The sequence below is a fragment of the Arachis ipaensis genome, chromosome B8, assembly GCF_059453495.1.
Source record: "Arachis ipaensis isolate K30076 ecotype BB chromosome B8, ASM5945349v1, whole genome shotgun sequence".
Taxonomy (NCBI): Eukaryota; Viridiplantae; Streptophyta; class Magnoliopsida; order Fabales; family Fabaceae; genus Arachis; species Arachis ipaensis.
Window position 1 is genome coordinate 49,353,786 of NC_142443.1, and position 72,089 is coordinate 49,425,874.

Sequence of the window (72,089 nt, forward strand, 5' to 3'; positions counted from 1 at the left end):
AAGGACAGCAACAAAAGTGCTTCAATCTAGATTTTACTGGCCAACAATGTTTAAGGATGCCAAGGAACTGCTGTCAAGGTGTGATGAATGCCAAAGAGCTGGTAATCAAACCAAAAGAAATGAGATGTCACAGAAATTCATACTAGAGTTGGAGCTATTTGATGTATGGGGGATTGATTTCATGGGACCCTTCCCAACCTCCTACTCTAATAGCTACATATTGGTGGCTGTTGATTATGTCTCAAGATGGGTAGAAGCCATAGCCACTGCAACAAATGACAAAAAGGTTGTGATAAGCTTCTTGAGAAGGAATATCTTCAGCAGATTTGGAGTGCCCAGAGCTCTCATTAGTGATGGAGGGTCACACTTCTGCAACAAACAACTCAAGGCACTCCTTTTCAAATATGGAGTAAAGCACAAAGTGGCAACTCCATACCACCCACAGACCAACGGGCAAGCTGAAATTTCCAACAGAGAGCTAAAAAGAATCCTTGAAAAAACTGTTGGAAGCTCAAGAAAGGATTGGTCTAAGAAGCTGGATGATGCACCCTGGGCCTACAGGACAGCCTATAAGACTCCCATTGGGATGTCTCCATACCAACTGGTATATGGCAAGGCTTGTCACTTACCAGTTGAACTTGAGCATAGAGCATTTTGGGCTCTAAAAATGTTAAACTATGATGAGCAAGCTGCTAGAGAAAAGAGATTAATGCAACTCAATGAGCTGGAGGAGTTTAGAAATCAAGCATATGAGAATGCAAAAATCTACAAAGAGAACACAAAAAGGTGGCATGACCAAAAGATAGCAAGAAGGGAGTTCACTGAAGGACAGAAGGTGTTACTCTATAACTCAAGTCTCAAGTTTTTCCCTGGAAAACTGAAGTGTAGATGGTCAGGACCTTTCACCATACTCAAGGTGTTTTCCTATGGTCATGTGGAGCTCATGGAGGACAAGACTCAGAGAACTTTTATTGTCAATGGCCATAGACTCAAACACTACTTGGGAGGCTCTTTCAAGCAGCAGGGAATGAGCTACAAGCTCAGCTGAAGATAAAGGAATGTCAAGCTAATGACAATAAAGAAGCGCTAGTTGGGAGGCACCCCAACACTTTATCCTTTTTGATTTAGTTACTTTTCTTATAAGTATTTTAAAAATTTGTTGCATTAGGTAGTTTAATTTTCAGTCTCCCATTTATTTTACATTACCATATTAGGATTAGTTTACAATTACAGATTAGAAAGTTAATTTTAGCTTTGGTAGCTAGAGTTTCTTTATATTTTTTTTTCCAAAATTGCAACTTGATGAAGGCATAGATCATGATGAGTGAATGGGCTGAGGACTAGCTAATTTGCTAAGTTTGGTGTGGCCTCTCACCAACTTAATCTAGGCATACAAACAATTTATATCTTGATTTGAAGAGTAAGTCCAAGGATTAAGTTTGGTGTGGCCACTACCAAGAATCATCTAGTAGCCCAAGTCACTCAGTTTGAAAGCACTTAATGCTTTGGGTAAGAACATGAATGTGGATTAATGAGTTCAGAAGAATTGGAATCAAAAGAAAATGAAAAGATTGATGTTATTCCACTCTTATGAACACATTAAATACACAATAATGAAACCAATTTATTAAGATGCCAAAGAATTAAGTTTGGTGTCCCAAGGGAGACCCATCAGTTGCAATCTAATTCACTCTTGATGAGAAGGAATGTAAAAGGGTTCTTTTGTCATTACTAATGGGTTCAGTTTCATTTCAGGAGAGAAGATGGGGCCCACATGGTAAACAACTCACAAAGCAAGGAAGTCAAAGTGTACTTAGACTTTGGAACTCAACACACGTAGAAGACACAGTGAGAAAAGAGTTGGCGCCTCTTCCCACGCTAGGCGCCACTCCCCAAGTGGGAAAACATTTACCCCTTTTTTATTTCCCACCATTCCCACCACAACATTCACCCATTATAAAAGCCTCACTTCACCATCTCCTATTCCACTTCAACAACCCCAATCACACGCGAAGAGCATACAGCCCTCACCTTCCTTTCTCTGTTCATCTTTTACATCTCTTTCCATACTTCCTTTCTTTCTTTTTTTTTCTTGATTGGGACAATCAAGTCCTAAGTTTGGTGTTGGAGCAAAACCTTATTTTGCTTGCTATTTCTTGCGACCCCCATTTCACTCTCAAACACACTCTCTCAACCTCATGGCACCACCAAAAAGCTCAGCCTCAAAGAAAAGAAAAGTCAAGGAACCAACCTTTGGATCCTCAAGTTCCTTCAATGAGTATAAGTTCCTCTCTGCATTCAACCAAAATTAATTCTATGGTTGAATGAGTGAGAGGGAGATCATTCCAGAAGTTAGGTTCCAATTAGGGAGGAACAAGCACATTGAAATCAACATTGAGATCAACAATAGAGGTTGGTCACTTCTATGCAACCCACCAAGGAAAGTGGTAGAGAGCTTGGTGAGGGAATTCTATGCCAACGCAGTGCCTCAACCAGGGCAACAATATAGCTATATTAGCTATGTAAGGGGGAAGTCCATTGACTACAGTCCCTCTAGCATAGAAAGAATGCTAATGGTGAAGAGGACAAGCTCCACTCGGAGCTATGAAGAAAGAATGAAGCAGCAAGACCCTGGGTTTGATGAGATCCTGAATGAGATTTATGTGATGCATGTGCGTTGGATCAATGACAAGGATGGGATACCCAATCAATTGAGGAGAAGAGATTTGAGCTCCCAAGCTAGAGGGTGGCTAGAATTTGTGAGGAGGTCCCTAATCCCCACATCTGACACAAGGAGACAGCTGTACTCATCTACAGCATCATGAAAGGAGAGAACATCAACATGAGGGAGATGATTGCCAACAACATCAACAAAGTGCTAAAAAGTACCAGTGACAACACAAGGTTGGGATTTTTCAGCATTATACAGAGGCTATGTGAAGAGGCTGGAGTTGAAAAGATCATTGATAAAGTGTGACGTTAGGGTTTTTGCTAGTAAAGAATTTTATAAAAATAGTCGCATTGTAGATATAGTTTCTAAACCAACAGAAATCCCTTCGTACAAACGTTTTGGTTGTTATAAGTAACAAACCTCTTAAAAATTGATAACCGAAGTATTTAAACCTCGGGTTTTCTTCTCAAGGAACTGCAGGGAAGTATGTTCTTATTATTGGTTATGGAGATTGTAAATCGGGGTTTTGAAGATGAGGAACAAGTAATTTAAATTGCAATTAAAATAAGTAAAGACTGTAAAATAAATAAATGACTGTAAAATAAACTTTTGCCAAGGTATGAGAAATTGGAAGTCCTATCATAGTTATCCTTATCAATGATGATGAAGATTGAATCTTAATTCCACTTAGTTAGCCTTTACCTAAAGTAAAGGAAGGTCAAGTGACTAATTGTGTTGATCTTCAAATCCTAGTTAATCCCTAAGGAAAGATTGGGATTATTGAATTTCAATTCAATTAGCAAAGATAGCAATTATCGATCATGTTGAGTTTGATAACTCCTGAGTTACTGATTTCTTAACCAAGACCAAAGAAGAAAAGTAAATCTGCTAGAATAAAAATGTCTTCAGATTGGAAGCAACAGTAATATAAATAAAAGAGAGCAATAATAAACTAAAATACCTCAAATAACATTAATTCAAAGAGTAATCTATAACATAGAAGAATTCATAAATTAAATTGAGAAAATAAGTAACTAAAAAGGAATGTTGAACCTGATAAAAAGAGACAATCCTGAAAGCGAATAAAAATCCTAAATCTAAATCCTAATCCTAAAGAGAGAGGAGAGAACCTCTCTCAAAACTAAATCTAAATAATGAATAAGCAACTAATTGGAGACTCTCATCTGAATGGATGCATTCCCACACTTCATAACCTCTGATCTGTGCCTTCTGGATTTGGATTTGGGCCAAAAAGGGCTTCAGAAATCGCTGGGAGCGTTTTCTGTAATTTCTAGTGCGTGGCCTCTGTCACGCGTCCGCGTGGGTCACGCGGTCGCCTCATTTGGAGTTTTCCTTGTCACGCGGTCGCTTCAGTCATGCGTCCACATCATATGCGTTCCGCTTATAACGCGCAATCGTGTCAATCACGCGGTCGCGTCACTACCATTTCGCGCTAACATGCGGCCGCATCGTCCATGCAATCGCGTCGCTTCCAGTTTCTTCAAAAACTCCGTTTTATGTTTTCCTTCCAATTTTGTATGTTTTCTTTCCATCCTTTAAGTCATTCCTGCCTTAGAAGATCTGAAACTACTCAACACACGAATCACGACATCGAATGGAAGTAAAGGGTAATTAAAATAATTATTTTTAAAGCATGAAAAACATGTTTTCTTCACATACATCACATAATAAGGAAGGGAAAGTAAAACCATGCAATTTATATGAATAAGTGAGTGAAGGATTGAATAAATCACTTAAATTAGGCACAAAATATATCATAAAATATGGGTTTATCAACCTCCCCACACTTAAACAATAGCATGTCCTCATGCTAAATCCAAGATAAAGAGTAAGGTAAGGTTGAAGTGGTGGAATCTCATGCAATGCAATCTATTCTAAATGCAACTACCTAAATGAATCATGCAATTCCAATTTTTATTCACTTGTATATAAAACTTACATGCAGTTAAATTAATTCACATTCTCAAGGAATCATATATGCATAGCCAAATCTTAGATAATGATAAAGCACTTTTACAATTGAGATGGGGAAAGAAAAATATTTTACAAACTTGTAAGACAATTAGCAATTTAAGCATAGATATATGTTGATGAGCTATTGAACCCTCACTGAATTTTGTGTTTACTCTCTAGTCACTCAGTGTTTATTGGGTTAATCACTCTATTCTTCTTTTTATCCTTACTTTCCATAAATTTTTTCTTCATCTAACCAATCAACAATTATAGAAAATAGGCATACAAAAATCATGAGGTCTTTAATTAAGGTTGTAATGGGGCCAAGGTAAAGGTAAGGGTATATGTATAAGGCTAAGTGAGCTAATTAAGTGAATCCTTGATTAGTCTAAGATCTCACCTAACATACATATTTTGTAAAGCAAAGCTTCTTTACCTATTTTCCCATATTTTTCACACTTTTTATGTTACATGCTCATGTTTTAATTTTTATTTATTTTTATCCCATGTGCATTGCTTTTTTGCAATTGGAGAATTCTTTTGTATCCCCTTTATTCAAATACTGAAAAAAATAAAATTTTTATTTTTTTTTAAATGCACATGGTAATTCAATTATTTTGATTTCACATGAGCATGCTTCCCAAAATTTTTATTTTGAATTATTTTATTCTTTTTAACTTTCTACCCTTTGTTTTTATCATCCATGTTCCCATAAGGTTCCCACACTTACACAATACACAATTTCTATCTTAAGCTAACCAAGGATTCAACTTGGGATTTTTATTTTGTTTTTCTGCTTAAGGCTAGTAATGTGGTTATAAAATAAGAGGGGAATTAAAGGCTCAAGGGAGCTAACAAGGGTGATATAAAAGGTAGGCTAATTTGGGAATAGTGAGCTAGAATCAAACAATAGCCTCAATCACTTTCTTGGTATGTATCTATATTCTATAATCGGACATATAGATTAAAACAAAGTAAAGAACACCAGAATAAATAAGAAGGACGGAACACACAGGAATAAAATATTATGGTTTAAATGTAACCATGCAATTAAGCTCAAAACTCACAGGCTGTGTGTTCTCTAACTCAAAAATCATATATCAGTTGTATATGTAAAGCAAGTAAAAATTAAGAGTTCTCATTATTCTCAATGTAAATCTTAAGGTGGCTTTAAAGTTTTAGTGTTTCTCCTTGATGAAATGTTGTTAACTAACTAACATGTAATGCTATATATACAAGGTGTGGGTTGTTTTTATTCTTGTTAAAGTCTCTAGTTTACTTCCTTTTTATATTTTTAATTTAAACTAAGTTATCTTATGCTAAAAAGGGTAAACTATACTGATTAATCCACATTTTCTATAACTAATAAGTTAGAATTGCAACTAAACTAAATGGCTAAAATATGAACTAAAGTGCAACATGCAGAAATATAGTAAAAATTCATGAAAATAGCAATGTATAAATACTGAGAAAATAAAAATAAAAATAAAGAGAAAAATACAGAAAAATAATAAAGTAAAAAGATTCTGTAGTGGTTCACCAAAAAAAATACGCCAGAGATGGCGACCTCCCCACACTTAAAATGAAGCATCATCCCTGATGCTCACTCAAGCAGGGTGTGAAGGGGTGTCATCACTGGAAGGACGGGGTGTCAGGCTCGGAGGGAATGTCGCTGCCAGAACGGATCATCAGCTTCAGGTGCTCATAGCGTCGCTTGCTGCGACGCTCAGATCTCTCGTATCGCCGCCGGTTGCGGTGCTCCATCTGGTCTAGCTGCCGAAACAGGCGGTGCACTAAGTGATTAAATGGCTCTGAGGCAGGTGGAGGGGTAGTGGTGGTAGCAGGGGTAGCTGTAGAGGAAGAGGGGCCAGCAGATGGGGTGGCTGTCTCATCAGTAGGAGTGAGGAATGGAGGTCTGTAGCCCAAAGCCAGAAAGTTCCTGCTGTGAGGGATAATTTTCTTGCATTCTGCAACAGGGGACTTCTCATCAGTATCCTCCCAAGGCACGTCAGCTCGACGGCCAAGCTGTGTAATCAGATATGGAAAGGGGAGAGTGCCTCGGACGTGGACCCTGGCCATGTAGTACCGAATGAAGCGTGGCAGGTACAAGTCCTTACCCTCCATCACACACCATAGGAGGGTGATCATAGCGGCAGGTAGCTCCGTCTCGTGAGTACTCGGCATATTAAAGTTGCTTAGGCATGGTGGTGTTCTGACCCATGACCCATGGAACAGTCGGGTCAAGGGCTATCCTTGCCTTGACGGTATCCCAATCAAATTTCATGAAGCACATGTCCTCCTCAGCCTGTTGATAACCATCTGGCTGATCAGATTTAGGCAGGAGCTTCAGAACATCCTCTATGGCCTCTTCAGTGACCAGTATTTGCTTCCCTCTTAGGTTTACTGCATCTAGGGAAGTTTTGAAGTAATTGCAATAAAATTCCCTTACCCAAGATGCATTTATCTCAGTCAGGTTTCTCTCTAGGAAGAACCAGCCTCTTTGTTTGATCTGATCAGAGGTGTATTACTGGAGTTCTTCTGGGATCTTCAGAGTCCTCACCAGGTACAGGTTCCTGGAGGTTGCAAACACCGGATACTTCAGCTCGCAGTATCGGTTTGCAAACTTAATGGGATCAGTAGCAGGGAGTAGCTGGTCAACCTTTTCCTGTGGGGTAAAGTGTTTCTCCCGCCAAGAGTCATCATGCATTATGTCCAGGATGGACATGGAGGATTCTCCTCTTTTCTGTTTGCCAGTTGTGGCCTTTCCCTTTCCTTTTCTTTGGGTGTCAGACATCCTAAAAAACAGAAAACCAGGATATAATAAAAGCAGAAAAATAAGTAGGCAAATCACAAAATAAGCATATAGTGGCAACAGAGCAGTAGAGTAATGAAAATGAGTTAAGTAAATGTGTATTAAGGATTGTATAGGAATTAGAAAACTGAGAAGAAAAATTCACAATCCAAAATGTATTAAAAACATGTTAATTAGGAAAAATTATCATCATGCCTTGGTTAGAAGGTTAAAGAGAATAGTGAAAAACCAGAAGAGATGTTTTGAAAGGTTAGGTTGGTTAGGAATGAAAAAAGAGTTTAGGAGGTTAAAATTAGTGAATTAGGAAAAAGTGGGTTAGAGTAAGTGGCATGATGATCCTTTTCTAAGTAACAAGCATTCTCAATTAGAAGCTACAGTTAACTCATATCCAAACAAGGGAATCAGGTTGATGATGAATCAAAAATTGGAAGCTAAACATAAAAAATGCAGATTATGAACCAAAAAATCAAAAAGAATAAGAAAGCTTGCCCTGGTATTCATAAATTGGTTTTGGTAAAAGCAGAGTAAAGCAGAGTTTAAAGTGCCAAAACCAAGACATGAATGGAAACAAAACAGTTTACAGAAAATTGGGCAGCATTCTGGCTAAAATTGGATGTTCCCAGAAAATAAACAGTAAGCAGGACAGTTCATATGAATTAAAACAAATTACAATTAAATATAATTAGCGTGATCAAGAAAGAACATTTGCAATAGCAGCATGAACAGTAAGAACAGCATATGAACAATACTAACAGCACAGCAACAACAGAATTACGAAAATTATAAAACAAGAAGCATGAACATCGTAATTTATCAAGCCTAAATCCACTAACCACATCCTAGGCTACCTAACCACCTAGAATCTACTACAACATGCATATCTAACTAGCCTAATGATGAACATAAACAGTAAAATATGTAATTAACTGGGAATCAAAAGAAGGGTGGTGTTCGGCGGAACCTGGTAGGCAGAGGAATGAGAGTGGGGCAGAGAGGTGGCTGAGGGATGGTGGTGGTGGCGGCTGACGCGGTGGTTGATGGTGGTTGTGCGGCGGTGAGGGCTGTTCGAAGGCAGGGGCGGTTTAGGGGGGTTAATATGGGTAGGGGGAAGGAAGGAAAGGGGCGTTGGTGGCGGTTGGAGGCACAGCGGTGACTGCAGCGCGGTGGGTGTGGTGGTCACGGAGGGGGGCAGTGGTGGTGGAGGGAAGAAGAGGAAAGAAAAAGAAGAAAGAGGGGGAAGAGGGAAGGGGGTGGCGTGGCGGTGGGTTCTGGGTGGTCGACGGGGGTGGCGGTGGTCAGTGGTGGTGGCTGGAAGTTGGTGGTGGTTGGTTGGAGAGAAGAGAGAAAGGAGAAGGGGCGGGGGGCGCGAATGGGTAGGGTTAGCGTGGCGGGGGGGTTATGGAATTTTAATCCACGTGATCGCATGGGGAACGCGGTCGCGTGGCTAGGGTGAAATGGGGGTCGACGCGATCGCGTGAGTGATGCGATTGCATGGAATAGGTAAATAATGAATGAGGCGATCGCGTCGCTGGAAATCGTGCGAAATGCACAATTCCAGCATCGTTTCAGCGTAACTCTCTGTCTCCTCTGGGGTGGTGGGCAATCCACGCGACGCGATCGCGTCGCTCACGCTTTCGCGTCGGATGGGTGTTGTGCAAGGGATGCGATCGCGTCAGGGACGCGACCGCGTGGGTCGTGTTGTGCAAAACGCGCAACAGCCGCACGATTCCAGCCCAACTTTCTGGGCGTTGGATCCTTACGCCGATTTCCAGGTCACGCAGCCGCTTGAATGACACAGACACGTGGGGGTTGTTTTTCGCAACTGACACGATCGCATGAGTGATGCGGTCGCGTCGCACGCCCTTTCTCTTTTTTTTAATGCAGGTATGCAATTATGCAGTATGCAATGCGAATGAATAATATTCAGGTTCAATTGAAAAGGAAAACAAAAATAAATAACACGAAATAAAACTGAAAAAGAAACGACCATACCATGGGGGGTTGTCTCCCACCTATCACTTTTAGTTAAAGTCCTTAAGTTGGACATTGGATGAGCTTCCTGTTATGGCGGCTTGTGCTTAAATTCATCCAGAAATCTCCACCAATGCTTGGAATGCCAATAGCCTCCGGGGTCCCAAACTAGGCCTGTAAAGCTTCTAAGCAGCTTCAAACAGATTCTCAGGCACCCAGGGTGACAAATGTCAGAATAAATTCCAGCAGCCTTTGTGGTGTTGGACATGCAGGAGGAAGCCAAGGCCTCCATCATCCTGGGAAGACCGTTCTTAGCTACTGCTGGAGCTGTCATTGATGTCCAAAAAGGTGATCTCACCTTGAGATTACACAATGAAAAGATGACATTCAATGTGTTCAAGGCCATGAGTTACCCACCAGAACAATGGGGAGAATGTATGAGGTTGGACACACTGGAAGATGCAATGCAGGAGAGTTTTGAAGAAGAAGAACCTGAAGGGTTAATAGAGGAGGGATCAACGTCTAGTGAAGAGGTTGCAACAGCAGAGATTCATATACGAGGTGCACCAAAGGAAGATAATGAAAAGTTAGAAGCACCCAAACTTGAACTCAAAGCACTGCTATCCACTCTCAAATATGCATACTTAGGAGAGAATGAAAGCTACCCAGTGATCATAAACTCATCCCTCAGCCAAAATCAAGAGGATGAATTACTCCAAGTGTTACGAAAGCATAAGGATGCCATTGGATGGACCCTCGCTGACTTGAAAGGAATCAGTTTGGCCATATGCATGCATAAGATACTGTTGGAAGATGATGCCAAACCATCCATTCAATCCCAAAGGAGGATGAACCCAATCATGAAGGAAGTGGTGCAGAAAGAAGTTATGAAGTTATGGCAGCGAGGGGTAATCTACCCGATCTCAGACAGCCCCTGGGTCATCCCCGTGCATGTCGTGCCCAAAAAGGGAGGGATCACTGTAGTCCACAATGAGAAGAACGAACTAATTCCTACAAGGACCGTCACAGGATGGCGGATGTGCATAGACTACCGGAAACTCAATGAGGCTATACGAAAGGATCCTTTCCCCTCCCATTCATGGATCAGATGTTGGAAAGACTCGCATGACACGCATATTATTGTTTTCTCGACGATTATTCAGGATATAACCAAATAGTGGTTGATCCCAGAGACCAAGAGAAAACCTCATTCACTTGCCCATATGTAGTGTTTGCCTACAGGCGCATGCCATTTGGGCTATGTAATGCACCAGCAACTTTCCAACGCTGCATGCTTTCTATCTTCTCATATATGATAGAGAAATTCATTGAAGTTTTTATGGATGATTTCTCGGTATTCGGAGATTCCTTTCCTAGTTGCCTGAATCACCTAGCCTTGGTATTGAAAAGGTGCCAAGAGACCAATCCGGTCTTGAACTAGGAGAAATGTCACTTTATGGTGACAGGAGGAATAGTCCTTGGCCATAAGGTTTCTAACCAAGGCATTGAGGTGGACAGAGCTAAAGTGGAACTTATTGAAAAACTTCCTCCACCTAGTGATGTCAACGCAATTAGAAGCTTTTTAGGGCATGCTGGCTTTTACAGAAGATTTATTAAAGATTTTTCAAAGATAGCCAAGCCCTTGAGCAATCTCTTTGTTTCTGATACACCATTTATCTTCGATGAAATATGCATGCAAGCATTTGAGAATTTGAAAAAAAGATTGTCCTCTGCCCCTATCATTTCCCCACCTGATTGGAACTTACCCTTTGAATTGATATGTGATGCATCTGACTTTGCAGTTGGGGCCGTGTTAGGGCAGAGGAAAGATAACTTAGTCCATGTGATATACTATGCTAGCAAAGTCCTCAATGAAACTCAAAGAAATTATACCACTACTGAAAAAGAGTTGCTAGCAATAGTTTTTGCATTTGTGGTGCACGAAATTGTGATATCCAGGCTCGAACAATCCCTGGCAACGTGAGCAACTTGGTGCGCGTAATCGTGATTACACACTCATAATTTGTCACAACTTCGATACAACTAACCAGCAAGTGCACTGGGTCGTCCAAGTAATACCTTACGTGAGTAAGGGTCGAATCCCACGGAGATTGTTGGTATGAAGCAAGCTATGGTCACCTTGTAAATCTCAGTTAGGCAGATATAAATGGATGATGGTGTTTTCGAATATTAATTAATAAAATAGCGATAGAGATACTTATGTAATTCATTGGTAGGAATTTCAGATAAGCGAATGGAGATGCTTTTCGTTCCTCTGAACCTCTGCTTTCGTGCTATCTTCATCCAATCAGTCTTACTCCTTTCCATGGCTGGCTTTATGTGATACATCACCACTGTCAATGGCTACTTTCGGTCATCTCACGGGAAAATGATCCAATGCCCTGTCACGGCACGGCTAATCGTCTGGAGGCATCACCTTTGTCAATGGCTTCATCTTATCCTCTCAGTGAATAATATGCTCACGCACCCTGTCACGGCACGGCTATTCATCTGTCGGTTCTCGATCATGCTGGAATAGGATTTACTATCCTTTTGCGTCTGTCACTAACGCCCTGCAATCGCGAGTTCGGAGCTCGTCACAGTCATTCAATCATTGAATCCTACTCGGAATACCACAGACAAGGTTTAGACTTTCCGGATTCTCTTGAATGCCGCCATCATTCTAGCTTACGCCACGAAGATTTTGGTTAGGAGATCTAAGAGATATTCATTCTAGCTCAATTCATGTAGAACAGAAGTGTTTGTCAGGCACGCGTTCATAAGGGAGAAGGATGATGAGCGTCACACATAATCATCACCTTCATCACGTTCTTGGGTGCGAATGGATATCTTAGAAGCAAAATAAGAAGAATTGAATAGAAAACAGTAGTACTTTGCATTAATCTTTGAGGAACAGCAGAGCTCCACACCTTAATCTATGGAGTGTAGAAACTCTACCGTATGAAGATACATAAGTGAAGGTCTAGGCATGGCCGAGATGGCCAGCCCCCTAAAACGTGATCAATAGTCTCCTAAGATGAGCAATGGATTAAAACTGAGACCAAAGATGGTCAAAAAGACTAGTAAAAGGTCCTATTTATAATAAACTAGTCACTAGGGTTTACATGAGTAAGTAATTGATGCATAAATCCACTTCCTGGGCCCACATGGTGTGTATTTGGGCTGAGCTTAAGTGTAGCACGCACAGAGGCCATTTGTGGAGTTGAACGCCAGTTTTTGTGCCAGTTTGGGCGTTCAACTCTGGTTTTGGATCCTTTTCTGGCGCTGGACGCCAGATTTGGGCAGAAGGCTGGCGTTGAACGCCAGTTTACATCGTCAATTCTTGGCCAAAGTATGGACTATTATCTATTGCTGGAAAGCCCTGGATGTCTACTTTCCAACGCAATTGGAAGCGCGCCATTTTAAGTTCTGTAGCTCCAGAAAATCCACTTTGAGTGCAGGGAGGTCAGAATCCAACAGCATCAGCAGTCCTTCTTCAACCTCTGAATCTGATTTCTGCTCAAGTCCCTCAATTTCAGCCAGAAAATACCTGAAATCACAGAAAATCACACAAACTCATAGTAAAGTCCAGAAATGTGAATTTAACATAAAAACTAGTGAAAACATCCCTAAAAGTAACTAGATCCTACTAAAAACATACTAAAAACAATGCCAAAAAGCGTATAAATTATCCGCTCATCACAACACCAAACGTAAATTGTTGCTTGTCCCCAAGCAACTGAAAATCAAAATAGGATAAAAAGAAGAGAATATACTATAAATTCCAAACTATCAATGAAACATAGCTCCAATCATATGAGCGGGACTTATAGCTTTTTGCCTCTTGAATAGTTTTGGCATCTCACTTTATCCATTGAGGTTCAGAATGATTGGCATCTATAGGAACCTCAGATTTTGAATAGTGTTATTGACTCTCCTAGTTCAGTATGATGATTCTTGAACACAGCTTCTTGATGAGTCTTGGCCGTGGCCCTAAGCACTTTGTTTTCCAGTATCACCACCGGATACATAAATGCCACAGACACATAATTGGGTGAACCTTTTCAGATTGTGACTCAGCTTTGCTAGAGTCCCCAATTAGAGGTGTCCAGGGTTCTTAAGCACACTCTTTGTTTTTGCTTTGGACCTTGACTTTAACCGCTCAGTCTCAAGTTTTCACTTGACACCTACACGCCACAAGCACATGGTTAGGGACAGCTTGGTTTAGCCGCTTAGACCAGGATTTTATTCCTTTAGGCCCTCCTATCCATTGATGCTCAAAGCCTTGGGATCTTTTTTATTTGCCCTTGCCTTTTGGTTTTAAGGGTTATTGGCTTTTTCTGCTTGCTTTTTCTTTTTCTTTCTATATTTTTTTTTCGCCTATTTTTTTTTTCTGCAAGCTTTGTTCTTTGCTGCTTTTTCTTGCTTCAAGAATCATTTTTATGATTTTTCAGATTATCAAATAACATGTCTCCTAGTCATCATTCTTTCAAGAGCCAACATATTTAACATTCTTAAACAACAACTTCAAAAGACATATGCACTGTTCAAGCATACATTCAGAAAACAAGAAGCATTGTCACCACATCAATATAATTAGGCTAAGTTCAAGGATAAATTCGAAACTCATGTACTTCCTATTCTTTTGAATTAAAACATTTTTCATTTAAGAGAGGTGATGGATTCATAGGACATTCATATCTTTAAGACAAAGTTACTAACTACTAATGATCATGTAATGAAGGCACAAACATAGATAAGCACATAACATAGAAAATGAAAAACAGAGAAAGCAAGAACAAGGAATGAATCCACCTTAGTGATGGTGGCGTTTCCTTCTTGAGGAACCAATGATGTCCTTGAGCTCTTCTATGTCTCTTCCTTGTCTTTGTTGCTCCTCCCTCATTGCTTTTTGATCTTCTCTTATTTCATGAAGCATGATGGAATGCTCTTGATGTTCCACCCTTAGTTGTCCCATATTGGAACTCAATTCTTCTAGAGAGGTGTTGATGTGCTCCCAATAGTTTTGTGGAGGAAAGTGCATTTGAGGCATTTCCGGAATCTCATGGTGATGAGCTTCTTGCGCCTCTTGAGCTCCATGACTGGGCTCTCTTGCTTGCTCCATCTTTTTCTTAGTGATGGGCTTTTCCTCTTTAATGAGGATATCTCCCTCTATGTCAATCCCAGCTGAATTGTATAGGTGGCAAATGAGGTGAGGAAAGGCTAATCTTGCCATGGTGGAGGACTTGTCAGCCACCTTGTAGAGTTCTTGAGGTATAATCTCATGAACTTCCACCTCTTCTCCAATCATGATGCTATGGATCATGATGGCCCGGTCTATAGTAACTTCAGACCGGTTGCTAGTGGGAATGATTGAGCATTGAATAAACTCCAACCATCCTCTAGCAATAGGCTTGAGGTCCAATCTTCTTAGTTGAACCGGCTTGCCTTTGGAGTCAATCTTCCATTGAGCTCCTTCTACACATATGTCCATAAGGACTTGGTCCAACCTTTGATCAAAGTTGACTCTCCTTGTGTAGGGGCGTGCGTTCTCTTCCATGTATGGCAAGTTGAATGCCAACCTCACATTCTCCGGACTAAAATCTAAGTATTTCCCCCGAACCATTGTAACATAGTTCTTTGGATCCGGGTTCTTACTTTGATCATGGTTCTTGGTGATCCATGCATTGGCATAGAACTCTTGAACCATTAGGATGCCGACTTGTTGGATGGGATTTGTTAGAACTTCCCAACCTCTTCTTTGAATTTCATGTCGGATCTCCGGATACTCATTTCTTTTGAGTTTAAAAGGGACCTCAGGGATCACCTTCTTCTTGGCCACAACATCATAGAAGTGGTCTTGATGGGCTTTGGAGATGAACCTTTCCATCTCCCATGACTCGGATGTGGAAGCTTTTATCTTCCCTTTCCCTCTTCTAGAGGATTCTCCGGTCTTGGGTGCCATCAATGGTAATGGAAAAACAAAAAAGCTATGCTTTTACCACACCAAACTTAGGATATTGCTCGCCCTCGAGCAATAAACAAAAGAATAGAAGAAGAAGAAGAAGAAATATGGAGAGGGAGAGGGAGATGTGGTTTCGGCTAAGGAGAGTGTAGAGGGGTGTGTTGTGTGAATTTGGTGAAGAATGGAGGTCTTTATATAGGGAATGGAGGGGGGGTTAAGGTTCGGCCATATGGGTGGGTTTGGGTGGGAAATTGGTTTTAAATTTTGAAGGTAGGTGGAGTTTATGAGGTAGGTTTATTGGGAAGAGTGGGTGGATGTGAGTGGTGAAGAGGTGATGGGGAAGAGAGTTTGAGGTGATTGGTGAAGGGTTTTTGGGTAAGAGTGTTTATGGGGTTGTGTGAAAGAGAGTGGTGAGAAGAAGTGAGTGGAGGTAGGTGGGGATCCTGTGGGGTCCACAGATCTTGAGTGGATCCTGTGGGGTCTACAGATCCTGAGTGGATCCTGTGGGGTCTACAGATCCTGAGGTGTTCAAGGATTTACATCCCTGCACCCATTAGGCATATAAAAATGCCTTTGTATCCAACTCTGGGCGTTCAGCGCCAGGTTGGTGGCCATTATGGGCGTTCAACGCCCATCTGTGTGCCATTTCTGGCGTTGAACGCCAGAACCATGCCTGTTCTGGCGTTCAGCGCCCAGAAGCTGCCCATTTTGGGCGTTCAGCGCCAGAACCATGCTCTGTTCTGGCGCTGAACGCCAGACAGATGCTCCTCTAGGGTGTGATTTTTCTTCTGCTTTTTTTTATTCTGTTTTTAATTTTTCTATTTATTTTGTGACTCCACATGATCATGAACCTAAGAAAACATGAAAAACAATAAAAATAAGAATTAGATAAACATTGGGTTGCCTCCCAACAAGCGCTTTTTTTAATGTCAATAGCTTGACAGTGGGCTCTCATGGAGCCTCACATATGTGCAGAGCTTTGTTGAGACTCTCCAACACCAAACTTAGAGTTTGGATGTGGGAGTTCAACACCAAACTTAGAGTTTGACTGTGGGGGCTCTGGTTGACTCTGCTTTGAGAGAAGCTTTTCATGCTTCCTCTTCATGGTTGCAGAGGGAGATCCTTGAGTTTTGAATACAAGGGAGTTCTCATTCCATTGAAGGACTATTTCACCTCTGTCAACATCAATCACAGCTCTTGCTGTGGCCAGTAAAGGTCTTCCTAGGATGATGGATTCATCCTCTTCCTTTCCAGTATCCAGGACTATGAAATCAGTAGGTATGTAAAGGCCCTCAACCTTTACTAATACATCTTCTACTTGTCCATAAGCCTGTTTTCTTGAGCTGTCTGCCATCTCTAGTGAGATTTTAGCAGGTTGCACCCCATAGATTCCCAGTTTCTCTATTATAGAGAGAGGCATGAGGTTTATTCCTGAACCAAGGTCACACAGAGCCTTAAAGATCATGGTGCCTATGGTACAGGGTATTATGAACTTTCCAGGATCCTGTCTCTTCTGAGGCAATGTCAGTTGATCCAGATCACTTAGTTCATTGATGAACAAGGGAGGTTCAACTTCCCAAGTATCAATGCCAAATAATTTGGCATTCAGCTTCATGATTGCACCAAGAAACTTCGCAGTTTGCTCTTCAGTAACATCCTCATTCTCTTCTGAAGAGGAATACTCATCAGAGCTCATGAAGGGTATAAGGAGGTTCAATGGAATCTCTATGGTCTCTAGATGAGTCTCAGATTCCTTTGGTTCCTCAGAGGGAAGCTCCTTATTGACCACTGGACGTCCCAGGAGGTCTTCCTCCTTGGGATTCACGTCCTCTCCTCTCCTCACAGGTTCGGCCATGGCGCTTATGTCAATGGCCTTGCACTCTCCTTTTGGGTTCTCTTCTGTATTGCTTGGGAGAGTACTAGGAGGGATTTCAGTGATCCTTTTACTCAGCTGGTCCACTTGTGCTTCCAAATTTCTAATGGAAGACCTTGTTTCATTCATGAAACTTACAGTGGCTTTAGATAGATCAAAGACTAGATTTGCTAAATTAGAAGCATTTTGTTCAGAGTTCTCTGTCTGTTGCTGAGTTGATGATGGAAAAGGTTTATTATTGTTAAACCTGTTTCTTCCACCATTATTAAAGCCTTGTTGGGGCTTTTGATCCTTCCATGAGAAATTTGGATGATTTCTCCATGTTGAGTTATAGGTGTTTCCATAAGGTTCACCTAAATAATTAACCTCTGCTATTGCAGGGTTCTCAGGATCATAAGCTTCTTCTTCAGAAGATGCCTCTTGAGTACTGTTGGATGTAGCTTGCATTCCATGCAGACTCTGAGAAATCATATTGACTTGCTGAGTCAATATTTTATTCTGAGCCAATATGGCATTCAGAGTATCAACCTCAAGAACTCCCTTCTTCATAGGCGTCCCATTACTCACAGGATTCCTTTCAGAAGTGTACATGAACTGGTTATTAGCAACCATGTCAATGAGTTCTTGAGCTTCTGCAGGCGTTTTCTTTAGGTGAATGGATCCACCTGCAGAAGTGTCCAGTGACATCTTTGATAGCTCAGATAAACCATCATAGAATATATCCAGGATGGTCCATTCTGAAAGCATGTCAGAAGGACACTTTTTGGTCAACTGTTTGTATCTTTCCCAAGCTTCATAGAGGGATTCACCTTCTTTCTGTCTGAAGGTTTGAACATCAGCTCTAAGCTTGCTCAGCTTTTGAGGAGGAAAGTACTTGGCTAAGAAAACCGTGACCAGCTTATCCCAAGAGTTCAGGCTGTCTTTGGGTTGAGAATCCAACCATATTCTAGCTCTGTCTCTTACAGCAAAAGGGAAAAGCATGAGCCTGTAGACTTCAGGATCTACTCCATTAGCCTTAACAGTATCACATATCTGCAAGAATTCAGTTAAGAACTGAAAAGGATTTTCAGATGGAAGTCCATGAAACTTGCAGTTCTGCTGCATCAGAGAAACTAATTGAGGTTTCAGCTCAAAGTTGTTTGCTCCAATGGCAGGAATGGAGATGCTTCTTCCATGTAAATTGGAATTAGGTGCGGTAAAGTCACCAAGCATCCTCCTTTCGTTATTATTATTTTCGGCTGCCATCTCCTTTTCCTGTTTGAAAATTTCTGAAAGGTTATCTCTGGATTGTTGTATTTTGGCTTCTCTTAATTTTCTCTTCAGAGTCCTTTCAGGTTCTGGTTCTGCTTCCACAAGAATGTTCTTATCCTTGCTCCTGCTCATATGACAAAGAAGAAGGCACAGAAAAATAATAATAATAATAGAGATCCTTTATACCACAGTATAGGGATCCCTTTGTGAGTGGAAGAAAAGAGGGGGAAACAAAGAATGTGATGTAAAGGATGAAACACAACTGTACGGATGGAAGAGATGTGAGATGAGATGTTAGGATATGAATGAATAAATAGAATAGGATGGGGGAGGGATAATTTTCGAAAATTATTTTGAAAAAGAGTTAGTGATTTTTGAAAATAGTTTTTTTTTTTTTTTTGAAAATGTTAGTATTTTTTTTTTTCGAAAATTTTTTTTTTAAATTAAAAATAATTAGTTAATTAAAAAGAAATTTTTGAAAAAGAGGGAAGATATTTTCGAAAATTAGAGAGAGAGAGTTAGTTAGGTAGTTTTGAAAAAGTTAAGAAACAAACAAAAAGTTAGTTAGTTAGTTGAAACAAATTTTGAAAAGATAAGAAGTTAGGAGGTTAGGAGAGATATTTTGAAAAGATATTTTTGAAAAAGATAAGATGAGAAGATATTTTTGAAAAGATATGATAGAAATTAGTTTTTGAAAAAGATTTGATTTTTAAAATCTCAATTAATGACTTGATTCATAAGAAATCACAAGATATGATTCTAGAACTCAAAGTTTGAATCTTTCTTAACAAGCAAGTAACAAACTTCAAATTTTTGAATCAAAACATTAATTGATTATGTTATTTTCAAAAATTTGATATAAAAATAAGAGAAAGATTTTTGAAAAATATTTTTGAAATTTTCGAAAATAACTAAGAATTTTGAAAAAGATTTGATTTTTGAAAAAGATTTTGAAAAAGATAAGATTTTCAAATTGAAAATTTGATTTGACTCATAAGAAACAACTTGATTTTAAAAATTTTTGAAAAAGTCAACTCAATTTTTCGAATTTGATGAGAGAAAAAGGGAAAGATATATTTTTTTTTATTTTTGAAATTTTTATAAAAAACATGAAAATTATGCAATGCATGAAATTTTTAGATCAAAACAATGAATGCATGCAAGAATGCTATGAATGTCAAGATGAACACCAAGAACACTATGAAGATCATGATGAACATCAAGAACATATTTTTGAAAAATTTTTAATGCAAAGAAAACATGCAAGACACCAAACTTAGAATTCTTTAATGCTTAGACACTAAGAATTCAAGAATGCATATGATAAACATGAAAAGACACAAAACAAAAAATCATCAAGATCAAACAAGAAGACTTACCAAGAACAACTTGAAGATCATGAAGAACACTATGAATGCATGATATTTTTCGAAAAATACAAGATGCATATGCAATTGACACCAAACTTATAACATGACTCAAGACTCAAACAAGAAACACAAAAATATTTTTGATTTTTATGATTTTCTAAATTTTTTTGGATTTTTTTCTCGAAAAATTTAATTGAAAAAGAAAAATAAGGATTCCAAAATTTTTAATATGAATTCCAGGAATCTTGCATTCTTAGTCTAAAGCTTCAGTCCAGGAATTAGACATGGCTCACTAGCCAGCCAAGCTTTCAATGAAAGCTCCGGTCCAAAACACTAGACATGGCTAATGGCCAGCCAAGCTTCAGCATGTAATTCAGACATGACACGCCTGACATACCCTACAGTCGTGTAAGAGCTGATGGTTGGAAGCCTCAGTCTAAAAGAATTTAGACATGGCTTTACAGCCAGCCAGGCTTCACATGCTTCATGAGACACTAGAATTCATTCTTAAAAATCTTGAATAAAATTTTTTAAAACATTTTTTTATATTTTTTCTTCGAAAACAGATGAGAGATTTTTGAAAATATTTTTGAAAGATTTTTAAAAACAAAACGAAAAGAAAATTACCTAATCTGAGCAACAAGATGAGCCGTGAGTTGTCCAGACACGAACAATCCCCGACAACGGCGCCAAAAACTTGGTGCACGAAATTGTGATATCCAGGCTCGAACAATCCCTGGCAACGTAAGCAACTTAGTGCGCGTAATCGTGATTACACACTCATAATTTGTCACAACTTCGATACAACTAACCAGCAAGTGCACTGGGTCGTACAAGTAATACCTTACGTGAGTAAGGGTCGAATCCCACGGAGATTGTTGGTATGAAGCAAGCTATGGTCACCTTGTAAATCTCAGTTAGGCAGATATAAATGGATGATGGTGTTTTCGAATTATAATTAATAAAATAGCGATAGAGATACTTATGTAATTCATTGGTAGGAATTTCAGATAAGCGAATGGAGATGCTTTTCGTTCCTCTGAACCTCTGCTTTCCTGCTATCTTCATCCAATCAGTCTTACTCTTTTCCATGGCTGGCTTTATGTGATACATCACCACTGTCAATGGCTACTTTCGGTCATCTCACGGGAAAATGATCCAATGCCCTGTCACGGCACGGCTAATCGTCTGGAGGCATCACCTTTGTCAATGGCTTCATCTTATCCTCTCAGTGAATAATATGCTCACGCACCCTGTCACGGCACGGCTATTCATCTGTCGGTTCTCGATCATGCTGGAATAGGATTTACTATCCTTTTGCGTCTGTCACTAACGCCCTGCAATCGCGAGTTCGGAGCTCGTCACAGTCATTCAATCATTGAATCCTACTCGGAATACCACAGACAAGGTTTAGACTTTCCGGATTCTCTTGAATGCTGCCATCATTCTAGCTTACGCCACGAAGATTCTGGTTAGGAGATCTAAGAGATATTCATTCTAGCTCAATTCATGTAGAACAGAAGTGTTTGTCAGGCACGCGTTCATAAGGGAGAAGGATGATGAGCGTCACACATAATCATCACCTTCATCACGTTCTTGGGTGCGAATGGATATCTTAGAAGCGAAATAAGAAGAATTGAATAGAAAACAGTAGTACTTTGCATTAATCTTTGAGGAACAGCAGAGCTCCACACCTTAATCTATGGAGTGTAGAAACTCTACCGTATGAAGATACATAAGTGAAGGTCCAGGCATGGCCGAGATGGCCAGCCCCCTAAAACGTGATCAATAGTCTCCTAAGATGAGCAATGAATTAAAACTGAGACCAAAGATGGTCAAAAAGACTAGTAAAAGGTCCTATTTATAATAAACTAGTCACTAGGGTTTACATGAGTAAGTAATTGATGCATAAATCCACTTCCTGGGCCCACTTGGTGTGTATTTGGGCTGAGCTTAAGTGTAGCACGCACAGAGGCCATTTGTGGAGTTGAACGCCAGTTTTTGTGCCAGTTTGGGCGTTCAACTCTGGTTTTGGATCCTTTTCTGGCGCTGGACGCCAGATTTGGGCAGAAGGCTGGCGTTGAACGCCAGTTTACGTCGTCAATTCTTGGCCAAAGTATGGACTATTATCTATTGCTAGAAAGCCCTGGATGTCTACTTTCCAACGCAATTGGAAGCGCGCCATTTTGAGTTCTGTAGCTCCAGAAAATCCACTTTGAGTGCAGGGAGGTCAGAATCCAACAGCATCAGCAGTCCTTCTTCAACCTCTGAATCTGATTTCTGCTCAAGTCCCTCAATTTCAGCCAGAAAATACCTGAAATCACAGAAAAACACACAAACTCATAGTAAAGTCCAGAAATGTGAATTTAACATAAAAACTAGTGAAAACATCCCTAAAAGTAACTAGATTCTACTAAAAACATACTAAAAACAATGCCAAAAAGCGTATAAATTATCCGCTCATCAATTTGACAAGTTTAGATCATACCTCATTGGTGCTAAAGTGATTGTTTTCACAGATCACACAGCACTTAAATATTTGTTTGCCAAGCAAGAATCAAAACCAAGACTAATAAGATGGATTATATTGTTACAGGAATTCAATATTGAAATCAGAGACAAGAAGGGAGTAGAGAACAAAGTGGCGGATCACCTATCCAGAATCCCTCGTAATGAAGGTAGAACACACGATACTAGTGTAAATGAGCTCTTCCCTGATGAGCAGTTGATGACAGTTCACCAAGCACCATGGTTCGCAGACATTGCCATCTTCAAGGCAACTGGGGCCTTAACTCCAGAGATCAATAAACATCAAAAAAGGAAGCTCATAAATGATGCAAAATATTTTGTCTGGGATGAGCCATATCTCTTCAAGAAATGTTCAGATGGAATCCTGAGAAGATGTATTTCAGAAGAAGAGGGACAGGACATCCTGTGGAATTGCCACGGCTCATACTATGGAGGCCATTTTGGAGGGGACAGAACTGCAGCAAAGGTGTTACAAAGCGGATTCTTTTGACCCACCCTTTTCAAGGATGCTAAAGAACTAGTAAAGAGCTGCAATGAGTGCCAAAGATCTGGGAACTTGCCCAAAAGAAATGAGATGCCACAAAATTTCATCTTGGAACTGGAACTGTTTGATGTGTGGGGAATCGATTTCATGGGACCATTCCCAACCTCATATTCAAACAAGTACATTTTGGTAGCAATGGATTACGTTTCCAAGTGGATAGAGGCTATTGCAACTCCAACAAATGATAACAAGGTGGTTATGAAATTCCTCAGGAAGAATATCTTTAGCCGATTTGGAGTCCCACGAGCACTCATCAGTGATGGAGGGAGCCATTTTTGTAACAGACCACTATAAGCTCTTCTCCTACGATACGGGGTAAAACATAAGGTGGCCACTCCTTACCATCCCCAAACAAGTGGGCAAACTGAGATATCCAATAGAGAGCTAAAAAGGATTCTGGAAAAGACTGTGGGTGCATCAAGAAAGGATTGGTCGAAGAAGCTGGATGATGCTCTTTGGGCATACAGAACAGCATTCAAAACTCCACTTGGAATGTCCCCATATCAACTAGTGTATGGGAAAGCTTTTCATTTACCACTGGAGCTGGAACACAAAGCTCTCTGGGCTCTCAAGATACTAAATTTTCACAGCATTGCTACTGGTGCAAAGAGGATCTTGCAACTGCAAGAAATGGAGGAATTTAGATCGCAAGCCTATGAAAATGCCAAGATCTATAAAGAAAAGGCAAAAAGAAGACATGACCTGCACCTTGCACCCAGGAGTTTCGAAAAGGGGCAGCAAGTACTCCTCTACAACTCCAAATTGAGACTGTTCCCAGGAAAACTCAAATCAAGGTGGTCAGGACCCTTTCTGGTCACAAAGGTCTCACCATATGGGCACATAGAAATCATGGATGAAAGATCGGGGAGGACTTTCACTGTGAACGGACAAAGGCTCAAACACTATATGGTCAACATGGAGGAAAATCCCAAAGTGAAGTATCATCTCAAGTAATGAAGGAATCGTCGAGCTAGTGACGCTAAAAGAGCGGTTTGTTGGGAGGCAACCCAACCTGAGGTAGTTTCTTTTTCATTATCATTTCAATAAAAATCACAACTTATTTTCCCTGTATTGCGAGGAGCTAAGTTTGGTGTTCTACACTAAGACAAAACCTAAGAGTGAAAGTGTAGTTTTAAGTTTGGTGTTCTACCAAAGATATTAGTTATAATCACACTACACTCCAATGACAAATTGCTAGCTCCAACCACTCAGGGGGACCACTTGGTAGTAGTTTAGTCTGAAGTTAATGGTTGTTTTGTTAATAACAACCTATGAGGATCTCTGCAAGTATGCAATTTGTTGTACTAGGCAAAGAACTAAGTTTGGTGTTCACACACCAAATTAAGTTCAGAAAATTCGCAAGCATACATGCAAGCTAACTATGTCTCAAGTGCTTTAGAAACAAGCAACTTCTAATGACTTTGCAGGAACCTTTTGAGGAAATGGTGCACCATCATCCAAGGAAGTGAAGGAGCAAAAACTATGGATGAGGACAACAAGGGGATAGCAAGAAACCATCACCCGAAGGTTGTATTGTTACTTAATTCCATAAACTTAAAATGCTAAAAATTGGAAGTCAGAAGGAACTTGATTTATAGTTGCTCATTAGTTTAGATGATTAGAGTTTAATAGTTGCTTTATTACTTTTGTCATATGTGTACTGTCCACAATACCTGCTTCAATTCCATCCTGCTTATTGTGTTTCTTGTCTCCTTTTGAATCAAATAAAAAGAGAATGATTGTTATCAAAGACCAGAGTGGAGTTCATATTGTGGAGTAAGTTCCTTAGTGTGTGATGTGGTCATAAGTTAGCTAAGTTGATTCACCAACAAGGGTGGGAAGACAACTATCTGTCATGAATCATATGCTTGAAACACACCCCATGAAACTAGCTAAATAACAAGATCATAATAAGAAAAAGGGGAAAAGAACAATAAGAGTTGAGAAAGAAAGAAAAGTTAATAAAGAATAAGGCTAGGCACCAAGGGTTTGAAACGTGAGAGATGTGTCTGTGGTGCTCCAGTACCAAGGATCTTCTTGGATGAATAAGTTCGTAGGAGTGCTTCATCACTTGGTAACTTGGGTTAACTAACCCGGGATTATCAACTAAAAATCCACTATCAAGAGCAACCTTGCTACAGAACATTTAGTAACCCAAAGAGGTGCTGGACACCAAGGTCTCAAGAAAGGAAATAACAAACCATGTGCCTGTGGTGTGTATGTATGGGGGAAAGAGACTTGAGGGAGTAAGTCCTTAGGGGTGTCTTAACACCTAGCACCTTGAACCAACTGGTTCGAGAATGCTGGCTGAAAGCTTATCTTAAAGAGTCGAACCCTCACAGAGCACTTAGCCTAAGAACACAAATAAGCCTTGAAAACAATAAAAGGATCAATGAATAAGAGTCTCATAGGGTGCAATTAAGTGAGTATTCTAGGACATGATAAAGGTCTGAAAGCCAGTGAAGGAATGAACCTAAGTTGGTATGCATGAAACCACCATAAAACCAAGGACATGACTTCCACAATAATGACTCATTTCTCTTGGCATTTCATTCATCATTCTCTTGTTCCAGTACTTGCTTAGCGACAAGCAAGCTTTAAGTTTGGTGTTGTGATGCCAGGGCATTTTGGCAAGTTTCACTGACCTTTTCTTTACTGTTTTAGGGTAGTTTCATGCATTTTCTTAGGAAATAAGCAAGTTTTGGGTAGAATTTCACTTACATCTTGATTTAAGCATACATTATGCACTTTACATGATTTCATGAGAATTTTGCATGAATGAGATGACAAATTGGATGATGCATGTCTCATGATGTGGATTAGAACTTTGATGCACTTTATTGCTTGATTTCAAAACAAAGGAAGCAAGAAAGAACCACGTTAGCAGCCACGTTAGTCTAACTAACGTGACCACTAACGTGGAACGGGAGCTAGCTTGCAACGCTAATGAGAAAAGTAATCGCCAATAACGTCCTCGAAGCCATCATAGCCCACGTTAAGAGTCACGTTAACTAAGTTAACGTGAACTCTAACGTGGAAGAAAGAAAGTGGAGCCAGCGTTAGTGACACTCACCTTTGTCACTAACGTTGGACCAAGCTCATATTGGCCACGTTAGCCTCCACGTTAACTTAGTTAACGTGGACTCTAACGTTGGGAAGCAAAAGAGTGGCCAACGTTAGTGACACTCATCATTGTCACTAACGTTGGGCTAAGCCACCTTGAGCTACGTTAACTCCCACGTTAACTTATTTAACGTGGAGGCTAACGTAGAGAAAGCAAACAATCGCCAATGTTAGTGACACTCACCTTTGTCACTAACGTTGGAATGAGCCACAATGAGCCACCATGAGCCACGTTAACTCCTACGTTAACTTAGTTAACGTGGAAGCTAACGTTGAGGATAGGATGATGAGCCAACGTTAGTGACACTCACCTTTGTCACTAACGTTGGAGTTGGCTATCATTACCACGTTAGAAGCCACGTTAACTTAGTTAACGTGGACTCTAACGTGGGAAGAAGGGGAACCTGGGAACGTTAGTGACAAAGGTAAGTGTCACTAACGTTCTCGAAGAATTGGCAAGCCTACGTTAAGAGCCACGTTAACTAAGTTAACGTGAACTCTAACGTAGGGAGGGAGGACTCTCAACGTTATTGGAAAAGGTGAGTCCCAATAACGTGTGCGAAGGACCAAGAGGTAACGTTAGTTGTCACGTTGGTGCCACTAACGTTGAAGTTAACGTGGATCATCCCTGGGTGAGGAACGTTAATGAAAAAGGTGATTGTCACTAATGTTCTCGAACCCACACTCTCACTTAACGTTAACGCCACTAACGTCCTGAACTAAAGACCCTTCCTACTTCACACTTTCTCTCTGCAAGTAAAGCTAAGCCCACTGCAGAAGATAACTGCTTCAAACTCAAGATCCAAAGGCCCATATCCAAGACTTAAAGAATCAACTAGAAGATCAAAAGAGTAGTATATATAGGGGTAGTTTTGAATCAGGAAGCAGCTTTTGGGGGATGGGAAATTGAGAACTACTCTCTGTATAATTTACTTTCTCTGCACTTCTAGTTCTAATTTTCATGATGTATTCTCCATCTTTGTTTTCTATTTCCAGAGCTATGAACAACTAAACCCTTTTTCATTGGGTTAGGGAGCTCTGTTGTAATTTGATGGATCAATACAAATTTTTATTACTCTTCTTCTATCTTTTCTCTTGATTTTACTAGAAAGCTTTCAATCTTCATCCAATTGGGTAGTTATCCTGGAAAAGAAGCTATTCATACTTGGATCTCTTCTGAACCTTGGAAGAGGAATAAAGAGATCATGCTAAAAATGCTTTCTCATGTTGGACCAAATTGGGTTTGGTTGGGTATGGTGACTATAATCCTACCAACACTTGATTTGGGATTGCATGTGGTATAATCAATGACCATACTTCATCTCTTCTCATGAGCAATTGACCAAGGAATTGGCTATTGATCAAGATTTGAGAGACTGAATTACCAAAGAATTGGAATTCGATCACTTAAGATTTCCAAGGAGATTAATGAATGCATTGATTGAGGAAGAGATGAAAATGAACTTGATCCGGAGAATGCAACATCTCCTAAGCCCAATGAATCCCCATTTCTGATCTTACCCATTCTCTTTAATTTTCGCAATTTACTTTCATGAGCATCTTCCCCATTCCCATTTACAATTCTGCAATTTACTTTCCGTCATTTACTTTCAGCTCTTTACTTCCAGCATTTACATTTTCTGCTATTTACTTTCAGGCCATTTAATTTCCTGCAACTCTCAAACCAAATTCTGCTTCGCTCAACTAGAACATTCCTCTAATTATAGTTGCTTGACCAATCAATCCCTATGGGATTCGACCTCACTCTATTGTGAGTTTTTATTTGACGACAATTCGGTATACTTGCCGAAGGAAAATTGTTGAGAGACAAGTTTCCGTGCTATCAAGTTTATGGCGCGTTGCCGGGGATTGATTTTGTATCAACAATGACTAAATTGGAGGATAACTAGATTGAGAATTTTTCTTTTGTTTGATTTAAATTTCTGTTTGAGTTGATTACTTTCAGTTTTAGTTATTTTCCTCTCTTCCCCCTACTCCTTTTTCTTAGTTATTTACAATTCAGTTCACTAACCCACTAACTGTTTGATATATTGCATCACTCACACTAACAGCATATCTAACAAGAGTACTTTCTGCATCTATTTCCTTGCTTGTGCCTTGTTGGTTGTATGACAGGGAGAAGAAGTGGGGCTTCAACTTCCTTTGATTCTGAACCTGAGAGGACCTTCCTTAGATTAAGGAGGGAAGCAAGAGGAAAGAGAGTAGTTGGTGCTGAGGAAGAGGAGGAGTACTTTGAACCAGACATGGATGAAAACATGGAGAACCATCATGAAGAAGAGGCTCACAACCATGGCAGAGAAGGTCCAGCGCATCAGGCTGGACAAGAGAGAAGAGTTCTGGGTTCTTACATCAACCCAAACCCAGGAAACTGTGGAAGCAATATCCAAAGGCCAACCATACATGCCAACAACTTTGAACTAAAGCCACAACTCATCACCCTTGTTTAGAACAATTGTTCATTCAGAGGAAGTGTCCAAGAAGACCCCAATCAACATCTAACCACCTTCCTGAGGATATGTGATACTGTGAAGTCTAATGGTGTTCATCCTGACACCTATAGACTACTTCTGTTCCCTTTCTCATTTAAGGACAAGGCATCTAAATGGCTGGAATCCTTCCCAAAGGAGAGTTTAGCAACCTGGGAAGATGTGGTGAACAAATTCTTGGCAAGATTCTATCCTCCTCAACGGATCAACAGGTTGAGAACTGAGGTGCAAACATTTAGGCAGCAGGATGGTGAGACTCTATATGAAGCATAGGAGAGGTTTAAGGACCTGACAAGAAGGTGTCCACCAGATATGTTTAATGAATGGGTGCAACTACACATTTTCTATGAAGGCCTCTCTTATGAATCAAAGAAGGCAGTAGACCATTCATCCGGGGGTTCTCTGAACAAGAAGAAGACCATTGAAGAAGCCATAGATGTCATTGAGACTGTAGCGGAGAATAACTACTTCTATGCTTCTGAAAGAGGCAACACTAGAGGAGTGATGGAGCTAAACAATGTGGATGCACTGCTGGTCCAAAACAAGCTTATTACCAAGCAGCTGGCTGACCTCACCAAGAAGATGGAGAGGGACCAAGTGGCAGCAATCACCACCTCATCAGCAACCTAAGAGGGAGTGAATGCTGAGGCAGAGGAGGAGCAAGAACAAGCCAACTACATTGGAAACTCAGTCAGTCAGACCCATGATCCATTCTCCAAAACCTACAACCCTGGATGGAGGAATCACCCAAACTTTGGGTGGAGAAATCAACAAGATCAAAGCCAAGATCAGAGACGTCACAACCACAACAACAATGTAGCTCACCAACATTCCACATAGAGATCATATCAACACCACCCTAACAACACCTCTCCACATCCATACCAAAACCAAAATGACCCAACTCACCTATCCACTCTCAACTCACCATCATCTGAAGATAGACTCTCCAAAATTGAGACTCTACTTGAGGGCATATGCAAAGAGATTCAAGACTGTAAGGCATTCCGAGAAGAAGTGCAGTCCAATATGCAGAATCAAGATGCTGCCATCAAGAAACTCGAGAAACAAATTAGCTACCTATTCAAGAGAATTTCCAGCCACAACCCTCGCAGCAATACAGACTCAAACCAAAGGGAAGAGTGTCAGGCTATAACCCTCAGAAGTGGAAAAGAATTGAAGGAGACTCCCAAGCAACCCCAAGAGAAAGATTCAGTTGGAAAGAAGGAGGAACAAGATGAAGTTCAAATCCCCACCTCCAACTCACGTCAAAAGGAAGGAGAGCTGAAGCCATATGTTCCGAAAGTACCATATCCTCAACAACTGAAGAAGAAGGGGGATGACAGCCAGTTCTCCAGATTTTTAGAAATCTTCAAGAAATTACAGATTAACATACCCTTTGCTGAAGCAATAGAGCAAATGCTGCTCTATGCCAAGTTCTTGAAGGAATTGATGACAAAGAAGAGAAGTTGGAAGAGCAACGAGACTGTGATACTAACCGAAGAATGTAGTGCTATCATTCAGCATAAACTACCCCAGAAATTGAAAGATCCTGGGAGCTTCCAGATCCTTTGTATTATAGGGGAGATCAAAGTGGAGAAAGCTCTATGTGACTTAGGAGCCAGCATAAATCTAATGTCAGTAGCTATGATGAGGAAAATGAAGATCGAGGAGGCTAAGCCAACAAAAATGGCCCTACAACTGGCAGACCGATTGTTCAAGTTCCCTCATGGTGTAGTGGAAGATTTGCTGGTGAAGGTGGAGGATTTCATTTTCCCAGCAGACTTTGTGGTGTTGGACAGGCAGGAGGAAGCCAAGGCCTCCATCATCGTGGGAAGACCGTTCTTAGCTACTGCTGGAGCTGTCATTGATGTCCAAAAAGGTGATCTCACCTTGAGATTACACAATGAAAAGATGACATTCAATGTGTTCAAGGCCATGAGTTACCGACCAGAACAATGGGGAGAATGTATGAGGTTGGACTCACTGGAAGATGCAATGCAGGAGAGTTTTGAAGAAGAAGAACCTGAAGGGTTAATAGAAGAGGGATCAACGTCTAGTGAAGAGGTTGCAACAGCAGAGATTCATATACGAGGTGCACCAAAGGAAGAGAATGAAAAGTTAGAAGCACCCAAACTTGAACTCAAAGCACTGCTATCTACTCTCAAATATGCATACTTAAGAGAGAATGAAAGCTACCCAGTGATCATAAACTCATCCCTCAGCCAAGATCAAGAGGATAAATTACTCCAAGTGTTGCGAAAGCATAAGGATGCCATTGGATGGACCCTCGCTGACTTGAAAGGAATCAGTTTGGCCATATACATGCATAAGATACTGTTGGAAGATGATGCCAAACCATACATTCAATCCCAAAGGAGGCTGAACCCAATCATGAAGGAAGTGGTCCAGAAAGAAGTTATGAAGTTATGGCAGGGAGGGGGTAATCTACCCGATCTCAGACAGCCCCTGGGTCAGCCCCGTGCATGTCATGCCCAAAAAGGGAGGGATCACTGTAGTCCACAATGAGAAGAACGAACTAATTCCTACAAGGACCGTCACAGGATGGCGGATGTGCATAGACTACTGGAAACTCAATGAGGCTATACGAAAGGATCCTTTCCCCTCCCATTCATGGATCAGATGTTGGAAAGACTCGCAGGACACGCATATTATTGTTTTCTCGACGGTTATTCAGGATATAACTAAATAGTGGTTGATCCCAAAGACCAAGAGAAAACCTCATTCACTTGCCCATATGGAGTGTTTGCCTACAGGCGCATGCCATTTGGGCTATGTAATGCACCAGCAACTTTTCAATGCTGAATACTTTCTATCTTCTCATATATGATAGAGAAATTCATTGAAGTTTTTATGGATGATTTCTCGGTATTCGAAGATTCCTTTCCTAGCTGCCTGAATCACCTAGCCTTGGTATTGAAAAGGTGCCAAGAGACCAATCTGGTCTTGAACTGGGAGAAATGTCACTTTATGGTGACAGGAGGAATAGTCCTTGGCCATAAGGTTTCTAACCAAGGCATTGAGGTGGACAGAGCTAAAGTGGAACTTATTGAAAAACTTCCTCCACCTAGTGATGTCAAGGCAATTAGAAGCTTTTTAGGGCATGCTGGCTTTTACAGAAGATTTATTAATGATTTTTCAAAGATAGCCAAGCCCTTGAGCAATCTTCTTGTATCTGATACACCATTTATCTTCGATGAAACATGCATGCAAGCATTCAAGAATTTGAAAAAAAGATTGTCCTCTGCCCCTATCATTTCCCCACCTGATTGGAACTTACCCTTTGAATTGATGTGTGATGCATCTGACTTTGCAGTTGGGGCCGTGTTAGGGCAGATGAAAGATAACTTAGTCCATGTGATATACTATGCTAGCAAAGTTGGTGCACGAAATTGTGATCTCCAGGCTCGAACAAATCCTGGTAATGGCTCCAAAGCTTGGTGCTCTAATCTTAATTCATAATTGTCACAACTTCGATACAACTAACCAGCAAGTGCACTGGGTCGTCCAAGTAATACCTTACGTGAGTAAGGGTCGAATCCCACGGAGATTGTTGGTTATGAAGCAAGCTATGGTCACCTTGCAAATCTCAGTCAGGCGGATATAAAGTGATAATGGTGTTTTCGAATATTATATAATAAAATAGGGATAGAGATACTTATGTAATTCATTGGTAGGAATTTCAGATAAGCGAATGGAGATGCTTTTCGTTCCTCTGAACCTCCTCTTTCCTTCTATCTTCCTCCAATCAGTCTTACTCCTTTCCATGGCTGGCTATATGCAAGGGCATCACCGTTGTCAGTGGCTACATCCCCTCCTCTCAGTGAATAATATGCTCACGCACCCTGTCACGGCACGGCTATTCATCTGTCGGTTCCCGATCATGCTGGAATAGGATTCACCCTCCTTTTGCGTCTGTCACTAACGCCCAGCACTCGCGATTTTGAAGCTCATCACAGTCATTCAATCATTGAATCCTACTCGGAATACCACAGACAAGTTTTAGACTTTCCGGATTCTCTTGAATGCCGCCATCATTCTAGCTTACGCCACGAAGATTCCGGTTAAGAGATCTAAGAGATATTCATTCTAGCTTAATTCATGTAGAACAGAAGTGTTTTTCAGGCACGTGTTCATAAGGGAGAAGGATGATGAGCGTCACACATAATCATCACCTTCATCACGTTCTTGGGTGCGAATGGATATCTTAGAAGCGAAATAAGAAGAATTGAATAGAAAACAGTAGTACTTTGCATTAATCTTTGAGGAACAGCAGAGCTCCACACCTTAATCTATGGAGTGTAGAAACTCTACCGTATGAAGATACATAAGTGAAGGTCCAGAAAATCCACTTTGAGTGCAGGGAGGTCAGAATCCAACAGCATCAGCAGTCCTTTTTCAACCTCTGAATCTGATTTCTGCTCAAGTCCCTCAATTTCAGCCAGAAAATACCTGAAATCACAGAAAAACACACAAACTCATAGTAAAGTCCAGAAATGTGAATTTAACATAAAATCTATTAAAAACATCCCTAAAAGTAACTAGATTCTACTAAAAACAATGCCAAAAAGCGTATAAATTATCCGCTCATCACAACACCAAACTTAAATTGTTGCTTGTCCCCAAGCAACTGAAAATCAAAATAGGATAAAAAGAATAGAACATACTATAAATTCCAACTATCAATGAAACATAGCTCCAATCAAATGAGCGGGACTTATAGCTTTTTGCCTCTTGAATACTTTTGGCATCTCACTTTATCCATTGAGGTTCAGAATGATTGGCTTCTATAGGAACTCAGAGTTCAGATAGTGTTATTGATTCTCCTAGTTCAGTATGATGATTCTTGAACACAGCTATTTTATGAGTCTTGGCCGTGGCCCTAAGCACTTTGTTTTCCAGTATTTCCACCGGATACATAAATGCCACAGACACATAATTGGGTGAACCTTTTCAGATTGTGACTCAGCTTTGCTAAAGTCCCCAATTAGAGGTGTCCAGGGTTCTTAAGCACACTCTTTTTTTGCTTTGGACCTTGACTTTAACCGCTCAGTCTCAAGTTTTCACTTGACACCTACACGCCACAAGCACATGGTTAGGGACAGCTTGGTTTAGCCGCTTAGACCAGGATTTTATTCCTTTAGGCCCTCCTATCCACTGATGCTCAAAGCCTTGGGATCCTTTTTATTGCCCTTGCCTTTTGGTTTTAAGGGTTATTGGCTTTTTGCTCTTGCCTCTTGGTTTTAAGAGCTTTTGGCTTTTTCTGCTTGCTTTTTCTTTTTCTTTCTATTTTTTTTTCGCCTAAATTTTTTTTTTTCTGCAAGCTTTGTTCTTTGCTGCTTTTTCTTGCTTCAAGAATCATTTTTATGATTTTTCAGATTATCAAATAACATGTCTCCTAATCATCATTCTTTCAAGAGCCAATATATTTAACATTCTTAAACAATAACTTCAAAAGACATATGCACTGTTCAAGCATACATTCAGAAAACAAGAAGCATTGTCACCACATCAGTATAATTAAACTAAGTTCAAGGATAAATTCGAAACTCATGTACTTCTTGTTCTTTTGAATTAAAACAGTTTTTATTTAAGAGAGGTGATGGATTCATAGGACATTCATAACTTTAAGACATAGTTACTACTACTAATGATCATGTAATGAAGACACAAACATAGATAGGCACATAACATAGAAAACGAAAAACAGAAGAAATAAGAACAAGGAATGAATCCACCTTAGTGATGGTGGCATTTCCTTCTTGAGGAACCAATGATGTCCTTGAGCTCTTCTATGTCTCTTCCTTGTCTTTGTTGCTCCTCCCTCATTGCTTTTTGATCTTCTCTTATTTCATGAAGCATGATGGGGTGCTCTTGATGTTCCACCCTTAGTCGTCCCATATTGGAACTCAATTCTCCTAGGGAGGTGTTGATTTGCTCCCAATAATTTTGTGGAGGAAAGTGCATTTGAGGCATCTCCGGGATCTCATGTAAATGAGCTTCCTGCGCCTCTTGAGCTCCATGACTGGGCTCTCTTGCTTGCTCCATTTTCTTCTTAGTGATGGGCTTGTCCTCTTTAATGAGGATATCTCCCTCTATGTCAATCCTAGCCGAATTGCATAGGTGGCAAATGAGGTGAGGAAAGGCTAACCTTGCCATGGTGGAGGACTTGTCAGCCACCTTGTAGAGTTCTTGAGGTATAATCTCATGAACTTCCACCTCTTCTCCAATCATGATGCTGTGGATCATGATGGCCCGGTCTATAGTAACTTCAGACCTGTTGCTAGTGGGAATGATTGAGCATTGAATAAACTCCAACCATCCTCTAGCTATAGGCTTGAGGTTCAATCTTCTTAGTTGAACCGGCTTGCCTTTGGAGTCAACCTTCCATTGAGCTCCTTCTACACTTATGTCCATAAGGACTTGGTCCAACCTTTGATCAAAGTTGACTCTCTTTGTGTAGGGGCGTGCGTTCTCTTCCATGTTTGGCAAGTTGAACGCCAACCTCACATTTTCCGGACTAAAATCCAAGTATTTTCCCCGAACCATTGTAACATAGTTCTTTGGATCCGGGTTCTTACTTTGATCATGGTTCTTGGTGATCCATGCATTGGCATAGAACTCTTGAACCATTAGGATGCCGACTTGTTGGATGGGATTTGTTAGAACTTCCCACCCTCTTCTTTGAATTTCATGTCGGATCTCCGGATACTCATTTCTTTTGAGTTTGAAAGGGACCTCAGGGATCACCTTCTTCTTGGCCACAACATCATAGAAGTGGTCTTGATGGGCTTTGGAGATGAACCTTTCCATCTCCCATGACTTGGATGTGGAAGCTTTTGTCTTCCCTTTCCCTCTTCTAGAGGATTCTCCGGTCTTAGATGCCATCAATGGTAATGGAAAAACAAAAAAGCTATTACCACACCAAACTTAGAATATTGCTCGCCCTCGAGCAATAAACAAAAGAATAGAAGAAGAAGAAGAAGAAATATGGAGAGGGAGAGGGAGATGTGGTTTCGGCCAAGAAGGGTGTAGAGGGGTGTGTGTGTGTGAATTTGATGAAGAATGGAGGTCTTTATATAGGGAAGGGAGGGGGATTAAGGTTCGGCCATATGGGTGGGTTTGGGTGGGAAATTGGTTTTGAATTTTGAAGGTAGGTGGAGTTTATGAGGTAGGTTTATGGGGAAGAGTGGATGGATGTGAGTGGTGAAGGGTTTTTGGGGAAGAGTGTTTATGGGGTTGTGTGAAAGAGAGTGGTGAGAAGAAGTGAGTGGAGGTAGGTGGGGATCCTGTGGGGTCCACAGATCCTGAGGTGTTCAAGGAATTACATCCCTGCACCCATTAGGCATGTAAAAATGCCTTTGTACCCAACTCTGGGCGTTCAACGCCCCTTTGCTGCCATTTCTGGCGTTGAACGCCAGAACCATGCTTGTTCTGGGCGTTTGAACGCCAGACATATGCTCCTCCAGGGTGTGATTTTTCTTCTGCTGTTTTCGATTCCTGTTTTTGATATTTTTGTGTATTTTGTGACTCCACATGATCATGAACCTAAGAAAACATGAAAAACAATAAAAATAAGAATTAGATAAACATTGGGTTGCCTCCCAACAAGCGCTTCTTTAATGTCAATAGCTTGACAGTGGGCTCTCATGGAGCCTCACAGATGTGCAGAGCTTTGTTGAGACTCTCTAACACCAAACTTAGAGTTTGGATATGGAAGTTCAACACCAAACTTAGAGTTTGGTTGTGGCCTCCCAACACCAAACTTAGAGTTTGACTGTGGGGGCTCTGGTTGACTCTGCTTTAAGAGAAGCTTTTCATGCTTCCTCTTCATGGTTGCAGAGGGAGATCCTTGAGTTTTAAACACAAGGGAGTCCTCATTCCATTGAAGGACTATTTCACCTCTGTCAACATCAATCACAGCTCTTGCTGTGGCCAGGAAAGGTCTTCCTAGGATGATGGATTCATCCTCTTCCTTTCCAGTATCCAGGACTATGAAATCAGTAGGTATGTAAAGGCCCTCAACCTTTACTAATACGTCTTCTACTTGTCCATAAGCTTGTTTTCTTGAGCTGTCTGCCATCTCTAGTGAGATTTTAGCAGCTTGCACCCCATAGATTCCCAGTTTCTCTATTACAGAGAGGGGTATGAGGTTTATTCCTGAACCAAGGTCACACAGAGCCTTAAAGATCCTGGTGCCTATGGTACAAGGTATTATGAATTTTCCAGGATCCTGTCTCTTCTGAGGTAATATCAGTTGATCCAGATCACTTAGTTCATTGATGACCAAGGGAGGTTCAACTTCCCAAGTATCAATGCCAAATAATTTGGCATTCAGCTTCATGATTGCACCAAGAAACTTCGCAGTTTGCTCTTTAGTGACATCCTCATTCTCTTCTGAAGAGGAATACTCATCAGAGCTCATGAAGGGCATAAGGAGGTTCATGGAATCTCTATGGTCTCTAGATGAGCCTCAGAGTCCTTTGGTTCCTCAGAGGGAAGCTTCTTATTGATCACTGAACGTCATAGGAGGTCTTCCTCCTTAGGATTCATGTCCTCTCCTTCCCTTACAGGTTCGGCCATGGTGCTTATGTCAATGGCCTTGCACTCTCCTTTTGGGTTCTCTTCTGTATTGCTTGGGAGAGTACTAGGAGGGATTTCAGTGATCCTTTTACTCAGCTGGCCCACTTGTGCTTCCAAATTTCTAATGGAAGATCTTGTTTCATTCACGAAACTTATAGTGGCCTTAGATAGATCAGAGACTAGATTTGCTAAATTAGAAGCATTTTGTTCAGAGTTCTTTGTCTGTTGCTGAGTGGATGATGGAAAAGGTTTATTATTGTTAAACCTATTTCTTCCACCATTATTAAAGCCTTGTTGGGGCTTTTGATCCTTCCATGAGAAATTTGGATGATTTCTCCATGTTGAGTTATAGGTGTTTCCATAAGGTTCACCTAAGTAATTTACTTCTGCTATTGCAGGGTTCTCAGGATCATAGGCTTCTTCTTCAGAAGATGCCTCTTGAGTACTGTTGGATGCAGCTTGCATTCCATGCAGACTCTGAGAAATCATATTGACTTGCTGAGTCAATATTTTATTCTGAGCCAATATGGCATTCAGAGTATCAACTTCAAGAACTCCCTTCTTCATAGGCGTCCCATTACTCACAGGATTCCTTTCAGAAGTGTACATGAACTGGTTATTAGCAACCATGTCAATGAGTTCTTGAGCTTCTGCAGGCGTTTTCTTTAGGTGAATGGATCCACCTGCAGAGGTATCCAATGACATCTTTGATAACTCAGATAAACCATCATAGAATATATCCAGGATGGTCCATTCTGAAAGCATGTCAGAAGGACACTTTTTGGTCAACTGTTTGTATCTTTCCCAAGCTTCATAGAGGGATTCACCTTCTTTCTGTCTGAAGATTTGAACATCAGCTCTAAGCTTGCTCAGCTTTTGAGGAGGAAAGTACTTGGCTAAGAAAGCCGTGACCAGCTTATCCCAAGAGTTCACGCTGTCTTTGGGTTGAGAATCCAACCATAATCTAGCTCTGTCTCTTACAGCAAAAGGGAAAAGCATGAGCCTGTAGACTTCACGATCTACTCCATTAGTCTTAACAGTATCACATATCTGCAAGAATTCAGTTAAGAACTGAAAAGGATCTTCAGATGGAAGTCCATGAAACTTGCAGTTCTGCTGCATCAGAGAAACTAATTGAGGTTTCAGCTCAAAGTTGTTTGCTCCAATGGCAGGAATGGAGATGCTTCTTCCATGTAAATTGGAATTAGGTGCAGTAAAGTCACCAAGCATTCTCCTTGCATTGTTGTTGGGTTCGGCTGCCATTTCCTTTACTTGTTCAAAATTTTCAATCAAGTTGTCTCTGGATTGTTGTAATTTAGCTTCTCTTAATTTTCTCTTCAGAGTCCTTTCAGGTTCTGGATCAGCTTCAACAAGAATGCCTTTTTCTCTGTCCCTGCTCATAAGAAAGAGAAGAGAACAAGAAAAGAAGAGGAATCCTCTATGTCACAGTAAAGAGGTTCTTTATTGTTAGTAGAAGAAAAGAAGAAGAAATTCGAACACAGATAGAAGAGGGGGTTCGAATTTGGTGATGATGTGAGGAAGAGATGTTAGTTAATGAATAAATAAATAGAATAAGATGAGAGAGAAGGAGGGAATTTTCGAAAATAATTTTTGAAAAAGAGTTTTTTTTGAAAAAGGTTAGTATTTTTTTTCGAAAAATTTTTAAAATTAAAAATAAAAATAATTAGTTAACAAAAAAGAAATTTTTGAAAAAGAGGGAAGATATTTTCGAAAATGAGAGAGAGAGAGTTGGTTAGGTGGTTTTGAAAAAGTTAAGAAACAAACAAAAAGTTAGTTAGTTAGTTGAAACAAATTTTGAAAAGATAGGAAGTTAGGAAGTTAGAGAAGATATTTTGAAGTCAAATTTTTGAAAAAGATAAGATAAGAAGATATTTTTGAAAAGATATGATAGGAATTAGTTTTGAAAAAGATTTGATTTTTTTTTTTATCTCTATTAATGACTTGATTCATAAGAATTCATAAGATATGATTCTAGAACTTAAAGTTTGAATCTTTCTTAACAAGCAAGTAACAAACTTCAAATTTTTGAAACATTAATTGATTATGTTATTTTCGAACATTTGTGATAAAAATAAGAAAAAGATTTTTGAAAAATATTTTTGAAATTTTCGAAAATAACCAAAAAATTTTGAAAAAGATTTGATTTTTGAAAAAGATTTTGAAAAAGATAAGATTTTCAAATTGAAAATTTGATATGACTTATGGGAAACAATTAGATTTTAAAAATTTTTGAAAAATCAATCCAAATTTTCGAATTTGATGAGAGAAAAAGGGAAAGATATTTTTTTGATTTTTGAAATTTTTATGAAAAACATGAAAATTATGCAATGCATGAAATTTTTATATCAAAACATGTGATGCATGCAAGAATGCTATGAATGTCAAGATGAACACTAAGAACACTTTGAATGCCAAGATGAACATCATAGACACAATTTTGAAAAACTTTTAATGCAAAAAAAAACATGCAAGACACCAAACTTAGAATTCTTTAATGCTTACGCACTAAGAATTCAAGAATGCATATGATAAACATGAAAAGACACAAAACAAAAAATCATCAAGATCAAACAAGAAGACTTACCAAGAACAACTTGAAGATCATGAAGAACACTATGAATGCATGATATTTTCGAAAAATGCAAAATGCATATGCAAGTGACACCAAACTTATGATATGACTCAAGACTCAAACAAGAAACACAAAATATTTTTTGATTTTTATGATTTTCTAATTTTTTTTGGATTTTTTCGAAAATTTATTGAAAAGGGAAAATAAGGATTCCAAAATTTTTAATATGAATTCCAGGAATCTTGCATTCTTAGTCTAAAGCTTCAGTCCAGGAATTAGACATGGCTCACTAGCCAGCCAAGCTTTCAATGAAAGCTCCAGTCCAAAACACTAGACATGGCCAATGGCCAGCCAAGCTTCAGCATTTAACACCAGAGTATATTGCTCTTGATAACAAATTACTGCTCATCATTTATCAAGTATGTAACTTACCTCTGATGGTTTGGAAGCCTCAGTCCAAAAGAATTTAGACATGGCTTTACAGCCAGCCAGGCTTCACATGCTTCATGAAACACTAGAATTCATTCTTAAAAATCTTGAATAAAATTTTTGAAAACATTTTTATTTTTTTCGAAAATAGATGAGAGATTTTTGAAAATATTTTTGAAAGATTTTTTTTTTTTGAAAACAAAACGAAAAGAAAATTACCTAATCTGAGCAACAAGATGAGCCGTCAGTTGTCCAAACTCGAACAATCCCCGGCAACGGCGCCAAAAACTTGGTGCACGAAATTGTGATCTCCAGGCTCGAACAAATCCTGGTAATGGCTCCAAAGCTTGGTGCTCTGATCTTAATTCATAATTGTCACAACTTCGATACAACTAACCAGCAAGTGCACTGGGTCGTCCAAGTAATACCTTACGTGAGTAAGGGTCGAATCCCACGGAGATTGTTGGTTATGAAGCAAGCTATGGTCACCTTGCAAATCTCAGTCAGGCGGATATAAAGTGATAATGGTGTTTTCGAATATTATATAATAAAATAGGGATAGAGATACTTATGTAATTCATTGGTAGGAATTTCAGATAAGCGAATGGAGATGCTTTTCGTTCCTCTGAACCTCTGCTTTCCTTCTATCTTCCTCCAATCAGTCTTTCTCCTTTCCATGGCTGGCTTTATGCAAGGGCATCACCGTTGTCAGTGGCTACATCCCCTCCTCTCAGTGAATAATATGCTCATGCACCCTGTCACGGCACGGCTATTCATCTGTCGGTTCCCGATCATGCTGGAATAGGATTCACCCTTCTTTTGCGTCTGTCACTAACGCCCAGCACTCGCGAGTTTGAAGCTCGTCACAGTCATTCAATCATTGAATCCTACTCGGAATACCATAGACAAGGTTTAGACTTTCCGGATTCTCTTGAATGCCGCCATCATTCTAGCTTACGCCACGAAGATTCCGGTTAAGAGATCTAAGAGATATTCATTCTAGCTTAATTCATGTAGAACAGAAGTGTTTGTCAGGCACGTGTTCATAAGGGAGAAGGATGATGAGCGTCACACATAATCATCACCTTCATCACGTTCTTGGGTGCGAATGGATATCTTAGAAGCGAAATAAGAAGAATTGAATAGAAAACAGTAGTACTTTGCATTAATCTTTGAGGAACAGCAGAGCTCCACACCTTAATCTATGGAGTGTAGAAACTCTACCGTTAAAAATACATAAGTGAAGGTCCAGGCATGGCCGAGATGGCCAGCCCCCTAAAACGTGATCAAAGGATCATAAGGTAATCCAAAGATGTCAAATACAATAGTAAGAGGTCCTATTTATAATAAACTAGCTACTAGGGTTTACATGAGTAAGTAATTGATGCATAAATCCACTTCTGGGGCCCACTTGGTGTGTGCTTGGGCTGGGCTTTGATTGTTACACGTGTAGAGGTCCTCCTTGGAGTTGAACGCCAGCTTTTGTGCCAGTTTGGGCGTTCACCTCTGGTTTTGGCTCCTTTTCTGGCGCTGGACGCCAGATTTGGGTAGAAAACTGGCGTTGAACGCCAGTTTATGTCATCTATTCTTGGCCAAAGTATGGACTATTATATATTGATGGAAAGCCCTGGATGTCTACTTTCCAACTCAATTGGAAGCGCGCCATTTCGAGTTCTGTAGCTCCAGAAAATCCACTTTGAGTGCAGGGAGGTCAGAATCCAACAGCATCAGCAGTCCTTTTTCAACCTCTGAATCTGATTTCTGCTCAAGTCCCTCAATTTCAGCCAGAAAATACCTGAAATCACAGAAAAACACACAAACTCATAGTAAAGTCCAGAAATGTGAATTTAACATAAAATCTATTAAAAACATCCCTAAAAGTAACTAGATTCTACTAAAAACATACTAAAAACAATGCCAAAAAGCGTATAAATTATCCGCTCATCAAAAGTCCTCAATGAAACTCAAAGAAATTATACCACTACTGAAAAGGAGTTGCTAGCAATAGTTTTTGCATTTGATAAGTTTAGATCATACCTCATTGTTGCTAAAGTGATTGTTTTCACAGATCACACAGCACTTAAATATTTGTTTGCCAAGCAAGAATCAAAACCAAGACTAATAAGATGGATTTTATTTTTACAGAAATTCAATATTGAAATCAGAGACAAGAAGGGAGTAGAGAACAAAGTGGCAGATCACCTATCCAGAATCCCTCGTGATGAAGGTAGAACACACGATACTAGTGTAAATGAGCTCTTCCCTGATGAGTAGTTGATGACAGTTCACCAAGCACCATGGTTCGCAGACATTGCCAACTTCAACGCAACTGGGGCCTTACCTCCAGAGATCAATAAACATCAAAAAAGGAAGCTCATAAATGATGCAAAATATTTTGTCTGGGATGAGCCATATCTCTTCAAGAAATGTTCAGATGGAATCCTGAGAAGATTTGTTTCAGAAGAAGAGGGACGTGAAGTCCTACGGAATTCCCACGGCTCATACTATGGAGGCCATTTTGGAGGGAACAGAACTGCAGCAAATGTGTTACAAAGCGGATTCTTTTGGCCCACCCTTTTCAAGGATGCTAAAAAACTAGTAAAGAGCTGCAATGAGTGCCAAAGATCTGGGAACTTGCCTGGTATGCGAAATTGTTACTCTGAGGTTGTAAAATTTTTTGTTTGTTCTCTCCCTGGTAATGGGGCCAACAAACTGGTGCACAATACCATGGTCCAAGCATAACTTCACAACTTCGCACAACTAACCAGCAAGTGCACTGGGTCGTCCAAGTAATAAAACCTTACGTGAGTAAGGGTCGATCCCACGGAGATTGTTGGTATGAAGCAAGCTATGGTCACCTTGTAAATCTCAGTCAGGCGGATATCAAATGGTTATGGAGTTTTCGAATAATAATAAATAAATAGAAAAGATATAAATACTTATGTAATTCATTGGTTAGAATTTCAGATAAGCGTATAGAGATGCGTTTGTTCCTCTGAACCTCTGCTTTCCTGCTGCCTTCATCCAATCAATCCTACTCCTTTCCATGGCTGGCTTTATGTAAGGACATCACGTTGTCAATGGCTACTTTTCATCCTCTCTGTGAAAATGGTCTGATGTGCTGTCACTGCATTGCTAATCATCTGGAGGCATCACCGTTGTCAATGGCTGCATCCCATCCTCTCTGTGAAATTGGTCCAATGCGCTATCACTGCATGGCTAATCATCTAGAGGTTCTCGATCATACTGGAATAGGATTTACTATCCTTTTGCGTCTGTCACTACGCCCAGCACTCGCGAGTTTGAAGCTCGTCACAGTCATTCAATCCCTGAGTCCTACTCGGAATACCACAGACAAGGTTTAGACTTTCCGGACTCTCATGAATGCCGCCATCAATCTAGCTTATACCACGAAGATTCTGATTAAGAGATCCAAGAGATACTCATTCAATCTAAAGTGGAACGGAAGTGGTTGTCAGGCACGCGTTCGTGGGGGAATGATGATGATTGTCACGTTCATCACATTCACATTAAAGTACGAATGAATATCTTAGAAGCGGAATAAGTTGAATTGAATAGAAAAATAGTAGTACTTTGCATTAATTCATGAGGAACAGCAGAGCTCCACACCTTAATCTATGGAGTGTAGAAACTCTACCATTGAAAATACATAAGTGATGAAGGTTCAGGCATGGCCGAATGGCCAGCCCCCAAACGTGATCAATATGATCCTAAGATGAACTAAAAATCATAAGATGATCCGAAGATCTAAATACAATAGTAAAAAGTCCTATTTATACTAAACTAGATACGAGGGTTTACAGAAGTAAGTAATTGATGCATAAATTCACTTCGCCCACTTGGTGTGTGCTTGGGCTGAGCTTGAAGTTTACACGTGGAGAGGTCATTCTTGGAGTTGAACGCCATTTTGTAACGTGTTTCTGGCGTTCAACTCTGGCTTGTGACGTGTTTCTAGCGTTTAACTCCAGACTGCAGCGTAGAACTGGTGTTCAACGCCCTTTTGCGTCATCTAAACTCGGTCAAAGTATGGACTATTATATATTGCTGGAAAGCCCTGGATTTCTACTTTCCAACGTAATTGAAAGCGCACCATTTTGAGTTATGTAGATCCAGAAAATCCACTTTGAGTGTAGGGAGGTCAGAATCCAACAGCATCAGCAGTCCTTCTTCAACCTCTGAATCTGATTTTTGCTCAAGTCCCTCAATTTCAGCCAGAAAATACCTAAAATCATAGAAGAACACACAAACTCATAGTAAAGTCCAGAAATATGAATTAAACATAAAAACTAATAAAAACATCCCTAAAAGTAACTAGATCCTATTAAAAACATACTAAAAACAATGCCAAAAAGCGTATAAATTATCCGCTCATCATTGCCCAAGAGAAATGAGGTGTCACAAAATTTCATCTTGGAACTGGAACTGTTTGATGTGTGGGGAATCGATTTCATGGGACCATTCCCAACCTCATATTCAAACAAGTACATTTTGGTAGCAATGGATTACGTTTCCAAGTGGGTAGAGGCTTTTGCAACTCCAACGAATGATAACAAGGTGGTCATGAACTTCCCCAGGAAGAATATCTTTAGCCGATTTGGAGTCCCACGAGCACTCATTAGTGATGGAGGGAGCCATTTTTGTAACAGACCACTAGAAGCTCTTCTCCTACGATACGGGGTAAAACATAAGGTGGCCACTCCTTACCATCCCCAAACAAGTGGGCAAACTGAGATATCCAACAGAGAGCTAAAAAGGATTCTGGAAAAGACTGTGGGTGCATCAAGAAAGGATTGGTCGAAGAAGCTGGATGATGCTCTTTGGGCATACAGAACAGCATTCAAAACTCCACTTGGAATGTCCCCATATCAACTAGTGTATGGGAAAGCTTGTCATTTACCACTGGAGCTGGAACACAAAGCTCTCTGGGCTCTCAAGATACTAAATTTTGACAGCATTGCTGCTGGTGCAAAGAGGATCTTGCAACTGCAAGAAAATGGAGGAATTTAGATCGCAAGCCTATGAAAATGCCAAGATCTATAAAGAAAAGGTGAAAAGAAGACATGACCTGCACCTTGCACCCAGGAGTTTCGAAAAGGGGCAGCAAGTACTCCTCTCCAACTCCAAATTGAGACTGTTCCCAGGAAAACTCAAATCAAGGTGGTCAGGACCCTTTCTGGTCACAAACGTCTCACCATATGGGCACATAGAAATCATGGATGAAAGATCGGAGAGGACTTTCACTTTGAACGGACAAAGGCTCAAACACTATATGGGCAACATGGAGGAAAACCCCAAAGTGAAGTATCATCTCAAGTAATGAAGGAATCGTCGAGCTAGCGACGCTAAAAGAGCGCTTTGTTGGGAGGCAACCCAACCTGAGGTAGTTTCTTTTTCATTATCATTTCAATAAAAATCACAAGTTGTTTCCCCTGTATTGCGAGGAGCTAAGTTTGGTGTTCCACACCAAGACAAAACCTAAGAGTGAAAGTGTAGTTTTAAGTTTGGTGTTCTACCAGAGATATTAGTTATAATCACACTACACTCCAATGACAAATTGCTAGCTCCAACCACTCAGGGGGACCACTTGGCAGTAGTTTAGTCTGAAGTTAATGGTTGTTTTGTTAATAACAACAAATGAGGATCTCTGCAAGTATGCAATTTGTTGTACTAGGCAAAGAACTAAGTTTGGTGTTTGATAAACCACTATTTTATGGTTTATCTTGTGCTTAATTGAGTGGTTTTTATCTACTCTTTACCCACTTATTCATACTATTTGCATGGTTTTACATTTGCCTTCCTAATTATGTGCTTTAATTGAAAACATGTTTCTTTGGCCTTATATTTGCTAATATTAAATCCTCTCTTATCACGATTAGATGCCTTGATATGTGTGTTAAGTGATTTCAGAGATTACAAGGTAGGAATGGCTCAGAGGGTATAAAGGAAGCATGCAAAAGTGGAAGGAATACAAGAAGTTGGAGAAATTGCTAAGCTGTCCAGCCTGACCTCTTCACACTCAAATGGCTATAACTTTAGCTACAGAGGTCCAAACGACGCGGTTCTAGTTGCGTTGGAAAGCTAACGTCTGGGGCTTCAATTTGATATATAATATGCCATAGTTGCTCTGACGTTAGGTGACGCGACCGAGTGCTCCATGTGGCCACGTCGCAGTGACAGAAATCAGCGTGTTTGAATTCTTCTCCAGCGATTTTCGGGCTGTTTTCGACCCAGTTCGCGGCCCAGAAAACACAGATTAGAGGCTATAAAGTGGGGGATTGCATCCATTCATAGGGAGGCTTTTCACATTCACAATTTTAGGAGTAGATGTAGTTTTTAGAGAGAGAGGTTCTCTCCTCTCTCTTAGGATTAGGATTTAGGACTTCTCTTAGTTTTAGGAGTGACTCTCAATCCCAGGTTCAATGTTCTTTTTATTTATTTCTCCAATTTAATTTGTATGTCAGATTTAAGTTCTTTTGTGAATGCCATTCGAGGTATTTTCAGACTTAATTTTGCTTTGCTTTATTTATATGAATGCTTTTAATTTAATTTAGATATTTTCCCTTTTGGTCTTGGTTAAGAAACCTGTGAGATTTGAGCTTATTTATATGGTTACATTATTTAACCATAAATATTTTATTCCTGTGTGTTCCCTTCTCTATGATTGTAAACTATATTTTGTTCCAACCTATATGTCTATTATTTAGTGTATTTACATGCTTGCATATGATTGAGGCCAAGCTCACTTATCCCAAATAAGCCTACCCTTTAAATCACCCTTGTCAGCCACCTTGAGCCTTTTAATCCCCATTTATTCTGTATTTTACCACATCACTGGCCTTAAGCAGAAAAACAATTAAAAATCCTAATTGAATCTTTGGTTAGCTTAAGATAGGGATTTTGTAACAATTAAGTGTGGGGAAACTGTGGGAACATGGATTAATAAGGGAATGTAACATGTTTCTAATTTATTTGAATATTGGGAATTTGGGAACCTACTCATGAAAAACCAAAATAGAAAAATAATAGAAACTCCATGTGCATTGATAAGTTATGTTTATTTCTTCAAAAAAAAAAATCCAAAAATATTCAATAAATAAGTTAATAAATAAGGGGACAAAATTACCCCAAGGCTAAGTTAATAAAAAGATCAATGCATATGTGATAAAAGTAAAGAAATATCAAAATTTTGGTACATGAGTATGGGAATCATACAAAAGTGGGAATTATGGGTAGCTAGGTATGATTTTAAAGTTATATAGAGTATATGTATGTTAGGTGAAAGCTTAGGTTAATTAAAGATTCAATTTATAAAGCTCACTTAACCATATATATATACCCTCACCCTTACCTTAGCCCCATTACAACCTTGAAAAGACCTCATGATGTTTGCAGTGGTATACTCAATTTTGTTGATTGATTAGATGAAGAACAAAGTTTAAAAAGCATGACTAGAGAAGAGTAGAGTGAATTACCCTAGACACTTGAGAGATTAGAGTGATATACACTACCAGTTAGGGTTCAATGCTTGATTCTATGTTCCTTGCTTTCATGAGCTATTTTCTTCTTGCAAGTCTATTTGTACTTCATTTTTATGATTTGAATTAGTGAAATCCAGTTCATATTTGTTCTTAAAAGATTTGTTTACTTTTAACCAAGTAGGTAGAAATATTTTGCATGTAGTTGCATTCATATAGATAGGTTGCATTTCATTCCTCTTCATTCTTTATAGTTTCTCTTGAGCTTAGCATGAGGACATGCTAATGTTTAAGTGTGGGGAGGTTGATAAACCACTATTTTATGGTTTATCTTGTGCTTAATTGAGTGGTTTTTATCTACTATTTACCCACTTATTCATACTATTTGCATGGTTTTACATTTGCCTTCCTAATTATGTGCTTTAATTGAAAACATGTTTCTTTGGCCTTATATTTGCTAATATTAAATCCTCTCTTATCACCATTAGATGCCTTGATATGTGTGTTAAGTGATTTCAGAGATTACAGGGCAGGAATGGCTCAGAGGGTAGAAAGGAAGCATGCAAAAGTGTAAGGAATACAAGAAGTTGGAGAAATTGCTAAGCTGTCCAGCCTGACCTCTTCTCACTCCAACGGCTATAACTTTAGCTACAGAGGTCCAAACGATGCGGTTCCAGTTGCGTTGGAAAGCTAACGTCCAAGGCTACGATTTGATATTTAATATGCCATAGTTGCTCTGACGCTAGGCAATGTGACCGCGTGCTCCATGCAGTCGCGTCGCAGTGACGGAAATCAACGTGTTTGAATTCTTCTCCAGCGATTTCTAGGCTGTTTTCGACCCAGTTCGCGGCCCAGAAAACACAGATTAGAGGCTATAAAGTGGGGGATTGCATTCATTCATAGGGAGGCTTTTCACATTCACAATTTTAGGAGTAGATGTAGTTTTTAGAGAGAGAGGTTCTCTCCTCTCTCTTAGGATTAGGATTTAGGACTTCTCTTAGTTTTAGGAGTGACTCTCAATCCCAGGTTCAATGTTCTTTTTATTTATTTCTCCAATTTAATTTGTATGTCAGATTTAAGTTCTTTTGTGAATGCAATTCAAGGTATTTTCAGACTTAATTTTGCTTTGCTTTATTTATATGAATGCTTTTAATTTAATTTAGATATTTTTCCTTTTGGTCTTGGTTAAGAAATCAGTAACTCAGGAATTATCCAACTCATAATTGATAATTGTTATCCTTGCTAATTAAATTGATCTTCAATAATCCCAATCTTTTCTTAGGAATTAACTAGGATTCAAAGATCTAACTAATTAGTCGCTTGACCTTCCCTTGTTATAGCAAAGGTTAACTAAGTGGAATTCAGATTCAGTTTTCATCATCATTGATAAGGATAACTAGACTGGACTTACAATTTCTCATACCTTGCCAAAAGTTTATTTTACAGTTATTTATTTATTTTATTTGTCATTTAAATATACCTGTGCCTATTGCCCAAACTCAACATTTCCCAAAAACACACTTTTTCATAATCAATAATAAGAACACCTCCCTGCAATTCCTTGAGAAGACGACCCGAAGTTTAAATACTCGGTTATCAAATTTAAAGGGGTTTGTTACTTGTGACAACCAAACGTTTGTACGAAGGGATTTTTGTTGGTTTAGAGACTATATCTACAACACACCTGTTTTTATGAAATTTTTTACTGGCAAAAATCCTAACGTCAAAATGGCGCCGTTGCCGGGGAATTGCAAGCGTGTGCCTTATTATTGGTTATTGTAAATATTTTATTTTTGCTTGTTTATTTATTTTTATTTTTGTTTTTATTTTTGCTTTATCTTAAGTTAAGAGGTTATTGGTTTTTATTTTAAAATTTTTATTTTATCTTATCTTATTTCAAAAATCAAATTTCAAAATTCAAATTTAAAAATTTTCAAAATTTAATTTTCAAATTCAAAATTTAAATAACCTTTTAATTTAAATTTATTTTTATTTTCATTTTTAATTTTTATTTACTACTATGAACTCTCACCCATTTGGCTATGAGTCTGGTTACAATTATGTTGTAGGAAGAAGAAATTACAATGAGAATAGGCATCAAGGTCGGAACAATCAAAGATGGGAGGAGCCACAAGGATTTGATCAACCCTTATGGCAACAACCACCTCCAATGGACTATCAACAACCACCACCATATGCCTATGAACCCTTTCCTCAACACAACTTTGAACCACCACACTCACAAGCCAACTATCGCCATTCACCTCCATATGACCTTAACCCACATCCACCATACCAACCACCCTATGAACCGAATGAGCCATACATAGATCCACCCCAACCTCCATTGGATAACAATACACTCATCTCTAACATCATTGGTCTCACTTCTACACTCCAAAATCTTATATCCCGCATGAACCAAGTCTCTACCTCCAAAATCCAACCCTCAAGCTCTGGTGCACTTCCGTTTCAACCACATAATGATCTTTTCATCCCATCACCACCCTCCATGGAAGAGCACCCACATCTATCAATCCAGGAGCAAGATGATCCCAATTATGCTATTGATATGGAATAGGAAAAAAGGAATCATCTTCACGAATCCATACTTCATAAGGAGCTAGAGGAGGCCTTACGGGTAAAGGTAGGAGAGACCCTTGAAGATAAAGGAGTAGTTGAAAAGAGTTGTCATGGAAAGGAAATCATCGAGGATGAGTACGATTTTATCCTTAAACAACTGGACAAAGCAGCAATTATTAAAAAGGAAGAAGTGGTTGCAGACTTAAGAGATGCTGTACCTCCATTGGAAAGTCCAGTCACAGAGCCTCCTTCCATGGTGTTTGATGTTGATGTTGAAGAGAGCGTACAACCTCCAAGGCAGATCATGGTTGAAGACTTTGTAGAGGTTGATCAAGAGATAGAGATTAAAGAAGAAGAAGCACAACCTCCCATGCCCTTGGTGAGCAATGAAGAAGAGATTGAATTGGAAGAAAGCTACCAAGAGGAAGATGTTGAAATTGAAGAAGCTTGCAAATAGGTGGAAGTAGTCAAAGAGCACAAGGGAGTGGACCTTGAAATCACCTTGCCAAAGTTATTGGAGACCCCTCCCCCTAAGTTGCCATCATCCTTCACAACATTCAAGTGGGTAAAATTCATATCCCTTAGCTTTCTAATCCCACTTGAATATGGGATACTGGAGACGGATGGTCAACTTAGAGCTCTTTGTGGCATTAAGAGTAAGAGGAAAATGGTCAGTGGTAAGAATTGTCCTGCAAGGTTCATTATGTTTGAAAGCTTAAAGTTTAAATGTAAAGGTTGTGTAAAGCTCCACTGAATGGGTCTAGGAAGTTGTTTGGCCGCTTTAGTGAGAATTCAGATTGCCTACCACCCTGATGGAATCATGATGATCAACAAGAAGACGGGTGCAAAAGCAAGATTTGGGACCCCGGAATCCAATCTAGAAATCAGCACTCTTGGGGCCTTGTCACATGCTTTAACTTACTTGAAGGCTTTCTGCGGCTAGTTTGGGATCCCGGAGGACATTGGAATCATAAACATTGGTGGAGATTCCTGGATGAGTCCAAGCACAAGGCACCATAACAAAGGATTTCCCAAATGTCCAACTTAAGGACAATAACTAAAAGTGCTAGGTGGGAGACAACCCACCGTGGTATGATCGTTCCTTTTTCATTTTTATTTAGTTTTATTTGTTTTTGAGTTTTATTTTATTTTATTGAACCTGGAGTTTTGCATCACATTCATATTAACACTGCATTCTGCATTTTCTTTTCAGATTAAAAAAAAAAATGCCACGCGACGCGACCGCATCAGCGACGCGTCCGCGTCGCAAGGAGAGGGGAGAAAATAAAAACGAACAGAGAGTCACGCTGGAGCGTGGCTGGAGGCGTGCCAGTGGCACAAATCGACCCACGCGACCGCGTCGCCGACCCATCCGCTCACATGGGAACTTTGGCCTCCCATGCGACCGCGTCACCCACGCGGCCGCATGCCATGTAAATCGACGTCACAAGGGTGCATGGCCAAAGGTTAAGCTGGAATGGGGCTGGACTCGTGCTGGAAGCCCAAGCCCTCCCACGCGAACACGTCACCCACGCGTCCGCGTCATATTGGAAATAGGCCATCCACGTGATCGCGTCAACCACGCGACAGCGTCACCCAGATTTTTTGCAAAAATACATTTCAAACAGAGATTTGTGCGAATGCGAGGCTGCACTCGCGCCAATCGCACAAATCAGGCCACGCGATCGTATGACTCACGCGTCCGCGTCACCTGACCTTATCGCGCACCACGCGACCGCGTCACTCACGCGTCCGCGTCGCCAGCGTCACACAACCTATCCAGATTAGTGCCAATTATCTTATTTTTCTTTCCCAATCCTAATTTCTTCTATCTTTTCTTCTTTCTTCTTTCTTTCTTACTTTATTTCTTTCCCTTCTCATTCTTCTTATCTTTTATTTTATTTTATTTATTTGCATTCTTTCATTCATTGCATTTTAATTTTGTGCATATTTTTATTTTTCTAAAATTATTGGTGTTCAAATGTTCTTATTCAACTGTTATATCTTTTCTGGTATTATTTTGGTGCTTATGACTTGTTTTATTCTGATTGGGTAACATTATTTAAATCAATGCTAACTTTTATGATACTTGTACTCCTCTTGCATTGACATGTACTTATATTGATATTTTCATTACCCACACTCTTCCCCATTGTTGCAAATTTTGCACCACTGGTATGCCATGTGCTTATATTGTTTTCTCACGTACATGTTGAAGCTTCCATGTAATGAGACCCTTATCATTTGGCATTAACCCAACCATACTTCATTTATTTTCTTATCTCTTTTATTGGGTTACCCTTCTTCGTTTTTTCTTTCAGGATGGCCACCAGGAAGAGAACCGGAAGACGCTTACATGGGGAGACAAGCAAGTCAATCTGCACAATCTATAGCGAAAAGCATCAGTTGAAGCCACCCGTCCACTTGCACATCTCAGCATGCACCGAGGACGGTGGAATCTTTAAGTGTGGGGAGGTCGATACCGATCTCCATGGGTTACTACTTTCCTATCTCAACACCAATATTTTATTTTCTTTGTTAATTGTTGCATTTGCATTTAGTTACTACTTGGTTGAAGTAATATTTTCTTTTTCAAGAAATTTTTATAGTATTTCACTAATTTAAAAATTTTTTGTGTTAAACTTGTTTGGAAGTTGTATTTGGAACATGGTTTTTGAGCTAAAGAGCACACAACCTGTGAGATTTGAGCTTATTTATATGGTTACATTATTTAACCATAAATATTTTATTCCTGTGTGTTCCCTTCTCTATGATTGTAAACTATATTTTGTTCCAATTTATATGTCCATTATTTAGTGTATTTACATGCTTGCATATGATTGAGGCCAAGCTCACTTATCCCAAATAAGCCTACCCTTTAAATCACCCTTGTCAGCCACCTTGAGCCTTTTAATCCCCATTTATTCTGTATTTTACCACATCACTATCCTTAAGCAGAAAAACAATTAAAAATCCCAATTGAATCTTTGGTTAGCTTAAGATAGGGATTTTGTAACAATTAAGTGTGGGAAAACTGTGGGAACATGGGTTAATAAGGGAATGTAACATGTTTCTAATTTATTTGAATATTGGGAATTTGGGAACCTACTCATGAAAAACCAAAATAGAAAAATAATAGAAAATCCATGTGCATTGATAAGTTATGTTTATTTCTGCAAAAAAAAAAAATCCAAAAATATTCAATAAATAAGTAAATAAATAAGGGGACAAAATTACCCCAATAATAAGTTAATAAAAAGATCAATGCATATGTGATAAAAGTAAAGAAATATCAAAATTTTGGTACATGAGTATGGGAATCATACAAAAGTGGGAATTATGGGTAGCTAGGTATGATTTTAAAGTTATATAGATATATGTATGTTAGGTGAAAGCTTAGGTTAATTAAAGATTCAATTTATAAAGCTCACTTAACCATATATATATACCCTCACCCTTACCTTAGCCCCATTACAACCTTGAAAAGACCTCATGATGTTTGTAGTGGTATACTCAATTTTGTTGATTGATTAGATGAAGAACAAAGTTTAAAAAGCATGACTAGAGAAGAGTAGAGTGAATTACCCTAGACACTTGAGAGATTAGAGTGATATACACTACCAGTGAGGGTTCAATGCTTGATTCTATGTTCCTTGCTTTCATGAGCTATTTTTTTCTTGCAAGTCTATTTGTACTTCATTTTTATGATTTGAATTAGTGAAATCCAGTTCATATTTGTTCTTAAAAGATTTGTTTACTTTTAACCAAGTAGGTAGAAACATTTTGCATGTATTTGCATTCATATAGATAGGTTGCATTTCATTCCTCTTCATTCTTTATAGTTTCTCTTGAGCTTAGCATGAGGACATGCTAATGTTTAAGTGTGGGGAGGTTGATAAACCACTATTTTATGGTTTATCTTGTGCTTAATTGAGTGGTTTTTATCTACTCTTTACCCTCTTATTCATACTATTTGCATGGTTTTACATTTGCCTTCCTAATTATGTGCTTTAATTGAAAACATGTTTCTTTGGCCTTATATTTGCTAATATTAAATCTTCTCTTATCACCATTGGATGCCTTGATATGTGTGTTAAGTGATTTTAGAGATTACAGGGCAGGAATGGCTTAGAGGGTAAAAAGGAAGCATGCAAAAGTGGAAGGAATACAAAAAGTTGGAGAAATTGCTAAGTTGTCCAGCCTGACCTCTTCGCACTCAAACGGCTATAACTTTAGCTACAGAGGTCCAAACGACGCGGTTCCAGTTGCGTTAGAAAGCTAACGTCCGAGGTTTGATATATAATATGCCATAGTTGCTCTGACGGTAGGCAATGCGACCGCGTGCTCCATGCGGCCGCGTCGCAGTGACGGAAATCAGCGTGTTTGAATTCTTCTCCAGCGATTTCCGGGCTGTTTTCGACCCAGTTCACGGCCCAGAAAACACAGATTAGAGGCTATAAAATGGGGGATTGCATCCATTCATAGGGAGGCTTTTCACATTCACAATTTTAGGAGTAGATGTAGCTTTTAGAGAGAGAGGTTCTCCCCTCTCTCTTAGGATTAGGATTTAGGACTTCTCTTAGTTTTAGGAGTGACTCTCAATCCCAGGTTCAATGTTCTTTTTATTTATTTCTCCAATTTAATTTGTATGTCAGATTTAAGTTCTATTGTGAATGCAATTCGAGGTATTTTCAGACTTAATTTTGCTTTGCTTTATTTATATCAATGCTTTTAATTTAATTTAGATATTTTCCCTTTTGGTCTTGGTTAAGAAATCAGTAACTCAGGAATTATCCAACTCAATAGCATAATTGATAATTGTTATCCTTGCTAATTGAATTGATCTTCAATAATCCCAATCTTTTCTTAGGAATTAACTAGGATTCAAAGATCTAACTAATTAGTCGCTTGACCTTCCCTTGTTATAGCAAAGGTTAACTAAGTGGAATTAAGATTCAGTTTTCATCATCATTGATAAGGATAACTAGACTGGACTTCCAATTTCTCATACCTTGCCAAAAGTTTATTTTACAGTTATTTATTTATTTTATTTGTCATTTAAATATACCTGTGCCCATTGCCCAAACTCAAGATTCCCCAAAAACACACTTTTTCATAATCAATAATAAGAACACCTCCCTGCAATTCCTTGAGAAGACGACCCGAGGTTTAAATACTCGGTTATCAATTTTAAAGGGATTTGTTACTTGTGACAACCAAACGTTTGTACGAAGGGATTTTTGTTGGTTTAGAGACTATATCTACAACGCAACTGTTTTTATGAAATTCTTTACTGGCAAAAATCCTAACGTCAGTGTTCACACACCAAATTAAGTTCAGAAAATTCGCAAGCATACATGCAAGCTAACTATGTCTCAAGTGCTTTGGAAACAAGTAACTTCCAATGACTTTGCAGGAACCTTCTGAGGAAATGGTGCACCATCATCCAAGGAAGTGAAGGAGCAAAAACTATGGATGAGGACAACAAGGGGACAGCAAGAAACCATCAACCGAAGGTTGTATTGTTACTTAATTCCATAAACTTAAAATGCTAAAAATTGGAAGTCAGAAGGAACTTGATTTATAGTTGCTCATTAGTTTAGATGGTTAGAGTTTAATGGTTGCTTTATTGCTTTTGTCATATGTGTAATGTCCACGATACCTGCTTCAATTCCATCCTGCTTATTGTGTTGCTTGTCTCCTTTTGAATCAAATAAAAAGAGAATGTTTGTTATCAAAGACCAGAGTGGAGTTCATATTGTGGAGTAAGTTCCTTAGTGTGTGATGTGGTCATAAGTTAGCTAAGTTGGCTCACCAACAAGGGTGGGAAGACAACTATCTGTCCTAAATCATATGCTTGAAACACACCCCATGAGACTAGCTAAATAACAAGATCCTAATAAGAAAAAGGGAAAAAGAACAATAAGAGTTGAAAAAGAAAGAAAAGTTAATAAAGAATAAGGCTAGGCACCAATGGTTTGAAACTTGAGAGATGTGTCTGTGGTGCTCCTGTACCAATGATCTGCTTGGATGAATAAGTTTGTAGGAGTGCTTCATCACTTGGTAACTTGGGTTAACTAACCCGGGATTATCAACTGAAAATCTACTATCAAGAGCAACCTTGCTACAGAACATTTAGTAACCTAAAGAGGTGCTAGACACCAAGGTCTCAAGAAAGGAAATAACAAACCATGTGCCTGTGGTGTGTATGTATGGGGGAAAGAGACTTGAGGGAGTATGTCCTTAGGGGTGTCTTAACACCTAGCACCTTGAACCAACTGGTTCGGGAGTGCTGGCTGAAAGCTTATCTTAAAGAGTCGCCCCCTCACAGAGCACTTAGCCTAGGAACACAAATAAGCCTTGAAAATAATAAAAGGATCAATCAATAAGAGTCTCATAGGGTGCAATTAAGTGAGTATTCCAGGACATGATAAAGGTCTGAAAGCCAGTGAAGGAATGAACCTAATTTGGTATGCATGAAACCACCATAAAACCAAGGACATGACTTCCACGATAATGACTCATTTCTCTTGGCATTTCATTCATCATTTTCTTGTTCCAGTACTTGCTTAGGGACAAGCAAGCTTTAAGTTTGGTGTTGTGATGTCAGGGCATTTTGGCCAGTTTCACTGACCTTTTCTTTACTGTTTTAGGGTAGTTTCATGCATTTTCTTAGGAAATAAGCAAGTTTTGGGTAGAATTTCACTTACATCTTGATTTAAGCATACATTGTGTACTTTACATGATTTCATGAGAATTTTGCATGAATTAGATGACAAATTAGATGATGCATGTCTCATGATGTGGATTAGAACTTTGATGCACTTTATTACTTGATTTTAGGACAAAGGAAGCAAGAAAGAACCACGTTAGCAGCCACGTTAGTCTAACTAACGTGACTACTAACGTGGAATGGGAGCTAGCTTGCAACGTTAATGAAAAAAGTAATCACCAATAACGTCCTCGAATCCATCATATCCCACGTTAAGAGCACGTTAACTAAGTTAACGTGAACTCTAACGTGGAAGAAAAAAAGTGGAGCCAACGTTAGTGACACTCACCTTTGTCACTAACGTTGGACCAGGCTCATATTGGCCACGTTAGCCTCCACGTTAACTTAGTTAACATGGACTCTAACGTTGGGAAGCAAAAGAGTGGCCAACGTTAGTGACACTCATCATTGTCACTAACATTGGGCTAAGCCACCTTGAGCTACGTTAACTCCCACGTTAACTTAGTTAACGTGGAGGCTAACGTAGAGAAAGCAAACAATCGCCAACGTTAGTGACACTCACCTTTGTCACTAACATTGGAATGAGCCACAATGAGCCACCATGAGTCACGTTAACTCCCACATTAACTTAGTTAACATGGAAGCTAACGTTGAGGATAGGATGATGAGCCAACGTTAGTGACACTCACCTTTGTCACTAACGTTGGAGATGGCTATCATTACCACGTTAGAAGCCACGTTAACTTAGTTAACATGGACTCTAACGTGGGAAGAAGGGGCACCTTGGAACGTTAGTGACAAAGGTAAGTGTCACTAACGTTACACTTAATGCAATTTACATTTCTTGTTCTTTAAGGTTCTGTCAATTTACTTCCTGCAAGTGAGATCTGTTGCAATTTTACTTTCCTTGTCATTTAAGCTTCATCTAATTTACGTTCTGCTTTTTACTTTCATTGCAATTTACTTTTTGCATCTTTAAATTCCTAGCAATTTCCTTTCTGTTGGTTACATTTCACTTAATTTACCAATGTTAGCTTGACTAAACTAATCACCCACTAAAGTTGCTTGATCCATCAATCCCTGTCGAATCGACCTCACTCTAAGTGAGTTTTACTACTTGATGCGACCCGGTACACTTGTCGGTGAGTTTTGGTGTGTAATCTGATTTCCACCCATCAAGTTTTTGGTACCGTTGTCGAGGATTGATTTAGATCAACAATGATTAAGTGGGTGAGAAGTCTAGACTAAGCAGTTTCTTTGTTTTTGTTCTCTGTTTTAAACTGACACCAAGGTGTTTGAGTTATTGCCTCACTAAGAAATTCTTCTCTGAGATATGAATTTTAATTCTCCTTGGTGTTGTGTTTTATAAAATTCAAATATAGTTCAACTCATCTTATGATCAAACAAATTTTGTTGGATATTACCCACCATCACCAATTTCTAATGATGGCTAGGAATATCACCAACAAATTACAGATCCTGAGTACTCCAATCCATGGAGATATGTCTCAAAACCACAAGATGAGCAAGAGAATCATATGGGATATTTCCCACCATCACAAAATAATTCAAGTCATTATTCTAATGGTGGCTGGGAGTATCACCAAGGAATGAGAAAGTGTGAACAATCAAGTGAAGAGAATTTCCTCCCAAAGCCACAAAGAGAATCATACTGTTATGACACTAACACAAACTATGGCTGGGAAGGGAATTCTAATGCTCCATATGATATTCAGTAAGAGACATCATCTCTTGATTATGCTTTCAATGAATTCATGCAAGATTGTCCCCCAATACCACAAAGTAATCCACACCCTGATGAATTCTACAATGATTCACATTGTGGATGGGAGGATCAAAACCAGAAAGCAATTGATAGTTCATACTCCATTTATCAAGAGCCATCATCACTTGAGCAAACCTTCAATTCGTTCATGCAAAATTGTCCACCCTCACCTCCCAGTTTTTCATTTGAAAATTCTTCATCACTTGATTTTGCCTCAACACAAAGTTTTCTCCAAGATCCATACAACTCAGCCCAGCAACCACAAAATTTATTCCACACCCCTCAACACAACTTCACCATAATATATCCATGTCACCAAAATCACTCTCAACCTTCATCTCTTGAGCTAGCATTTGAACAATACCTACAAACATACATAGACTCTTGGAAAGAACAAGAAACCCTCTAGAATAAGATGGATGAGCACTTGGAGAAAATAAGGAAACACTCAAAATTGCTAAGCAAGGAAGATGAAGACTACTGGGTGGATGTGAAGGAGGAAGTAGAAGAGCAAGAGGAAGAGGCTACTGTGTCAAGTGAATTTTCAGTGAAGAAGGAAGAGGTGGTGGAAGTATTTGAACCTAAACTTGCATATCCACAGAAGCCACATCAGATGACAAGGGAACATGAAAACTCACAACTCTCACAAACTTTCCTGAACAAAAACATCTCAACACTTGAATCCATGATTGAAAGATATTAAGAGAAGATGAAGAAATCTTGGGAAGATCAACAAACCTCCTCCATGAAAGTGCTATTAAGGCAAATGTTGAGTGCAAAGGAGGAAGTGGAGGAGCAAGAAAGTGAGTAAGACACTCAAGAGAAGTCACACTCAAGTGAAGTAGAGAGCTACAAAGATGAAGGGCTCATTGAACCATCAATTCAAAAGGCTCTTGATGAAGAAAACACTCCAATAATCATATAGCAACCAAGTCTTGAATCCAAAAAAGTGAAGGCAACTAACAAGAGCACCAATCCTACCCCTGATCCAGCAAGCAAGCTCAATCAAGCCATTAACAAAAGGAAGCTTGCTGAGGAGAGACCAAGACAGGGGACAATAGCTAAATCTTCTCCGCCCTTGAGGTCATTCCTCTTAACAAACTGGAAGAAGTGGAAGAAAGTGAAGAACATGTCAACCGTAGGTAACATTTCTTTTTTTTGCTTTGTTTACTTTCTCTGTCTGCTTTGTTTAATTTCAATAAATTGGCATATGATTACATTCTAAGTTTAGTGTTGCCTTTCAACAAGTTATTTTCAATCCTTCTGGATGATTGCATCAAATCAAAAATAAAAGTGTCACACTGAGATTCTAAGTTTGGTGTGCCACTTATTTTCTATGCAAGAAATCCAGCAACACCACTTGGCTGCATAATCATAATGCCTCTGTAGTGTTATTCTTTTCTTTTGGTTTGACATGTGGTTGCATTCTAAGTTTGGTGTTGCATTGTAACAAAATTTGGTTCCAATCCTTACTAGATACTTGCATCAATTCCAATTGAAAGTGTCACACTAAGTTTGGTGTGCCACTTATCTTTTATGCCATGTATTATGCACACCCTCTTATGTTTGCAATCACAATGTCTATGTCTCTTGTGCCTTGATTGTTATCCTTAATTTTGCTTGCTTAAAACACATGTACTGCTAACATTTCATTGCGTAAGACATTCATGATCCATCTTAGCTCCATAGCCATTGTTCTAATTGTTGCTTGAGGGTGAGCAAGCATTCTGAGTTTGGCAAGGGAAAGGGAAGAATAAGAGGAAAAGGACAACAATAAGAAAGATAGACCATAAGGTGGTAACGCTCCTTTCTCCTCCTAATTACTTCCATCACTGTAAATTGCATGAGTGTCTTCATCTTCTCTGTATACATGTGTGGTATGAATAAGCATAGCCTGAATCTTGATTTGTAACATGTTGCTGTGACATGATGACTACCAACTTGAGTTTTGTGAATTCAAAAGCAAAAAAGTATCATGATCATAAACAAACAATGAATTTAAGAAGAACTTAGCATGTGCATAAAAGTATTGGAAAGCTAGTATGGTTAATGGTTGCTCAATTGTATTAGATTTTATTTAATTAAAGTTTTCATCTAGGACATTTTGTGAAATCTTTTGAAATCTTAAAAATCTTGAAAAAGCAATTAAGGCAAGAAAAGAAAAAGGGAAAGAATGAGAAAGCTGAAGGCTCTAAGTACCAATGACAATTTCATTGTTAAGTACTTCTGGTGTTTATGTATCAAGCAAAGAGCTTGAAAATAAAACACTTAGAAGTCAAGGCTAGGCTCAAGTGCAAAAGCACTCCCTCAAAGCTCAAGATTCTGAGCATCAATGATTAGAGAGTCAAGAAAAGAAACAAAAGAGCTTAATGAAGTCCTCTAATTCAATGCTTGTGGTGCTTATGTATCAAGTGATAATACTTGAAAACAAAGCATTTAGAATCGTAGCTTTGTTATCAACTCATGGGGTAAAACACCCAAAAGGAGAAGCTAATAAGAAAATCAAAATCTTATTTCAAGGAAGAAAGATAAGGAAAAGATTTCATAAAATGAGCTAGATAGAAGCATCAATCATTTACATTTCTTTTGTGATTATAGCATGCATAGAAAACTAGCCAACCATGAATATTGAGTTGCTATTCTTCTTACCTTGGATTGTCAATCTTTATTACATGATTCTTTTCTTGCTTGGGGACAAGCAAGGTTTAAGTTTGGTGTTGTGATGACAAGTCATCTTATGCTAGTTTTACAATCATTTTTCATTAGTTTCATTTGGTTTTATGCACTTTCTTGATCCAAAAGTAAGTAATTTGAGTGGATTTTCATGATTATCTTGAATCAATCAAACATCATTCACTTTGTACAAAATCATAGGTTTTATGCTAGAATTTATTGATTAATTAAATGATGCAAAGATCTAGTGATTTTGGTGGAGCTTTGATTAGTTGTTTGGTTACTTGTAGGTGAAGAAATGGTGGAAAGAGGAATTTTTGGCACACTTTTGAAGTTTGAGCACGCTTTGGAACCTTAGGCCACACTTTTGAAAGCGTGGCCCATGACCATGAAGCCAAGGAATGAAAGAAACAAAGGCTAGCACTCATTAAAGGGAGCACTACGCTCAAATTTTTTCACTTTTTCGGGCTTTTCTTTAAGCCTTGTGACAACATGACCATGCCTCCTTCAAAGGGCCATAACTTGAGCTACAAATGTCCAATTGATACAATTCTAGTTGCGTTGAAAAGCTGACATTCAGAGCTTTCCAACGATATATAATAATCCATAATTAGCATGAAATTAAAGCACAAGTGATAGGCATCTTTAAGGTCCAAAAACCAACCAAGCAAGTGCTCTCACCAAGGCTCGAAGAGGGGACCCAAGCAAATGAAGAGTAGCGCTCAAAAACTCAAGCACAACGCTCTATTTCCCTCACTTTCTTGTGTTCTTTTGGAACCAAGGAAGGCCCAGTACGCATCAAACAAGGGCCAAGGAAGGGGCGCTCAAAATTTCAAGCGTAGCGCTCCCTTTCCTTCACTTTCTCGTGCCTCTAATCCAAGGAAACAAGGCACCCAACCAAGCAAGCCAAAGGTTGCGCTCACAATTTGAGTGCAGCACTCACTTAGTGAATGCTAGGCAAGTAACAATGCACACAAGGAAAGCCACAAGGATGCAAATTAGGGCTCAATAATTCAAGCGAAGCACTCCCCTGGAATGGTTCACACATGCCTCAAACCCATGCCACTTGAACCAAAGCAACTCCAACCCATGCCACTTGAACCAAAGCCAATCCTGACCCATGCCACTTGACCCAAGTCACTAAATGCATCCGGATCCACTCTCATTTAAATCCAAAGCAAGCAAAGCCCATATCATCACTCAAAGGCACAAGAGATAGTTAGAATAGAAATTTTATTTAAATTATAATTTATTTTCAATTTCAATTTCATTTTTTTCATTTTGTAAAGCCTATATAAAGACATCAATTTCATTTCATAAAGAAGGCTGGCTCTTCTAGAAAGCAATAGGAGTAGGATTAGAATAGAAATTCCTCTTTGAAATACTTTCAATTTTCTGTACTTTTATATTTCAAGTATTGAATTCAAATTGGCTTATGCAAGTTTCAAATTCCTTCTCTGCTACAAATTTCCCTTTCTGCAATTTTACAATTCAATTTACATGAACTTTGATTTTAATCTTCTGTTCTCGTTGCTTTCTGTTCTCATTGCTCTCAATTTACTTTCCTGCAATTTAATTCCTCTACAATTGTTCTAAGATCTACTGCTTCAATTAAGTTCTAGCACCCAGCCCCCTTTACATTTTGCTGAAATTTACTTTTCTTGCTCTCTAAGCTTTTGTCCAATCTACATTCTGCTGATTTACACTTGATGCAATTTACATTTCTTGTTCTTTAAGGTTCTGTCAATTTACTTCCTGCAAGTGAGATCTGCTGCAATTTTACTTTCCTTGTCATTTAAGCTTCATCTAATTTACATTCTGCTCTTTACTTTCACTGCAATTTACTTTCTGCATCTTTAAATTCCTAGCAATTTCCTTTCTGTTGGTTACATTTCACTTAATTCACCAATGTTAGCTTGACTAAACTAATCACCCACTAAAGTTGCTTGATCCATCAATCCCTGTGGGATTGACCTCACTCTAAGTGAGTTTTACTACTTGATGCGACCCGGTCCACTTGTCGGTGAGTTTTGGTGTGGAATCTGATTTCCACCCAACAATAGGCTTGGGGCATTTTGGCTTTGTCTTTTTGGATGGAGAATCTGGCTAGGAACTTCTTGGCGAGGTCATCGAAGCTTGCTATTGACCTTGGTGACAAACTGTCGAACCACTTTATTGCTGTTTTGGTCAAAGTGGTCGGAAAAGCTTTACAACGAATTGCATCTGAGGCATCCGTGAGATACATCCTACTTCTGAAACTGCTGAGATGATGGCTTGGATCCGATGTACCATTTTTGGGACTTTAGTTTTCATGTTCTCTTTGGTGAATGGGTATGGGTCTTTGTGGGAGCTATCTTCATCATTGGATCGGGTGTTTTTGGATTTGAAATCGGCCTCGAGCTTTAGGAGCTTGTCCTCTAGCTCTCGGCGTCGTCTTGTTTCCCTCCGGATGTCTCTTTCGGCCTCGCGCTGGTGTTTTGCTTCTTGTTAGAGCTATTTGAGGCGATCCTGCTGTTCTCGGAGGGCATCTAAGATTTCTGTGTTTGGAGATTACTTGTCCTCTTTGGTTTGAGGCACATCTTTTGACGTGGCATTCGTGTTTTTAAGCGGGGTTCTTTCTTCCAAACCAGAGTTGTTATCATTGTCAAGGTTGTCCGCCATGATGATGGGATGACTTCCAAGTCCCCGACAATGGCGCCAATGTTCCAAGGGTTACGTGAAACTGAGGGTCGATCTCAGATGAGATCAGTGGTTGTGGCCGGAGTTGTTGTGTCCGACTTGTTAGATCTGGTGGAGCTGCTGATCCTTGATCACCAAAGGATGGTGGTACCTGCACGAGACTCTGATGCTTAAGTTAGCAGGTGCTTTAGGCAGGTTTTTGTGTAGAATCAGAGTATGAGTTATATCTGGGTGCTCCAGTGTATTTATAGTAGTGTGGAGTGACCTTTAAGATAAGTTAGTTATCTTATCTTATCTTTGAGCGAAGTCACCTTATCATTCAGGCCGGCCGCCTTTAGAGTGGGTTGCTGGTGCGTAAAAATTGTGATTATACTTTAATTATGTAAAATTCATCGCTCTTTCTTTCCCTGGTAATGGCGCCAAAAACATGATGCCAATACCATGGTTCACAACTTCGCACAACTAACCAGCAAGTGCACTGGGTCGTCCAAGTAATACCTTACGTGAGTAAGGGTCGAATCCCACGGAGATTGTTGGTATGAAGCAAGCTATGGTCACCTTGTAAATCTCAGTCAGGGGGATATTAAAATAGTAATGGAGTTTTCGAAAATAATTAATAAAATAGGGATAGAAATACTTATGTAAATCATTGGTGAGAATTTCAGATAAGCGAATAGAGATGCTTTCGTTCCTCTGAACCTCTGCTTTCCTGCTATCTTCATCCAATCAGTCTTACTCCTTTCCATGGCTGGCTTTATGTGATACATCACCATTGTCAATGGCTACTTTCGGTCTTCTCTCGGGAAAATGATCCAAATGCCCTATCACTGCACGGCTAATCGTCTGGAGGCATCACCCTTGTCAATGGCTTTATCTTATCCTCTCAGTGAAAATGGTCAACGCACCCTATCACGGCACGGCTATTCATATGTCGGTTCTCGATCCTGCTGGAATAGGATTTACTATCCTTTTGCGTCTGTCACTATGCCCAGCAATCGCGAGTTTGAAGCTCGTCACAGTCATTAAATCATTGAATCCTACTCGGAATACCACAGACAAGGTTTAGACCTTCCGGATTCTCTTGAATGCCGCCATCATTCTAGCTTACACCACGAAGATTCCGATTAAGAGATCTAAGAGATACTCATTCAATCTAATGTAGAATTGAGGTGATTGTCAGGCACGCGTTCATAGGGAATGATGATGATTGTCACGTTCATCACATTCAGGTTGAAGTGCGAATGAATATCTTAGAAGCGAAATAAGATGAATTAAATAGAAAACAGTAGTACTTTGCTTTAATCTTTGAGGAACAGCAGAGCTCCACACCTTAATCTATGGAGTGTAGAAACTCTACCGTTGAAAATACATAAGTGAAAGGTCTAGGCATGGCCGAGAGGCCAGCCCCCAAAACGTGATCACAGGATCAAAATACAATCCAGGATCCAGGATGTCTAATACAATAGTAAAAGGTCCTATTTATAATAAACTAGTCAGTAGGGTTTACAGAAATAAGTAATTGATGCATAAATCCACTTCCAGGGCCCACTTGGTGTGTGCTTGGGCTGAGCTTGAGTGTTACACGTGTAGAGGTCATTCCTGGAGTTGAACGCCAGTTTTGGTGCCAGTTTGGGCGTTCAACTCTGGTTTTGGATCCTTTTCTGGCGCTGGACGCCAGAATTCGGCAGAGAACTGGCGTTGAACGCCAATTTGCGTCATCTATTCTTGACCAAAGTATGAACTATTATATATTGCTGGAAAGCCCTGGATGTCTACTTTCCAACGCAATTGGAAGTGTGCCATTTCGAGTTTTGTAGCTCCAGAAAATCCACTTTGAGTGTTGGGAGGTCAGAATCCAACAGCATCAGCAGTCCTTCTTCAACCTCTGAATCTGATTTCTGCTCAAGTCCCTCAATTTCAGCCAGAAAATACCTGAAATCACAGAAAAACACACAAACTCATAGTAAAGTCCAGAAATGTGAATTTAACATAAAAACTAATGAAAACATCCCTTAAAGTAACTATATTCTACTAAAAACATACTAAAAACAATGCCAAAACTCTGTCTGTTGCTGAGTGGATGATGGAAAAGGCTTGCTATTGCTAAACCTGTTTCTTCCACCATTATTAAAGCCTTATTGAGGCCTTTGATCCTTCCATGAGAGATTTGGATGATTTTTCCATGATGGATTATAGGTGTTTCCATATGGTTCACCCATGTAATTTACCTCTGCTATTGCATGGTTCTCAGGATCGTAAGCTTCTTCTTCAGAAGATGCCTCTTGAGTACTGTTGGATGCAGCTTGCATTCCATTCAGACTCTGAGAAATCATATTGACTTGCTGAGTCAGTATTTTGTTCTGAGCCAATATGGCATTCAGAGTATCAACTTCAAGAACTCCCTTCTTCATAGGCGTCCCATTACTCACAGGATTCCTCTCAGAAGTGTACATGAACTGGTTATTAGCAATCATGTCAATGAGTTCTTGAGCTTCTGCAGGCGTTTTCTTTAGGTGAATGGATCCACCTGCAGAAGTATCCAATGACATTTTAGATAACTCAGACAGACCATCATAGAATATATCCAGGATGGTCCATTCTAAAAGCATGTCAGAAGGACACTTTTTGGTCAACTGTTTGTATCTTTCCCAAGCTTCATAGAGGGATTCACCTTCTTTCTGTCTGAAGGTTTGAACATCCACTCTAAGCTTGCTCAGCTTTTAAGGAGGAAAGAACTTGGCTAAGAAAGCCGTGACCAGCTTATCCCAAGAGTTCAGGCTGTCTTTGGGTTGAGAGTCCAACCAAATTCTAGCTCTGTCTCTTACAGCAAATGGGAAAAGCATGAGCCTGTAGACTTCAGGATCTACTCCATTAGTCTTAACAGTATCACAGATCTGCAAGAATTCAGTTAAGAACTGAAAAGGATCTTCAGATGGAAGTCCATAAAACTTGCAGTTCTGCTGCATCAGAGAAACTAGCTGAGGTTTCAGCTCAAAATTGTTTGCTCCAATGGCAGGAATGGAGATGCTTCTTCCATGTAAATTGGAATTAGGTGCAGTAAAGTCACCAAGCATTCTCATTGCATTATTATTATTTTCAGCTGCCATCTTCTTTTCCTGTTTGATAATTTCTGATAGGTGCTTGCTGGTTTGTTGTAATTCAGCTTCTCTTAGTTTCCTCTTCAGAGTCCTTTCAGGTTCTGGATCTGCTTCAACAAGAATATTCTTGTCCTTGCTCCTGCTCATATGACAAAGAAGAGGGTACAGAAAAATAATAATAATAGAGATCCTCTTTTTTTTTGTGAGTGAGGGAGAGATGTTAGTAGATGAATAAACAAATAGAAGGAGATGAGAGAGAAGAGAATTTTCGAAAATTATTTTTGAAAAAAAGAGTTAGTGATTTTCGAAAATAGTTTTTGAAAAAGGTTAGTAATTTTCGAAAATTAAAATAAAAATTTAAAATAATTAGTTAATTAAAAAGAAATTTTGAAAAAAAGAGGGAAGATATTTTCGAAAATTAGAGAGAGAGAGTTAGTTAGGTGGTTTTGAAAAAGATAGGAAACAAAAAAAAAGTTAGTTAGTTAGTTGAAACAAATTTTGAAAAGATAAGAAGTTAGGAAGTTAGAAAAGATATTTTGAAATCAAATTTTTGAAAAGGGTAAGATAAGAAGATGTTTTTGAAAAGATATGACTGAAATTAGTTTTTGAAAAAGATTTGATTTTTAAAATCACAATTAATGACTTGATTCACAAGAAATCACAAGATATGATTCTAGAACTTAAAGTTTGAATCTTTCTTAACAAGCAAGTAACAAACTTGAAATTTTTGAATCAAAACATTAATTGTTATTGTTATTTTCTAAAATTTGATACAAAAATAAGAAAAAGATTTTTGAAAAATATTTTTAAAATTTTCGAAAATAACTAAGAAAAATGAAAAAGATTTGATTTTTGAAAAAAATTTTGAAAAAGATAAGATTTTTAAATTGAAAATTTGATTTGACTCATAAAAACAACTAGATTTTAAAATTTTTTGAAAAAGTCAAATCTAATTTTCGAAATTATGAGAGAAAAGAGGGAAAGATATTTTTTTTTATTTTTGAATTTTTATGATGAGAGAGAAAAACAAGAAAATGATGCAATGCATGAGAATTTTAGATAAAAACATGTAATGCATGCAAGAATGCTATGAATGTCAAGATGAACACCAAGAACACTATGAATGTTAAGATGAACACCAAGAACATGCAAGACACCAAACTTAGAATTCTTTAATGCTTAGACACTAAGAATTCAAGAATGCATATGAAAAACAAGAAAAGACACAAAACATGCAAATGCAAAGATCAAACAAGAAGACTTACCAAGAACAACTTGAAGATCATGAAGAACACTATGAATGCATGAATTTTTTTCGAAAAATGCAAGATGCACATGCAATTGATACCAAACTTATAACATGACACATGACTCAAACAAGAAACACAAAAAATATATTTTTTTGATTTTTATGATTTTCTAATTTTTATTTTTTTGGATTTTTATTTTATATTTTTCGAAAATTATTTAGAAAAAGAAAAATAAGGATTCCAAAATTTTTAATATGAATTCCAGGAATCTTGCCATGTTAGTCTAAAGCTCCAATCAAAGGGTCAGGCATGGCTTAATAGCCAGCAAAGCTTTAGTCAAAATATGAGTGTAATTCATTCAATTTTAAGCCAAAACTTCAGTCCAAAAGAATTCAGACATGGCTTTACAGCCAGCCAGGCTTCAACATGCTTCATGAAACACTAGAATTCATTCTTAAAAATTCTGAAGGAAAATAGATTTTTGAAAACATTTTTTTTTTCGAAAACAAAGGAGAAATTTTTGAAGGATTTTTGAAAAATTTTTGAAAATAAAAATAAAAAGAAAATTACCTAATCTGAGCAACAAGATGAACCATCAGTTGTCCAAACTCAAACAATCCCCGGCAATGGTGCCAAAAACTTGGTGCGCAGAAATTGTGATTACACTTTAATTATGTAAAATTCATCGCTCTTTCTTTCCCTGGTAATGGCGCCAAAAACATGATGCCAATACCATGGTTCACAACTTCGCACAACTAACCAGCAAGTGCACTGGGTCGTCCAAGTAATACCTTACGTGAGTAAGGGTCGAATCCCACGGAGATTGTTGGTATGAAGCAAGCTATGGTCACCTTGTAAATCTCAGTCAGGCGGATATTAAAATAGTAATGGAGTTTTCGAAAATAATTAATAAAATAGGGATAGAAATACTTATGTAAATCATTGGTGAGAATTTCAGATAAGCGAATAGAGATGCTTTCGTTCCTCTGAACCTCTGCTTTCCTGCTATCTTCATCCAATCAGTCTTACTCCTTTCCATGGCTGGCTTTATGTGATACATCACCATTGTCAATGGCTACTTTCAGTCTTCTCTCGGAAAAATGATCCAAATTCCCTGTCACGGCACGACTAATCGTCTGGAGGCATCACCCTTGTCAATGGCTTCATCTTATCCTCTCAGTGAAAATGGTCAACGCACCCTGTCACGACACGGCTATTCATCTGTCGGTTCTCGATCCTGCTGGAATAGGATTTACTATCCTTTTGCGTCTGTCACTACGCCCAGCAATCGCGAGTTTGAAGCTCGTCACAGTCATTCAATCATTGAATCCTACTCGGAATACCACATACAAGGTTTAGACCTTCCGGATTCTCTTGAATGCCGCCATCATTCTAGCTTACACCACGAAGATTCCAATTGAGAGATCTAAGAGATACTCATTCAATCTAATGTAGAACGGAGGTGGTTGTCAGGCACGCGTTCATAGGGAATGATGATGATTGTCACCTTCATCACATTCAGGTTGAAGTGCGAATGAATATCTTAGAAGCGAAATAAGATGAATTAAATAGAAAACAGTAGTACTTTGCATTAATCTTTGAGGAACTGCAGAGCTCCACACCTTAATCTATGGAGTGTAGAAACTCTACCGTTGAAAATACATAAGTGAAAGGTCCAGGCATGGCCGAGAGGCCAGCCCCCAAAACGTGATCACAGGATCAAAATACAATCCAGGATCCAAGATGTCTAATACAATAGTAAAAGGTCCTATTTATAATAAACTAGTCACTAGGGTTTACAGAAATAAGTAATTGATGCATAAATCCACTTCCGGGGCCCACTTGGTGTGTGCTTGGGCTGAGCTTGAGTGTTACACGTGTAGAGGTCATTCTTGGAGTTGAACGCCAGTTTTAATGCCAGTTTGGGCGTTCAACTCTGGTTTTGGATCCTTTTCTGGCGCTGGACGCCAGAATTGGGCGGAGAACTGGCGTTGAACGCCAGTTTGCGTCCTCTATTCTTGACCAAAGTATGGACTATTATATATTGCTGGAAATCCCTGGATGTCTACTTTCCAACGCAATTGGAAGTGCGCCATTTCAAGTTCTGTAGCTCTAGAAAATCCACTTTGAGTGCAGGGAGGTCAGAATCCAACAGCATCAGCAGTCCTTCTTCAACCTCTGAATCTGATTTCTGCTCAAGTCCCTAAATTTCAGCCAGAAAATACCTGAAATCACAGAAAAATACACAAACTCATAGTAAAGTCCAGAAATGTGAATTTAACATAAAAACTAATGAAAACATCCCTAAAAGTAACTAGATTCTACTAAAAACATACTAAAAACAATGCCAAAAAATGTATAAATTATCTGCTCATCAGTTGTGTCCTTTTGTTTGGGCCTACTTGGGCCTCTATGGTGATTTGGCCGACCTCTTTATGAAGAGGTCGGTAACGAGCCAACCTTTACAAGAGGTTGGTCGCTTTGACGTCATCCAGCCAGGATAGAACAACTCAGACCAGGGTATGAACAGTCCCCAAAATATTTTGGACCAGACAGTTTAGTACCTAACTAAAATTAGTTACTGGGTTAGTCCATTACAATTAACTCTGTCAGTCACTTAGGTCCTTTACTCCGTCAACTCTAATGGAGGACCAAATAGTCCGTAGCAACTCTAACGGAAAAAAAATGGTCCCTGGCCCCCTCTGTTCAGAAACGACATTGTTTTCCCCCAATTTCCATCATATCTCGTATAACCCTAACAGTGTAACACTGCAACTTCAAACTACACAATGCACACTCTGCATCTTCAATGTTCACAAGAAGAAAATTTCTCAACTTGTTCTCAACCAATTCATACTTAGGAAACTAATGACTATGCTTCTCAAGTACTTGTCGTCTTCGATGGATCCCATGAATCTAGATAGAAAATCTGATTTGTTAAGACCCGTCGCCATCTCCCTCCTCCTCTGTCCTATCATCTCCATGGCCACATAGTCCATCACTCTGATCACTTCTTTCAGCTTCTTAGCTTCTCTGAACCAATGTTCAGTAATCGCTTCAATTTTGATATGATCGACGACGGCGACATTGCACGCTGTATTGATAGCTTAGATGCAAGGTCAAAGTTGTCTGCCAGTTTGGACTCTGAGAGAAAAGAAATGAAGCACTCGGGATCTATTCTAAATGAGAATTTGCGTATGATGTAGAAGGAGGATCTTCTCATGTTGACTTAATGTCCAACAATCTATATTGAAAGCCGGAGAGTGGAGAAAGGCATGTCCTTGGGGTTGTTGTGGAACTTGGTTTTGAGGATGTGGTGGACGTTGTCAGGATTGGAGGTGATGTTGTTATCAAGGACATGGAGGTGGATGCTTCTGGTGGGTAAAGTGCGGAGGAGGTGGGTGTACCATGACATGTTGAGGTAGGTGAACACGCATGGTAGTTACACCTTGGCCTGATCTTAGAGCTGAAGAGGAGGAAGGAGAAGATGGAGAAGAAGACTGTGTAGTTGAAGAAGGAGAGAATGAATGTTAGGATTATGCAAGATACGATGGAAATTGAGGAAGAACGGCGTC

At 39.2% G+C, this 72,089-nt stretch overlaps 4 non-coding genes across 4 annotated transcripts; 3 read left to right on the forward strand and 1 right to left on the reverse strand.

Moving 5' to 3' along the window:
• Positions 1-18,007: 18,007 nt before the first annotated feature.
• On the forward strand, positions 18,008-18,115 carry LOC148548011 (small nucleolar RNA R71). Its single transcript, XR_015897418.1, has one exon. It is a non-coding gene; the product is annotated as a small nucleolar RNA R71 (small nucleolar RNA).
• A 10,685-nt stretch (positions 18,116-28,800) lies between these two features.
• LOC148548012 (small nucleolar RNA R71) lies at positions 28,801-28,907 on the reverse strand. The gene has a single exon (XR_015898090.1). It is a non-coding gene; the product is annotated as a small nucleolar RNA R71 (small nucleolar RNA).
• Positions 28,908-37,953: 9,046 nt separating this feature from the next.
• On the forward strand, positions 37,954-38,061 carry LOC148548013 (small nucleolar RNA R71). The gene has a single exon (XR_015897184.1). It is a non-coding gene; the product is annotated as a small nucleolar RNA R71 (small nucleolar RNA).
• A 28,708-nt stretch (positions 38,062-66,769) lies between these two features.
• On the forward strand, positions 66,770-66,877 carry LOC148548014 (small nucleolar RNA R71). The gene has a single exon (XR_015897863.1). It is a non-coding gene; the product is annotated as a small nucleolar RNA R71 (small nucleolar RNA).
• Positions 66,878-72,089: the final 5,212 nt, after the last annotated feature.